Genomic DNA, 72089 nt, shown 5'->3' on the forward strand with positions numbered 1-72089 from the left:
TGTATTAAAAAGACCTCAAATAATTTTACAAAAGTCAGAAGCATTACAGAAAAACCTTTCCTTTGATTTTTTTTGTTTTAATTAAAATGCACACTTTCAACTCATTACTGAATAACTGAAAAAAAAGTATTGTTTTGTCCTTATTACACATCTTTAAGTGATGTGAATCCCCAGTGCTGCTTGTTCATGACAGTGTTTGTAAGGAAACCCATGAAGTGCATTTTCTTTCCAAGTTTCTAAAAAACCCCTACAAAACCTGAAAAGTATTTCTAAATCAAGAAAGGTTAGGTAGTACCTCTTGACTAAAAAATACAAATCTGTCAGTGTATTTAAAGAAAATAGGTAAAAATTAAAAACCTGGAAAGCAAAAGTACATTGATGCAAACTTCTTTAGCTGTAATTGATCACTGCTGTTGAAATGGAACCATGTTATTCCTCCTTCAATTTGACTAATACGGAGATTTACATTGTAGCTGTATTTCCCCAGATTTTGTTCTGTTTTGTCTTAATTTTTATTTTGATTTAAACAATTTTCTTTTTTTGATGGATAACAATCTGAATGTTTTACATCATCTTCCTGACACCAAGACTTTATATTTGGTGCTTTGGAGCAACTGATACATTTAAGTACATTTAAAGACAGTTTTCCTAAGCTTTTCTTGCTAAGGAAGGCTGTGCTACTCTTCTATGTTATCTGTTATACATATCTAACTGTTGTATACTTTTTCCTCATTAAACATTGTGGATTTTCGTATAGATCTATAGTTTAAAGGATGCATATGCCATTTTAGTATTCTGATCCCTTATATTGCTTTTGAAAATGCTAGATAGAATGTCAGATATATTTTTCTGTTTAAAGCATCTATCTCTAAAATAATGACGCACTAGTAGAAATATGTATCTAGAGAGCAAAAATCCAGACATTTACTTTGCTTGACAATAGTAAGTTTGATCTATAAGAGTCATCTCACATGTCTTTTCTATATCCAATACTGAAGACTATGCAGGAAGTAGAAATCTTAAAAAGAAAGACTACTGCTACCGGCCAAATGGGACACTGGTGTAGTAATTACAAGGATTACAAAAATGTGCTTCAGAAACAGATGATTTCAAAATACAATGATGTCAGCTGTCTTCCTGACAGTCCTTCTACATGTGTCTCATGGTTAAAGACTCCCTGCCATGCAACTCTTTGGCTCTCATGTTTTTTGTTTGGTTTTTTTTTTTTTGGTTGCACCACATGAAATCAATTCCAAGCAACAAAATAAAATATTTTTGAAAGCAGAAAACAGTCATGAGTTTTATGTACTTACTACAATTCTATTTATGAGAATACATATTACAATGACAAATAAATGCAGAGTCCAGAGGGGAGTGCTAAGAATCAAAGCTCAAAGCTTTTGGGTCTTATCTAACCATAAACTTGCAAAACACTAAACCAGTTCTGTTTCTCACTCTCCTCATCTTTTAAAAGGAAGCAATACTAAGTAATAGGAATGCTGGAAGTTTTGCTTATCTGATACTCTAAAGAGCTTTAGTATTCTCAGAAGTGACAAAATGTTCTTATTTCTTTTAAGATTAAAAATTCCATTTTTCTTCAAGAATGTATGTCTCTCCAGTAGACTAATTGGCTCCATATGGGAAAAATCTGTGCAAGAGGCAGTGAAGAAAATGGCATAAATCAAGGGTAATGTTAAGGAATCTTACAAATTATTTGAAACTTGTTAACAAATGTGATCTTTTGCTGTGGCATGTTTTCTGTGGTGTGTTTCCCCTTAGCACTCAGATTGTTCACTGCACTCAGGCATATGCAGTTCTATTGATGTGCATTTCCTGAGAAGCCTGACATGGAAAGCAGAGCTTTGTCTAGCTTAGAGACAGTTGCACCAGCAAATGCTCTGCTTCACCTCAGTGCAGCATATTGCAGTAGAAAATTGCTCAGGAATACATCAACATAATTGTACAAGAACAACTGTCTCTAGCTTATTCACAGCTGGAAACCTCACACCACATCATCTAAATTTTATTCCCTTACACCAGTGTTCTTTGATGTTTTTAATTGATAGATCACTTAACCTTTTTAAAATACACACACAACTGCATGCCTCTACTGGTAAGGAGCAGGCAAGAGAGCTGAGCACTGCTGTGCGTCATGTATGTAAATAAAAATTTCTTACTATATAAAATTGTGGTTTATCTCAAAATTAGAAACAATTAAGTGCAGAATACCAAAAAAAGAATATGACACTTGGGCTGGGATGCCAGAAGATACTCACAACAAACATGAATGAACTCCCAACTTTCCTTCAGGGCACTTGCTGTTTATCTGACTGCAATATTTTTATGGATTATCTTCTCCTGCCTTATGAGTAACTTGTGACTTATGGACAATGGGCTAAATAACACTGCAGATGTACTAATGAGCTTCCAAAAAGAGAAAGAAAATACAGTTAGGATCTGGAATTAGGTGGGAGTGGGGAGAGGGATTTAAGCCTATTAGAAGGAGGAGCGTGAGGGAGACAATTACAAACCACATGCAGATGCTTAGAGAGGTCGATACTGGCATCCTCATGAAGTTAATGAGATGTTCAGCTGACAGTACTTGAAGTTAAGCCTCCATAGTTTTCAGGATATGTTGGTTTATACTCCCACCAAGGGGAAGAATTATTGTCTTCAGGGGAAGTCCTGAAGGTACAGCCTACAAATCATATTGGTTTGTACAAAATACTGGGTTCAGTTCTTTGGATCCTCAGGAACCTTGGAGGCAAATCAGGTCTACTGTGACATAAAATGTACATCTAGCATGCCAGCAGAGAGAACACAAGATTGAAATCTCTACAGGAAAAGGGAATTCTTTGCAAACATGCTTTGTGTGCCAAATGGGTATGAGACTCCCTGCTTGTATTTGTAAATCTGCTACTTAACTTGGAAAAGAAAATAAAAGACAGGCCTTTTTAATTGTTCCTTTTTTGCTCAGGAAGGAAAGGAACTATCAGTGCCGCCACTTTGGGAATGGCGTACTTCTTTATTTGTGTGAAAAGGGTTACACATAAAATTGTCTGGTTTTGTTTGCTCCTCTCCATTTCTTGCCATTGGAGGGCTGTGAAGAAGAATACTTCTAACTGAACCCTTGAAACAGCAATTTTAGACCTGGGAAAAAGCATTACAAATATTCTCCTGCTTTTTGAAAAGAAAGCAAAACAGAGCAGAGCTGCTGCTGCTGCTGCTGCAGTATTTATTACATGACTGTGATAGCATATTTCCATACATTCTGTATGGTATGTCTAAATATTTTGAGGGTTTTCATATTTTGTACCAGCCAGGAAACTGGTTTGCTGCTAGGTGACTGTAAAAGTGAGATTTGGTAAATAATTATTAGAAATCTTATACTAACACTATGATTGAAACAATAGACAAAAGTATAGCCAAGCAATTAACTAGTATAGGTAGTTACTCATAAGTTTTGCATTTCTTTGCTCTTATGACTAGGTGTTCCTGAATGCTAGATGAGAACAATGTTGAAACTGACCACATGGGATTGAAGCTGCGTTAAGCTTCAAGACCAAAGAACAAGGACAAGAATAAAGACTTCAAGGACAGCCAACAAGAACTTCAAATGGGTCAGTGGTCACAAAAGCAGCCCTTCGACTCAAATGCATCCTTCATTGCGCATGATCGGATGCAAGCAGTACTAAGATAATCAGTTGCAATTATTTTTATGTATATGTATACTAATCTGATTAATATGCAATTAGTTATTCTATATCACCTGTTAGTGCTAAAGCTGTGGTATGCACACTAGGTGGAACTATCCCCCGTGCATCCAGCACTGCAGTAAAGAATGCCAGCTTTCTAGAACTCCAAAATGAGTCTTAGTTTCTTCGACCGGCTTTTCGGTATCAACTGTATGTGAACGGCAAGTACGAAAGGGGAATATGCTGTGCAAAATGTCTGCTTTTCCTTTCACTCCCATTATATCTGTGCAAAACTCAAATTCTGTGTAAAAGGCTTCTAAACTGACTCTCAAATACACAGATACTTTAGCAGTTCTTTTAATCTTTCCTGAATCCCTGAAGGCAAAGTCCAAGGCTGCATATTCAAAATAAACAAAAAACTGTAAAAGAACCATGAAGGACAATCAAATAATCACCCAAGGGGGAATTCTGAAATATGACACAGGTATAAATATAGCTGCAAAGGAGATAACTGGTTCTGCTAAAGCTTAACATGCTCTGTACTGGAGGCATATGTTCTTAACTTCTAAGCTTCTCGAAAAAAGCTGTAATAGGCTATACCACCGGAACTCTCTTTTCTGTACCTGTAACATATATGGATGTACTTATTAAGCATTTTGTGAGTTTACACATTAATTTTCATTAATTAGGGTGGCTCCTTAAAATGCTACTTTATTAATCACTAGCTACTAGTGATAGCTTTTGTCTGGGAAGTATTTTGAGAGCCTTCTTCTTCACACTGAAAAGGCTATTTAAAATAATGACCAATTTATAGAATGGTATTAACATTCCAGTAAAAAAGCTGAAGATACACTATTGCAAGGTATTTATATGATCATGCACTAGAAACTGAAAACTAGAGCTAGTTATTTTTTGAATGGGACACCTTCATGGGAAAACTGAGTCAGGAGGCAAGCAGTGCTAGCAGCAATGACTATCCCTGTTGCAGGAAGCTACCAAACACTGCTCTACAATGCCTGGCAATACATGAATCCATCATTCAAAGTGGAATGCTGTGAATGCTCCAAACTCTAGGCCCATTCAAACAGCTTAAATCACTGTTATAATTCATATTCTATTATTTTAGTAAAAGTGTAAAAAAGTGAGAACTGAATTTTTATTCCTTAACTGGTGACATACGCAGTATGTAACGTCAGGGATATAGACAAGTCAACACAATAAGGATGGCTGTTCTACTACCCCAGTAGTAAGCTTGAGGCCAAGCTATGGCTCCGTGAACTTTTGCTTCACACCAGAGGAGTAGAGGAACAGTAGCACCAGCAACAGATAGCTTTAACTAGGTAAGTGCAATGCTAGCTGAAGTTCCAATACAGAAAACATCTGGTTTGCAGCTATATACATTGGAATTTCTGATATTCACATTTGCTGTTTCTTGAGCGAATTCTGGTTTAAGTATGTTCTGCCTTCTTGGCCTTTTTGTTTACTTGACATTGACTTTCCTGTATTCTTTATTTCACCTATTAAATTATACAGGCTGCTGTGAACTGTTGAACTGCAGCTATTTGTGGTTGAGTGATTGTTGTAATAGTAAGTGAGTAAGCAGAGCCCACTACAGTTAAGGCTGAGTTTTGACTTCCATCCTTCACATGTAGTCAGTAAACTCATCCGGGACTCAGCTTAAATGAAGTAGGATCTGTGTTGATAAAGTCAAACACCATCTTCCTTTTTTCTGTTTACGTTTGAACTCTTGCATTTGAGTTTCAAGCACTGGCACCAGTAACTAACCTGCCATTTTCTGCCAACAAGGATTCTTCAGCATTTTAATCATCAGCATTTTAATTATTAATTTCTATTACTAAAACCCATAGAGAACACAGGAGATACACATATATGTATGTGGCAGAGGCAATTTTAAATACAGAACGATAATATTTAAAAGTGTCCCTTATTTGTCACAACCTGGATCTCACTTGATGAAGCTTATTTTTGATAATGTGGTAATTTTCACAACTATGTTTCTTTTCCTTTGATTACTAACTGGTCCCAAGATGTAAACACACACAAAGGCATAGCACAGTGACAGACATGTGAATGCCTTGGAAATATGGCATCTATGTCAACCTTCCCTGAAGTATCATTGAACGTGTTATTTCCTTACAGAGTAACTGAAGACACAAGAACCCAGTGAAAATTTCTTCTAAGTCATTTCCCATCAGAAACTGGGTAAATAAGTTTCTGGACCTCTAAGCAGTGGTCCAATTTTTTTTTAAGCACTGCTGTAAACCAGCAGGATTCCCCATGTTGCCTGTGTATGCATTCTCCTTCATGCTAACACCCCTCTTCAGACTGAGAGTATATACCATTTTGGCCTAAGAATGGGTGTCCTGGTTCCCTTAATGCTCCTAATGGATCACTCTGAGACCATGATAATAGGCTGTATTGGCTTTCTGTGGCAACCTTTTGCCAGTGGGGCGGGTTACAGGGGTGGTTTCTGTAAGAAGTTGCTGGAAGCTTCCCCTGTGTCCGACAGAGCCAACACCAGCCGGCTTTAAGATGGACCCACTGCTGGCCAAGGCCGAGACAATCAGCAATAATGGTAACGCCTCTGTGATAACATTTTCAAGAAGGAAAAAGAAGTTGCGGGATGGACAGAAACGGCAGCCAGAGAGAGGACTGAGAAGATGTAAGAGAAACAACCCTGCAGACACCAAGGTCAGTGAAGAAGGAGGGGGAGGAGATGCTCCAGGCGCTTGTCCCAGTCCAATGTCGGGGAAGGTTTCCACATGAACCCAAGAGAGAGATTAAGACACAAATGAGATCAAATGCCATATACCATAAAGAGATTTTATTATCAAAATTATCAAAAGTAGAAAATAGTAGGGATATGATAGAATGGAAGAAAAGGCAGAAGTCAAGCAAGCAGTCAGGATAGAGTTGCAAGGATAGTCACCGCCATGGATCCAGTGGCGTTCCATTGGTCCTCAGTCTTCAATCCTTTGGTGGTGCATGCACACCATGGCTTGTCTCCACGGTTTTTTTATAGGTCATATTTCGATGATGTATGCACATACGTACTGTTCGTGCACTGTTCACACGCTGCAGGTTTTGTCTATCACATGACCTTCGACCTTCGTGTCATCAACACCAGAAACCAGTACCTTATCTCAAAGACTACAGTCTCCGTGAGAATAGTAGCCTCCACATTCTTGCATGCTTGTCAGCTTCAGCCCATTTCCTCTCCTGGATGCCTCAGTGGCCTAGTAATAGTCCTTATGCATGGAGGAATGTCCTGCTTAGACAGGCCATCTCAGAGACAAAGGACTGGAGATAAGCAGTTTGCAATTCTTGAGATGAACAGCTTGAGATGACAGTCCAGTCTCTCACAGTGCCAAAGCAGAGATTCCCCTGCAACCCATAGTGAAGACCATGCTGAGGCAGGTTGTCCCCCTGCAGCCCATGGAGGTCCACGGTGGAGCAGATATCCACCTGCAGCCCATGGAGGATGCCACTCCGGAGCAGGTGGGTGCCTGAAGGAGGCTGTGACCCCATGGGAACCCCGCGCTGGAGCAGGCTCCTGGCAGGACCTGCGGACCCATGGAGAGAGAAGCCCAGGCTGGAGCAGGTTTTCTGGCAGGACTTGTGACCCTGTGGGGGACTCATGCTGGAGCAGCGTGCTCCTGAAGGACTGCACACCGTGGAAAGGACCCATGCTGGAGCAGTTCATGAAGAACTGCAGCATGTGGGAAGGACCTATGCTGGAGAAGTTCATGGAGGACTGTCTCCCATGGGAGGGACCCCATGCTGGAGCAGGGAAAGAGTGTGATGAGTCCTGCCCCTGAGGAGGATGAAGCAGCAGAAATAATGTGTGATGAACTGACTGTAAAGCCCATTCCCTGTGCCCCTGCACCGCTGGCAGAGGTAGGTAGAGAATCCGGGAGTGAAGTTGTGCACTGGAAGAAGGAAGGGGTGGAGGGAAGGCGTTTTGAGATTTGGTGTTATTTCTCATTACCCTACTGTTACAAATATTCTGATAAATTAAAATTTTATATAAGCTGGGTTTGATCAAAAGGTAAAGATTGTAGAATATAGGGGTTTGAAGCTCGCAATGTAGTCATCGAAACTTAAGAACATACAAAATGTGCTGTATACAGTCATAAGATAATAAGTATTGTCTAAAATTAGTTAACCATAGAAACTTCGACCGATTTGTTAGTTTGTAGTGTTTTGTCCTAAGAAACTAAGAGAGATCGTTATGGACCTTAGTTCTGTTGCTTAGAAACCCCACTTTGATCAAGATTCCAGTTAGTGGAATTAAGTAAGATTACCCAATGAATGTTTTAGTATAAGAATATTGAAAAGGTGGTGTGACTGAGGGCCAATCACTAGAAACATTAAATTCAAGAATTAACATTGAATGTACTTTTATGTAAATCTAATACATGATGGCGGAAATCGTACTGCGCAGAATCACATGAGAGAGGTCAACTATCGGACAAAGTGAGGAAGACTATGGAAGACCACCTGAGGGCTTCTGAAGACCACCAGAGACTTCACCACGCCTGCGTAAAGGGACATTTACATATGCTAATGATTTATCAGACAGTTGATGATTATGTATGACATTTCCAGAAATTTAGTGAATACGTATAACAGGTGTGTATTTAACCTGCATGATTAAACCAGACAGGTGCACACACTACATGGAGTGATCCCCTGTGTGCCCAGCGCTGCAATAAAGAAGTGCCTGCTTCTTAACTTCTCATTGCTGTTAGGGAGTTTTATTCTGGATTTTGGTAACACTACTCTGGTTGATGGTAATAAATTGAGTTAATTTTCCCTAAGCTGAGTCTGTTTTGCCCGTGACAGTAATAGGTGAGTGATCTCTCCTGTCCTTATCTCAGTCCACAAGCCCTTTGTTATACTTTTTCTCCCCTGTCCAGCTGAGGAGCGGGGAGTGATAGAATGGCTTTGGTGGGCACCTGGTGTTCAGCCAGGGTCAACCCACCACATGGGCTTACTTTCAATATTGTCCCACAGACTTGGATGACTGTATATTATGATCTGAATCTCTATGTTCCTTAATAAAAGTAATCAGCTAACCTCTGTGTCTTATGCTTAACGAATGATATGTGACTATGCAGAAAGTAATTACTATTTTAATTAAATCCATAAAAGGATGGTTAGAATTCTAGGCCTTTAATTTAGAGAGAGGTGGTGGATTTTTTTTAACTGTATATGCCTAAATCTAGGTTTTATCTACCACCAGTATCCTTGTCTCAGTGGGTCCTGAGCATCTGTGGTACTTATTGGAGTTGAAAGTGATGGAAGGCATTGACTTGCCTTTTTCTCTGGTGGTATCAAAGGAGGCTGCTGTTGCCCAACACAGCTGATAACTTGGCCATTCACTTCAAGGTGATCACTTTTAGATAATCAGACTTTACAATTTTGGCTTGCATGCTTGCTAACACATGTCTTATTATACAATGCATAAACAGCCATTATTACCCAAGCCCTCTGTCTTCCTGAATGTATTAGTATCATAATTTCTGATATTCTTAAATCCCTGTAATTTTCAAGTAGGAATGTAGATATATACTGTTTGATTTTTGTAAAACAATTAAGCAGTAGAATCCCCTGCTACAGGGCTCCTTTAGGTGAAAAACACCCCAAAACTCTTAGAAGTAATTTTAAAGAGACATAAACAAGGAATTGTCAGTTTTGAGTAAGAGGGTTAAAGGTCTTAAAAGTCCTACAATGATTGAGGAAAATGATTGTCTTAATTTGTTCTTTTGACAAATCAGTGCATAACTATGCATATTGTACACGTTTTCTGAAGTAATTGGTGCAAGAGATGGTTAGGTGCTGGTCCTGGTTATCCTTAAAAAATAATTAAATACATTTAATTAAACAATGATTAAATTAAAAACTTAAAAGATAAAATAACCAGGCCCAGTTTTAATAGGTCTAATATGTCTCTTATTCTTGATTTCTCATGACCCCAGTATTTCCACCTGGAGTGTAATTTGTGACTATGATAAAAAATAGCCATTTTTCATTGTCATATTTAGATTTTGAGGTAAAACAAGCCTAGGCCAGGTAGGAGACAGAATTTTCTATTTAAAGAGACATATCAACAAATGTAGCACCCTGATCTGATGTATAAATGTTGAATATCATATGGGGTACCATAATGTATATATATGTGAAAGTACATGTCATTCCTCTACTGTCCATGGTTTTTGTGATGTCTATTTATTCACAACTGCTTTTATTTCCTCTATAATACAGGTTTGTGGAGATAAGTCTATATGGAAAGGGTAAGACAATAAAACATGGAATGGTCACTTTTCCACAGCAGAGTGCATTTTCACTCAGATATACAAAGCAGTCCTGAATTCCACTCCTCTCTTGAATCCCAGATGTAGGGTTCTCTGTTCTTCTTGCACTGGTGGAGTTTGCAGTCCTGAGGGGTATGGGTCAGGTGAAGAATAAAGTCAGGACCCTGAATTTTAGGAAAGCAAACTTCCAGCTGTTCAAGGAGTTAGTCAGTAGGACCCTCGGGAAAACTGCCCTCAGAGACAAGGAAGCAAACAGAGCTGGCAGATCTTAAAGGATGTTTTCCATAGAATGGAAGAGTTCTCAATCCCCAGTTGTAAGAAATAAGGAAAGGAAGGCAAGAGACTGGCATAGCTGAGTTAAGACCTGCTAGTCAAACTAAAGTGTAAGAAAGAAATGCACAGTCAGTGGAAGAGGGACAGGTATCCTGGAAAGAGTATAGGGATGCTGCCCAGTTTTGTAGGGATGGGGTCAGGAAGCCCAAGGCGTGGCTGGAGCTGAACTTGGCAAGGGATGCAAAGAATAATAATAAGGGCTTCTACAGGTATGTCAGCCAGAAAAGGAAAGTCAAAGAAAGCATATCCCTGTGATGAACATGACTGGCAAACTGGTAACAACAGATAAGGAGAAGGCTGAGGTACTCACAACATTTTTGCCTCAGTCTCACTGGAAACCTCTTGTCCCACACCTCTCAAGTAGATGTACTGCAACACAGGGACTGGGGGAGCAAAGTCCCTCCCACTGTAAGAGAAGATCAGGTTTGTGACCACCTGAGGAACCTGAACATACCTAAGTCTATGGGACCTGACAAGATGCATCCCAGAGGCCTGAGGGAATTGGCTGATGTCATTGCCAAGCCACTCTCTGTGGTATTTGGAAAGTCATGGTACTCAGATGAAGTCCCTGGTGACTGGAAAAAGGGAAACATTCACCCATTTTTAAAAAGGGTAGAAAGGACGACCCTGGGAACTACCAAACTGTGTCTCATCTCTGTGCCTGGAGAGATCATGGAAAAAATCCGCCTATAAGGTATGCTGAAGCACATGGAGGACCAGGAGGTGATTTGAGACAGCCAGCATGGTTTCGTCAAGGGCAAGTCCTGCCTGACCAACCTAGTGGCCTTCTATGATGGAGTGACTACATCAGTGGACAAAGAAAGAGGTATGGATGTTGTCTATCTGGACTTCTTTGACAAGGTCTCCTCCAACATCCTTCTCTCTAAATTGGAGAAATATGGATTTGATGGGTGGACTGTTCAGTGGATGAGGAACTGGTTGGTTGCATCCAGAGAGTAGTGTTCAGATGGAGATCAGTAGCAAGTGGTGTCCCTCAGGGGTCTGTGTTGGGACCAGTACTGTTTAATACGTTCATCAGTGACATAGGCAGCAGGATCGAGTGTACCTTCAGCAAGTTTGCAGATGACAACAAGCTGAGTGGTGTGGTTGACAGGCCTTAGTGACAGGATGCTATCCAGAGGGACCTGGACAAGCTCGAGAAGTGGGTTCATGTGAACCTCAGGAGGTTCAACAAGGCCAAGTGCAAGGTCCTGCACCTGGGTCAGGGCAGCTCCTGGGATTAATACAGGCTGGGGGATGAATGAATTGAGGGCAGCCCTGAGGAGAAGGACTTGGGGGTACCGGTGGATGAAAAGCTGGACGTGAGATGACAACATGCACTCCCAGACCAGAAAGCCAACTGTATCCTGGGCTGCATCAAAAGAAGTGTGGCCAGCAGGTCGAGGAAGGTGACTCTGTCCCTCTGCTCTGCTCTGGTGAGACCACACCTGGGGTACTGTGTCCAGCTCTGGAGACCTCAGCACAGGAAAGACATGGACCTGTTGGAGCGGGTCTGGAGGAGGGCCACAAGTGATCAGAGGGACGGAACTTCTCCTTTGAAGAAAGGCTGAGGGAGCTGGGGCTGTTCAGCCGGGAGAAGAGAAGGCTCTGGGGAGACCTTATTGTGGTATTGCAGTACTTAAAGGGGGCTTAAAAGAAAGATGGGGACAGACTTTTTAGTACGGCCTGTTACGATAGGACAAGTGGCAATGGTTTTAAACTAAAAGAAGGTAGATTCAGACTAGATATAAGGAAGAAATTTTTTACAGTGAGGGTGGTGAAACACTGGAACAGGTTTCCCAGAGAGGTGGTAGATGCCCCATCCCTGCTAACATTCAAGGTCAGGTTGGATGGGGCTCTGAGCAACCTGATCTAGGTGAAGATGTCCCTGCTTGTTGCAGGGGGGATTGAACTAGATGACCTTTAAAGGTCCCTTCCAACCCAAACTATTCTATGATTCTATGATTCTTGCATTTTGAATTAATTTCAGAGATTACTTTAGTAGCTCTGTCAAGTTGATGACCAGACAGTGATATGTGCCTAATCAACATTAAGTGGAGCTATTGTGCATCCTACATTTTGCAGTACCGAGTTGCTATATTGAGCAACTGTTATATAATTTATGTAGAATTTGAAATAGGCAATACCACAGGGGAAAATGCTAATGCTCAGCTAACTTTTCCTTAGTCCCTTCCCTGCTATGAAGTAATTTCACACCAAGCAGCAGAGAAAAATATTCAAGCCAACTAGTTATTATGTTTCATCAAGAGTATGATTTTTGAAAACATCTGCACACTAATCTTCCAGGTCTTCTCTGACTACACTAACAACTCAACAATAACTCTTGCTACTCATTAGCAATGACATTTTTACAGTTTCTAAAAGGACATATACCTAAGTTTGCTTAAATTAGCTATAATATTTTCATGTACTTAACAGTAAAGTAAAAACAGTAAAAAACCTTGTAAAGAAGTACCCCAAGACTGCTTTGAGCAGAAAACCTAAATTGACATCTACCCCTTGATGTATTCTTATAAAAGGTAAAATGTGCATAACACCTTCTTCAGTTCAGTGAATGATACTTAGTTCCTGAATGATAACTACCACATTTGCATATAATCTACTTGACAGCTATTAATAAAATGATGAAACCACATCTTCATCATTGCACAGAAAAACCTGAAGCAAATCCATTACAAATTTTGTGAATACTCATGTGTGTCACTCTCATGGCTGTACACAAACTAAAGAGAAATCAAATTGAAATTTGCTTCCACAACTGCTGGTCAGAAGTGGGAAATTACCCATATCCTGCAGCTGTGGATCACAGAATAACACAAAATTTCCTTTAAGCGTGTTAGCCTGAACAGTTGCAAGTTACCACTCATAGGCATTTATATAACACAGGCAGCTGTAGATGATCTCACAGACCAATGTTTCAATTTTTGTCACTAATTTTTGCTGTATGTTTTTATATGTTACACAGCTTATCCATAACAATAACCTGTACTGCTTGATGTAATACCTAATTGTGACCTTTGCTACTTTTGTCTATAGAATTAAGGAGACGGTCTAACCAACGTGTATGTCCTTCTCTGACACAAGCAATATGTCCTTCCTTTGTCCCCTGTGGCAAAGTCATATCAGTGTGAGTGACCATTGATGAATAAGAATATTATATAAGTAATTTACATGGTATACTTCCATTATTTTTCCATAATAATTTCTTCTCAATAGTATTATAATAATTTATTTTTTATTTGGAAAACAGCTCATGCTACATCTTATGACATGGATGTTTCTAGTAAGGAATGGAATACCTATCATCCAGGAAGAAAATTTTCTTGATCTCCCAGCTCACCATCCTTCCTTCTTGTCCTTGCTGAAACATTGTTGCAGAAAAATCCAAAACTCAATTATACATTGTAAAAGGGATTATGAAAATGTAATTCTGTATGCTAGATATCTGGCAGCAACAGCAAACTGTTAAAATGTCATAAAATATTTCTACATGCATATATGAATTCAGCAGCTTAACAAATAATGACTGTTAAATATGTCTAAATAAACTCAGAGTCACAGAACGGTTGTGGTTGGAAGGGACCTCTGGGGGTCAAGTTGTCCAAGCCCTGTACTCAAGCAGGGCCACCTAGAGCCAGTTGCCGAGGACCATGTACAGATAGCTTTTGAATGTCTTCAGGGGTGGTGACTCCACAACTTTTCCAGGCAACCTTTTCCCATGGTCCGTCACCCTCACAGTGAAAAAAGTGTTTGCTGATGTTCAGGAGGAACCTCCTGTGTTTCAGCTGACTGCTTCTTGCCCTGCCAATTAAGAAGGATGTAATAGTCTGCAGAGAAGCAATTAGATGGAAGTTGATTTATGTATTTTGTTCTAGCACACAGCTGAAATGTGTAGCACAGGAGAATCCCTGGCAAAATCTTTGGTTCATTTCAGGAAAAGAAAGACACGAGTCTTGCAGTTTATGCTGAAAAATCCTCAGCACTGCTAGCCACTTGTGGATGCAGAGTTTGGCATTGTACATGTCTTTAATTCCACAGGTGTGAAATATTGCCTTCAGTCAAAATAAAAAGCATTTTTCTTCCAAAATTTAGCTTTTAAAGAAAAAAAATCTCAGCATCAGGTATCACATAAATATTTAAAATTGGGCAGTGGGTAGGACCTGCTGCTTTTCATTCTTTTTCAAACTTTGGTGATCTGCTGTTCTTCAAATTTCCACTGCAGCTAATTAATTTCCATCTCCAGCATTACCATTTTTTAAAATACAAATGATTTCTTTCTCCTAACTTCAGTGGTGGAAGATAATAGCCATATCATAGTGTTGCAGAACTAAGTCAGTGCACCAGCCCTGGTGGTGTCACAGAAGGCAGTCTCCAGCTCCTGGCATCAGCCCTGGAGATGTCGTGGTGGTGCCATTGCAGGTAGAACATTAGCAGTGGAAGCTGGTGAAAATGCCAGCCCAGGATGGGTATGAAAAGGGCAGTGCCGGCCCTGACTGGCAGATGAGCAGCCAGGTGAGATGGGGCAGGGAGGGGAGGGCAAGGCGGCAGGGGCTGCCGATGGTGATGGAGGGTGGCATCGTCGTACTGCAGTTGAACGTGTGGACAGGGAAGCCACGAGACCGCGGCATGCTCCTGTCTCTCTTTCCTCTGTCAATGAGCTGTAAAGCTTGCAACAGCCTACAGGACAGATAAGGCAGTGCCAAATACATGCTTCGTGGCGTATGAGCAGCCAGGTATGCAAGGCCAGAGAGGGAAAGGCACGGGGCCAGCGCCTGCCCATGGTGATGGAGAGAGGTTGCTTTCTACTGCAGTTGTATGACTGGGAAGGGAAGGGACCAGAGCTCAGCATATTCCTGTCCTCTCCTCCTCTGCCACTGAGTTGTACAGTTGCCAACAGTTTACAGAACAGATAAGGAGGCACCAACCCCTAGGCCACGGTGGTCTCACAGTGATCTGAAAGCTCCCCAAAGCCATGGGCAAAGGGAGCTCTGTGCCTTTTTTCACTGGGTATCCTGGGGTTGAGCTCCTGGCACTAGGCCTAGCGATGGAGTGGCCATGTCACAGGGCAGCTGCTGCTGCGGCCTTCCAGCCCACAAGGACACCCTTCAGGGGCCCCTTATCTCCCCTCTCCCACAGCTTTCTGTGCCTTTCTTTACTTTTCTGCTGCCAGTGCTAGAAAAACACCAGCACTTTGCATGTTTCTCTTGGCAGGACATGGCATTGGGCACCAAGGGAGACCTGCAGGAGAGCAGCTCTGCTGCGAGGGATGGCGGCACGATCCAGCTGCCACTGGCAGGGCTTAACAAGGCAGCAGAATGCTCCCAGTGCCCCATCTGCCTGGGATACATTGAGGATGCAGCCTACATGGTTGCCTGCCTCCAGCCATTCTGCTTTGCCTGTATCAAGGACTGGGCCAGAAGCAGAGCTAGGTGCCCGCTTTGCAGGCAGCCTTTTGACCTGCTCCTGCATTCAGTGCAAGCAGACAATGACTACAAGGAGTATGTGGTCCCCTTGTCCACCCACCACTGGAAGGATGCAGTCAGAGAGAGGGTCTGGAGCAGATGCCCACAGCGGCATGACAACCTGCACAGCTCGGCTACTGACAACACCCCCTCTGCTGGCAGAAGGGGGCCTGTGGGGAGCCACGAAGCGCAGAGGCAGGGAACAGCTCTGGGGCTCTCCTCCTAGTAGGCTCCTGCAACCAACACTTCTTGGGAGCGAACCCCACTGAGCACAGGAGAGCACCTGCCCAGCCCAGCAGCTGCAGCCTATGAGTGCATCAGCAGAGCAGTGCCGCGAGCTCAGCTTTGCTGTTGCTGTTGCACCCAATAAACATCCAGATGCTTTCCAGCGGCTGTTTTTTTCCCAAAACCAAGGACCTACCTACCCGCAGTAGGGCATACTTTTCAACGCTGTCTCAGCAGTGCAGGAAAGCCAAGGGGAGAATTTCTTGGGGTGTACGATGAATTTGTTTAATGAAAGTTTAACATCTTTGATTAACTTGCTGTTTTGCTGCAACTAGAGTGGCAACATTTGTTGGTTTGCTGCAAGAGATCTTTACCTCATGTCCTCCCAGCCTCCCACTTCCAAGCACCAGTGTGGTGCTGTCCAAGCCTTTTGAGCAGCTGCCAGGCTGCAGGTCCCAAAGACCTGAGCATCGTCCAGCTGCCGTGGATGCAGGCCATGCTGACAGCCCCAGCCCTGATGGATCTTCCTGCTGGTGCCTCTGCACCCAGACATCTCCAGTTGTTCTCCAGTCACACTGGTCACAGCCTTTCCCTCTCACTTCTCTACAACAGCAGCCCAACTCCTCCAGCTCAAGACCAGACTGTACCTGGCAGGCAGGCAGGGCTTGCTCTGCTCTTCTGGAGATGCCATGGCTGCATGGCAACACCCAGCCCTGGAGAAACAAGGCCCTCTTGCTGATGTGCATGCCTTGGCTTGATCTCTGTCAGGAGAGCAGAGCTCCAGACCCCAGTCCTCCTGTGTTTCCAGGAGCAGCCCAGAAGCAGACTGCCATGCAAGCACAGCACAGTTGGCCACAGGCAGAAGCACTGGAGGAATTGGTGTTTGGGCGCAGCACCTGAGAGCCTGTTTTGAAGAGGAAGCCTGGACAGCCTCTTTCCAAAAAGGAGGCACAGGCAAATCCCCAGTAAATAGCTTTGGCCAGTCATGCCCTCACCAGAAGTCACGTGCACTGAGCAAAAATGCTTCCAACGCTTTAAAAAAGGGTGGATCTGCGAACTCTCCAAAACTCCTTGCTGATGCTAACTTGAACAAGAGGTTGCACAGGGAACTCCCTGGCATCCTTTCCAACCTGGATTTTCCTGTGGGCCCATCATTTTCCACCTCTTATTCCACACGGCTCCCTTCCACGCCGAGCAGGTTGAGGAGGGCACTGGGGCAGGGGCTGCCCTTGGTGATGGACGGTGGCTGCTTTCTATTGCAGCTGGATGTCTGGAAGGGAAGCCATTGGACCATGGCACACTCCTGTCCTCTCCTCATCTGCCAATGAGTACTTGACAACAGCCTACAGGACAGGTAAGGCAGCACCAACCCCTACCCCGGGGTCTTCTTACTAGGAGCTGGAAGCTCCCCAAAGCCATGGGCAAAGGGAGCTCTCTGCCCTTTTTCACTGGGTACCCTGGGGCTTAGCTCCTGAGACTAGCCCTAGTGAGGTAGTGGCTATGCCAGTGTGGCTAGAATGCTGGTGGTGGCCAGCAGTGTTGCCCCAGGATTGGTGTCTTGTGTTCATCACGAAGGCATGTAATGGACAGCTTTGGTATGAGTCTGGAAGAGCCCTGGCAGGGAGGCAGGGGCTACCGGTGGCAACAGAAGGTGGCTGCTTCAGTTGGTGGTTTTCCTGCCATTGACAGATTCAGCCCTAGACAGGGACATGAGCAGATCTTGGCACACTCCTGTCCTCTTCGTCCTCTACCACTCAGCCAAGGACTGCTGCAACTTTCTCAAGGATATTGACCTAACCATAAAGAAACACCTTATCCTATACCTCTACACCTGATTATCTAGTATCCTGTGATAGAGTTAGGTTTCTACACGCAGCTGGAAGGTCCCCAGAGCCGTGAACAAAAGCAGCTCTGCAGCACCCACATTTTTTGTGTGAAATTTATCAAAGAATGAAAAACGTTTATACATACAAATTTGGAATAAAATAAATACAATCTCAGTGACCCATTTTTCCTGAACCTAATTTTCCTGAATGCTAGTGAAGGTACTCTGCTGCAACAAATAAAGTAAAATAATATGTGGCTATGGGATTCTTCATTCAGAAAAGACCCAAGAAACTATGCAGTTTATACATTTAACATTTTTCTAGGTGTGTACATATACATTATTTCACTATGTAAGTGCTCCTGACTAGTGGTAAGAGCAGGTAAATTTTTGGAAACAAAACCAGATTTTGATCAAACCATGATGCTAAACACCTTAATTGTGCAATAACTGTACTAAATGCATGATCTAAAAAGTAACTGCAAAAGATCAAAATCCCAACATATTACAACATATGAGGGCCAAGTGATTTTTCATTAATGCTAAGCTTCAAGCAAAAAAAAATAAAAATAAAAAAAGGTAAGTATAAGCAAAAGCTGAATTTCTTATTCATGGGTCAAGCAAATGTAGCAACACAAACAGAAATCTCATCAAAGCTGAATTATAGTGTAATGCAGGCATGCAATTTGAAGACATCTCGCAAGCAACAGGTAAATTAACATAACATATCTTGCGATTGGATGATCTCCAATTACCTCTTCTGTAATCCAGTTTCTACTAGCTAATGCCATCTTTGAACAATGGGGGAAAAAAGTATTGTTAAGAAGTTCAGCAAGAATGTTCAGAAATGTATTAATGAACTCAATTATTTTACTTAAAGAATTTGAAGAAAACAAATTGCTGTTGTATTTTTATTATGCTTGTTGTTATTGTTTCATGCAAGAAATGACAGTACTTCTGACAACTCCCAAGCTAGAAATCTCTTTTGTTGAAAAAAAAAAAAAAGTTTAAATACTGAGAATCAGTGAGCTGAAAGTGAAGTGAAAACACCCTCTTTTGTTATTTTTGTCTTTGCCTTCATCCCATATACAACTCACCCATTATACCTGTTCTTTTTACTCGTAGTCTAATGACCGAATCCCTGCAGGTTCATGGTATTGTCATAAATTCCATTCTCAGAATTTGAACTAAAATAGAACTCATACTATGGCTAGGGAAGGAAGATGTTAAAAATCACTTTTGAAAACAGGGTTTTGATAAGATTTAGATATTTTTTTAGAAGTTGCTTTATTCTCCAGTACCTCTTACTGGAACTCACAACATTTGATATTATCACTAGATTACTCTTAATTTCCCTGTGTTCCAGTCCTTGTCCAGATTCGACACACCCCCCCCCCCCCCCCGATTTTAAAAGCTAAATTTCATTTGTTATCCTTTGTATTAAAAATCATAGATAGAAGTGATTTAGTACTAATCAAATTCAATTAACCTCATTAGAATAGGGATGACCCTTGAGATTTCTATCATAATTCTTAAAGTGTAAAATGCAAAGGCATTACTATAATTATTAATTAAACTGATGTAGGAATGAAAGTGTGCTAAGCATAATAACAACAAATATGGTACCAGAATATTAATATAAGTTTTTAACTGATCACAAACCAGGCAATGTCAAAAACTAATTTTGCCTATTGATCTCAATGTGTTTTCACTAGATTTGTGTGTATGCGTTCTTCCTTTCAGTTTTTACTACATTTGATTAATTCTCATTTGAGAAAGTTTTTTTTTTAAACTGAGCAGTAACAAGGATCTAAGAAGATAATTATTAGTTACATTCAATGTAATTATTTAGTATTTGCTTTCAGCAGAATTTGAACCCAGTTATAGGGCACCCCTATGCTAACCAGTCTTTCTTCATAAAAATGAATAAACAAATAAAACCTCTGTTCCAAATGGTTCATAGATTATGGCACTAACGAAGTTACTAATTCCAAATTAAGATGACTTGTGCCAGAGTTTTCTTCTGTAATTGCTATATAGTAGCATAGAAAACGGTACTGCAGTAGTGCTAGGGACAGACAAGAAAAAACAAACAAATGTAGCAGATTTTCAGCCACTGAAATCTATGAACAGTGGCAACAATAATCAATAATTTACTCAGATAAAGCTACAATAGCTTGTGCCAAACATAAGAATGGTCAAAAAAATCTACTGGTGAACTGAAGAGATAAAAAGAATATATTCTAATTGCATAGAACTATGTAGGTAACTTGAACAAAGTAAGAAGCAAAAGAATGCTTGTCCTCAAACCAGATTAGAAAATACTCTTCCTTTGAAACTGTAACCCCACCTAGTGGGACTCCTTTTTAATAGCTGATAGGATTTGATCTGTTCCTTACTCTGACTTTGAGTACTTGATGTTAGTAAAGACCGTCAAACAAAAGCAGGAGATTCCCAGGTTTTGCCTACACCAGACTTCTCTTTAAAGTATACTATCTTTGCTACCATCATGATTATTTTGTCAGTGATAAAGGGTTGATTCATGCAGGGAACTATCTACTGTATTAGCTGGATGAGCTCTGAGAAAGCTAAGAGTAATAATGTGGACAAAAATATAAGTATCCAGTTTTATGAGATGTAAGTGATTATAGGTAGAAAAGTACAATGTAGAAGTAGCGTTGGTCAGTGGTCCCTGGAGTACCCAGGTTGCATGGATTTCCTTCAAAGTTGTCTGTCATCATAGGAAATTAATAAATTACAAGGGGGCCCAAGAGCATAAAAGAAAGTAATCTTAGTGTAGTTAAAGTTGGGGATGAGGCTATAATGAATTTGAGCAAACCAGTAATGAATTTTGGCAGTGTACACAGCTAAGTTGCAGGATGGGTGCATTCCACTGGTTTTGCTCCTCTTGCCTTTAGTAACACTAAGAAATTGAAGAGGAAAGAAGGCTTGTTGGTTCTAAACTCTTCTCACCAGGAACTGTAATATATGGAGTAAGAAGAGGCTGTTTGTGGTCCATAATACCTATAGCTCACATTATTGTAACACATAGCTCAGATTGAATGCAGAAACTATAGCAAGTGTCTACCCTGCAGAATGAGCTGGCTCACCTCTTACAGACTTTTGCTTCATTGATGGGAGCATTCAAGTTGTTTTTATTGACAGCTCACCAAGGGAGAGGATCTTCATCAGCACCCTGCCAAGACAGAGCATTCTCACAAACTACAGGGATTGCTTTCTCAAGCTCGGCCCAGCCAACACCATCACCTTCTGCATTCAAATGATTCTGTAGTCCTTGGTATTTCTTTGATCAGTAACAATGATTATCAGCACTGGCATACAAATGATCATCAGTTTTCTAGAGCATATACACCCAGTGACACAAATGGGGCAGTTATACTTCTGTCAGACCAGCTGCTGGACACTTGCAAAGTTGGTCAGACAGTGCTATTGTGGTCTCTGTTTCGAAGACTCTGAGTCTGTAAGGCTGCCAAGAATCAAGCTTTAAAATGAAGGAGCAGATATGCAGAGCTATACTAAACTTCCACCTATCCTGGTTCTGAGACATTAGTGTATGCTTACGGAAAGAGTGGAAAATATGAGCAGCAGCAGAGGGAACTTCCAACCAGCTCACCCACCTTCGTGCAGCCAGCAGCTTCGGAACTTTTTATTGCTTAATAGCCCTTAATGGAATTTTATTCTACAAATTTGTGTAATTGCCTTTTAAACCACTTGCACTTCTGAACCAAGATATCCTGTGGAAATGAGTTCCATGATTTAATGACAATTTGCCTGGAAAACACTGGGTTCTGTTTGTTTTAAACTTTTTACCTGACCATTCCATTTAGTGCCTCCCCCTCCTGCATTATAAGAGAATATCAAGTAATGATCACAGACACTTTCCCCATACTGTAGTCATATGTTTGAGTTATGGCCTAACTATGATGATCCTGCTCAATTTAGGGTTAAACGTGATTCACTGTCCTTTAAGGAGGACCTTTACTCAATAGTTTCATTATGTAGGCCTGGTTACTTTGAACAAATGAAGCAACATCCTGCTCCAGAAGGCACTGCAGGTCCAATGATGGCCAAAGAAACATGAACTAGGGGAAAAGAAAGGCAGCAGGGGGAGATCACAATCACCAACTCAATTCAAGACCTGAAAGACTTAATCCCCCACCTCCCTGAGCATGCGCTGTAGACTAAAAGAACACTGTACTTTTAATTCTAAGAGGAGAAAACCTTAGCCCAATAGAAATGGTGGCAGATAAGCGACTACTAATAATTACTTTGGGGAAGGACATTGGAAACTAAGTGGGTGAATCTAAATTGCTTGTTTGTTTAACTACAGGGTGTGCTAGCTTTCTGGAATTACCACCTAGCACCCATCTTTGCACAAATATGAAAGAAATAATGTCTCTCCTAAGTGTGTGATTATTGGCTCGTTGCACACTGGGTGACAAATCCACTTTCTGGACGGCAATACCAGTCAGGATTTTCTAATTGCTCTCATGTCATTCCGTTCCTTCAGTTCTCTCCCTCACATACTGAAGCCATTCCATGACTCTGCTCATCCTGGCCTCCACGTTCTACTTTTGTTTGTTTGTTTGTTTAATTACTTCCTTTTTGAGATGGGAATGAGAACAGCATACAGACTTCATGGAGTCATGATATGTTGACATAGTATTTTCAACTTTTTTCTCATCTAGTTATTTCCTAATATTTTAAAATTTCTGTTTTCATTTTTAACAACTTCTGAGTATTCAGAAAACTATCTATACTGTTTCTAGTATCTTTCCTAAGTAGAAATAGCTAATTTAGAGATCTATAAACCCAGTGACTAATTAGAATTCTTTTCCCCTAGATGACCTATCTTCATTCATCAACACTTTCAGCTGACATTTTAGCATTCACTCAAGTTCATTGTATTCTTTTACAACTGTTTATTGTTTTGATCATGCTGAAGAGCCTTCTGTAATAAACTTTGTACCTTTGTTATTAATCCTTCCTCCAGATAGCTTAAAAATATTGGTTAGGAATGTTCTAAAAAGCATAGATCACAGAATTGAGAGGAACTGTACTTGTAACACCTCTTCATAAACTGACTTTTTATTCCTTGTTTTTGTTTCCAGTTGTCTGGTTAACCAGTTCTTAATAAATATTATATACCTAGCTCAGCATGTGAACAAAAGCCTTCCAACTTCAAATTCTGTACAGGACAAGGACATAATGACATAAAATTACTAGTAGTTGTCTATTAAGCCTCAATCAGCAGCCATAAAAGTTGAAGGAAGACATTCTATTGATTTGTATATGAACTGGATTAAATACTTAAGTGACATATGTAAATATTTTAACGCTGAAATGTTCAAAATACAGTTATGATTTCAAGCAATACTTTTTACATGAACCTCATGTGGTAGCTAGAAACTTGTCTACCTACGAGAGCTGATATATTAGGCTTATAAATTCATCCCTTTCTAACTGAAGAAGCTGTTTGAATTAAAAAAAAATCCTCAGTATTTTGAAGCCTGTTAATTAAAAAAAAAAAAACCAAACCACCCAGACCTGTAAGGGATGAATAACCTTGGTTTTCAAGTCAGTAGAAAAATGGTCAAGTCTTCAAAGGAGCAAAATTATTACTATATTTCATAGTGGTGACTACTCTTGAAGAAATGAAAGGTTTTGTAAGAGTTTCTAGGCTACCAGAACAAAAAAAGTGGAAGAGAAGCATGAAATCCTACACATGATTGTCTTGGGCTGGCTAGGAAAAGTAATTTTTAAGAATATGTGTTGATTTACTAATCCCTCTATAATAGGAAAGATAATTTTGCATATCCATTTAGTTCTTGGTATCCAATGTTGCTCTTAAAATGCTGATGTCTACTTTAAACAAAAAGAGCTTCAAAAAAAGGTCATATAAATGCTTTCAAGTCAACACATGCCACCTTGCTAAATGAGAATACTTGTTAAATTGCTCCGTAATGTACCATAGAGGATAAATTACAACATGCCTTATGTTTAGCAAGTACATAGCTTGTCATACACAGACAAAACAGACACACAGCAAATAGAAAATGGCATTTTAAGTTAACATTTATTATTCTAGCAAACGGAAAAGTTCTGATCCTGCAAACAGCCTGGTACTTAGCTGAGAATACCTGAAATACCAGGAAAAACAATGGCTCAACCCCAGTAACACGTCAAGATGGAAGGAAGCGTTTGTAGCGTGAAAGCCTCTCAGCGTTGGCCATGCACAGACGTTTTGAGCTCTCTGGTTCACAGCTTATTCTGGACAGGTGACCGGCCTGCTGTATTGATTATCCAATAGTCTGTTAGTAGCCGTAATCTTTACCGTCAGCAGCGCATTATCTCAAAGTACCCCACTTGTGCGCATTGGGCAAACTGAGAGGTAAGCAGTGCTACTTCTTACGGTAACTTGTGATACTCTTTACGACAGCCGGCTGGCCTCGTAGCCCTTAGGTGAGAGCAAACGGAGCTCGCAGCAGCACCCGCCCGGGGAACGAAGGGCCCAGCAGGGTTTGGCTAAGCCACGCAGGACGCTAGTTTGGAAGAGATTCACTTTCCCGAGGGGAGCTGGGAGCCCTCACCAGGAGTTCCCCTCGGCGGCAGGCGAGGGCAGGGCGGCCGGCGGCGCCTCAGCCGCTAACGGCTCCGCCGCGCGCCTCCATTCGAACTCGCCCGAGGGGCGGGCACGCGGCTTCCGGCCAGCCGGGCGGCCGCAGTTCCGCGCGGGGGGCGGGGCGGGGCGGGGCGGGGCGCCGCCGCCGGGCTCACGTGGCCGCGCGGCCTCGCCCCGCCCAGGCGGCGCGGCGGAGGCGGCGGCTGCGGCCGGGACCGCCTCCAGTTCGTTCCGCACCCGCCTCTCCTCCGGCCCGGCCCGGCCCGGCCTCGTCGGGAGGATGGTGGGAGCGAGATGAGCCCCGAGCCGGAGCCGCCGCCAGCCCCGGCCCGGGAGGGAGACGACGAGGAGGAGGAGGAGGAGGAGGAGGAGGAGGCGGCGCCGGCGCCGCCGCCGCCTTCCCTCAGCGGTGGCGGCGGCGCCAAGCGGGGCGGCTGCATCATGCTGGTGAAGAGGGTCGGCCTGAAGGCGGGCGGCGGCGCGGTGAGTGCGGGGCGGGGCTGGGGGGCGCTGGGTTCCGTGGGGGGCGGCGGGCGGGCGCCGCGGGCCTTCGGGGCAGCGCCGCGGTGCGAGCCGGGCCGAGCCGAGCCGAGCCGGGCGGCCCGTGGTGGCCAGCGCCCGCCCCGGTCCCCGCCCGTGAGGGGCCAGCAGCCGCCCCCGAGCGTCCTCCGGGTGCCCCCGCGACCCTGGAAGCTTTCTGGAAGTTGGGGTGCGGGGGTGTGTCGGGTTCCCGCCGGCCGCGGCGGGCGGCACCTCGGGCCGGTCCGGCCCCGGGCGTCTCGGCGGCCGCGCCGCCTCGTCTCCGCCAGCCCCGGGTCTCTCTCCCTCTGCCAGCCCCGGCGCGTTCGTTACTGGTTTATCCCGGGCAGAGACGACACCTGTAAGCAGCTGGATGTAAGTAAGCTTTCTTTTAAAATATATAAATCCGAGGTGCCTGGACGTCATGCTTAGTTTTCCTTTGGAGTTCTAGGAGGTGCTTCTGGGTGAGCCGAAACCGTGGAGTTACCACGCCGTTTTAGTAACATGTTGCTCTTTCGGTTTCGTTTCTTTTCACTGCGTTAAGCGTTAAGATGTCTTTGTGCCAATAAAAGGAGCTGGAAAGGAGCCGTCTGTGCGCTCACTTGAAAGCATCTCTAGAAAGGTTGTAAGAGTGGCAGTGGTGCGTAATCGCTTCCCAGCAGAAACGTCTTTCGAGTGGCTTAAGCCTTTCTCTTTCTACCTGCATGCTCACAGGATGACTTTAAAAACAGACCTGAGATGACATCTCCTGAGCCTTCTGCACTGGGTGGGGACAGGTGACTTGTTTCAGGCAGGATGGTCCCGGCTGAGATGATATAACCTATCCTGTGTTGTTGACGGTGAGCCCAGAGCATGAGGTGGGAGTAGGGGAACCCGGGGGAACACACAAAGTGACAAAACAGATGGTCCTGTCATTGACAGTTTTTGAAGGGCCACAGATACAAAACTAGGCAAAGTCTGGCCATGATAAATCCCTTTTGGCAAGTTGAAATCACGTAAATTTTATTTGCAACCTCACTTGCTAGTTCTTTATGCTTTTTTAGACGACATTCATGTTTGGGTGTTCCTGAATAATGTATTTTAATATTAGTTTAATCACAAAAGTAGATATGCTGAAAGCATTGCTTATGCCAAAAGTTTTAAACCACTTATATTTGCGTCAGGGAGCCAACATCTCTTACATGTGTTGCCTACTCTCCCACAGATAAGCATCTCTACTATTGGAGAGAAGATAGTTTACTGTTTTATGTTAATGTGAAGCAAACAAATTTGTAATATCCTTAGCTGAGCATTAATAGTGTAGCATTAATGTGATATCATGGCTGGAGCTCAAGAATGTAAAAAAAATAATCTGGAAGCCATCTGTTTGATATTGTTACTGATTTGTTATTGACTTGTTATTAGATAGAATTAATCATATTCAATTTTAATAGGAATATAGAATTATAAGAAATATTTTAGCAAAAACTATATATATATATATCTATTGCACTTTACACATTTAACCAACAACCAACAGCTGCTGTGAAATCCTCTGTATAACCCTGTACCAAGGCCGGAGGAATTGGCCAAAATCATCTAGTAGGAACATTTAAAACTTAGATAACAAGCTTAAGATTTAAGATAATTTGCATATAGTAGGAGTATATTATAACCTAGAAGAATGTATAAGATGTCAGAATTTCAAATTAATGGGAACTGATAAGTTCTTTATGAAGCAACTTGTAGTTATCTGCCAAAAACCAGTTAGTTACCTGCCACGGGCCAAACTGTGCAGAATCACCTGAAGAAGGTCAAGAAGCGGACAAGTGAGGAAGACTATGAGAGACCACCAGAGGACTCTAGAAGACCACCAGAGACCTTCAATGCGCTTGCGTAAAGGACATTTACATATGCTAATAACTTCCCAGAAGTCTAATGAATATGCATAACATTTCTTGGAAATCTAATGAATAAGTTCAATATAAGGTGTATGATTTTGGTGTTCAGGTGTGCGTAGTTTTTTGAGAGGACTCATCCACGCACCCGGCCGTCAATAAAGAAGTGTCTGCTTATCTACACTAAATTGGTGTTGATAAGTTCTTTATTCTGAGTTTTCTGGCAACAATATCAGTAGGCTCTTTGTCCCTTACTCATATCCGATGAAGGTGTTAAGGTGCTTTTAATATGTGTTTAACCCAGAGAAGATGTAAAAAAGTGTTCTTCTATAGAATTCCTTAGTCAAATAAATTATTTTACGTAAGTTAATTCCGAGGTGACTGTTCCATGCTTCTCATAACAGATCACTTCTGTATTGGAGTCTTTTCAGTTCTCTTTTAGAAATGGTTCTGTCTTCCAAAAAGCAGGTTGGACTCCTTCAAGAAGTGAAGCTGATGTCTGCTGTATGGTATATTTGCTGTTCAAGGTTTGTGTACAGCAGCTCCTATTTAGGACTATAGATATGTATGATGCAGTAACACAATCTGAAGTCAGAATAGGGAGGTAACTCTAGAAAATGCCTGTTAACTTTTTGGTTAAGAAATGTAAGCTTTCAGTTTTATCGGCATGGGTGACATGGTGTAAAAAAAAGGGTGATGTCATTATATAGAAGAAAAAACAAATGAATTTATTTAAATATGAACAGAGGGTAGGAAATGGAGGGTACCGGTAGAGAAACTTTAAAAAAATTAAAGAACTTTGATTTCTCTCTCTAACTTTGAAGAACAGTAAAACACAAATGGAAAATAAATCCATAACCGATGAGGGTGCTCACCTGTTTTTTTGTTAATGGATGGAATGTTTGTTGAAGTTGGATTAAGGATTAAAATAATGCTTTTAAGTACTTAAAATACGCTGTTTTATCAGTGTGACAGTTTAGCTTCTAAATGACATATATTCTCAATTTATAGAATTATCTCAGGTTTTGCTTCCTGCGTGGGTTTTTTGCACCCTCCCTCCTAGTTGTGCCCTTAAGGGATTTTGTGTTCCTGTAATGCATCTCCTACAAGAGAGAAGGACATGGGGCTCTAGCCTCATCTTCTGTACATTGATATAGCAGTAAAGCAATTATACTTACATCAGCTTAGGGTCTGCTTCACAATTCCTGACTGAACAGTCTGTTTCCTGCTTTGTTACTGCAGTTCCTGCACTTCCCTGTGATTCTCATGTGGCTGTCATATTGCTAGAACTCTCTCTGCCTTTATTGAAAGAGCTTATTCAGGCTAAAATATGAGGGGCTGGATCATCTCTTTATATGTAATTGCAGAGATCTCCCTGGTATCAGTGGGTGTGCATCCCTGGCATTTGGAAGTGGAAGCTTGCCCTTTGGGCTGCTGATGAAGAAGTAAATACAGAAGTGAAATTTTGGTGAGCTGCTTCTTTGGTCTGTGAAGGATGTTTTCATTTAAATTTTTATTCTGATTGTTTTGTCACATCAGATCAGTAGTACAAAGTGGAAGAGTATGACCAAGTCTGTCAGGTTGCGCAAGGCTTTCTCCCTTTACACCTCCAGTTTGGGAGTAAGAAGCTTCTGGTTTTTGATTTATCTGTAACTAACTTCACCCTGTTGAATGCATTGGCTTCACTGATTTGAAGAACTAAAATATAAATGCTGAACAAATGACTCTTTAAGAATTGAGTTACTGGCTCAAAGCTAATAAGAACAATAGTATAAGTAAATTCCACTGGAATTAAATCAGTTTCCGTTGGCTGTATTACTCAGATTTCAGTGAGCTTCAGAAATTGAAGTAAATGATGCCATGGACATTTTGTTACTGGTTGTGCAATCTTGTTCTATCTGAATTCTGAACACTGGTAGTATAAACCTTAGCGTGACATTCAGAATATTCGTACCACATACTTCATTTCTATGCAACCTATTGTCAGTAAAATAATGCCATACTAAGGAAGCTTTTTAGGAATATACAGTACCGTACTGTTTAAATAAAGTGCTGTTATGGGAGCAGTCCCAAAATGGGATATCTAAGGAGAAAACACACCTATGTACCTCCTTGAGAATTAATCATATATTAGTTTCATGTTCTTGGATGCTATAAAATGCCCAACACCTCTGTGTTTTTTAGAAATGAAATGTTAAAACTGTACATCTTGGAAGTTTGCCAGCCTTTATTCATTAAACTGTTTTACACAGTGGAGCAGAACTGGTATATACCCAAAGAATTACAGGTTTTTACCCTTACTGCTAGCATTTTTCTTTTAAAAACTTGTGGTGGTGCAATACTTCATAAAAAATACAGTATGGTGAAACTGAGGCAGCATGATTAAATGTTACGAGACTTTACTGAAACACCTTTGTCCAGTAAGTTGATTTCTTAAATTTCTTGCTTGTAAGATTTAGATTGAATCGCTGGTAGTAAGTACATTGTCCAAATCAGCAGTTTGAGTGTTTAGTCCTTTGTGGAGCACTATTTTCTTTCACACAAAAATTATTTTTCCTGTTAAATCTGAATAATTGGAGATAAACAGTGTTGTCTTCTCAAGGTTACCACTGTTATTCTGAATCTTCCCATCATGTTAAATTAACACTGACTCTGAACCATTACCAGGAGTGATTAGCTGCTGTCTTTGAAAATGAATCACTCTTGGTTATATTCATGCTGATAGGGCATTTTTGCTGTTCTGAGTTTGCTGGTACTGATCCTCCAGGTTCTAGCAGTCTGGAAGGTTTTGTGACCAGAGAGAAGTATGCTAGGCTAGAGCAATAGAAAATCACATAAATAAGACTGGGTATTTTAGTATTGAAGATCCAAACTTAACCACTGGGCAGTGAGCTTGAGTAATTATCTGTCCCATTAAGAAGCATGTGAATTAACTAAGCAGTCTGCTTTTAGAGGAATTTCTCAGTGTCATACATCTTTCTACATTTTAGGAAGAAAACTAGAGCAGTGGATAAATCAGCTTGCAATTTGGTGTAGCGTAATATGCTTGTTAAATATTATTTCTGTAAGAAGTAGTTCAATTAGACAATGCAGTACTGTCTAAAGCTGAGCTTTCAGAATGTGGCAGGGCATATGGCAATTGTTCTCTTGGATGCTCTTCCTACCCTCGATGGCCTTAGTGTCAAAGACTGAACCAGAAATAGTGTTTTCATATTTTACGTTCCTCAGAAGATTCCTGCTTCATAAATTTGTTCAGTCTACGCAGGAATGTGTTCCCAGCAGAAAAAGTGATGTGGCAAGACATTTCAGACCCATGTGAAGTGCCATGCAATTTAAACTTGCTGTCTTGGGTCCTGCTTTACTTATTTCTTGCATTTTAGTGTGAGAAGGCATTGACAATTGTTCTCTCTTCACACCCTTCATCTCACTACCACTTCAATAAATCCCAGTTGTATCTTTCTGCAGAGGTTTTGACTGCAGCTTGGAGGAACCAACTTCAGCATTCCTCCGTACCTTTGGCAATGTTCTTTATCCTTCTCTGGGCCTCTTTCATTTGCGCTTCTGTAAAATAGACTATTCTACAGTGTGTATTGCTTAAAGCTTCTGGGCAAAACAAGCAGTCATGGGATAAAAGGGAGGATCTTTACATAGATCTAATAAAAGTGGTTAGAACGTTAGAAGCGGAGGGTTAGCAAGGAAGGCACATCACATGTTTATGCAGTAATATAATGATAATCTTTTTCCTAACAGGGTGTATCTTTGAATACACTTTTGTAAACCACTGCTGAATGCTAAACTGGTGTCTTTCATGGAACGGTTTTCTCCAGGATCCCATTCCTAAGTAGCAGTCATCCTGTATGAGGAATTAAAATTTTTTTTTCATGTTTGCATTAGTTAAATTTATCTACATTAATTTTAATCTGCCATTTAATTTGTTTTACTGATGCCATCAGCTTCTGATGTTCTTCACCATTGCCCTCTAAGTTTTCTAAAGTGAATTGCGTTTTGTCATCAGTGAACTTTGTCACTTTGCTTTCACCCTTTTTACAGCTCAGTTATGAATGTGTTGAACTACATAGGCCCCAGGACAGAGCACTGGGACTCATGTGGTAACTTCCCTCTGCTGTGAAAAGATTGTTGGTTTTTTTTATACTGTTTCTTTTTTACCTTTTTTTTTTAACTTTTTAATTCCTGTGAAGAGTTTGCACCCTTTTCTGCTTGCATTAAGAGCCTTTGATGAGGGTCTGTGAGTACCTTTACTTGAATTTTCAGAAGGCTTATTAATGTGATCTCCCTTACCCGTACAGGTTCTTTTGAGAACTCCAGGATTTTTTTAATAAGGTATAATTTCTCTTCACAAAATCTGTGCAGGCTTTTCCATTTGGAACTAGTTGTGGTTCTGAGACCTGTGGAATACGACTTAGCCTAGCTTTTTCTTGAGAGAGTGCATCATGATCTTACTGTCCAGTTACAGATCTGCTTAAAGTGTTTCTTTTGCAATGGAAATACAAGTTTGAATAATGTATGAGCTGAATTAGTTATGATTTATATTTTAGCTCACAAGGCACATCTAAAATGCTAAAGGCTGTGCGGTTTTGTGAAGTGCTTTCACTTGCGTTCTCTGTATTTTTTTGCACTGCATACAAGTTACATGTCTTAGACTGGGGTTTATACACATAATCACTTGGTGATTGCTTCATGTGACAAAGGCAGCTAAGGTCTTCAGGGTGCTTTTTGCACTTGAGTGAATTCTTGCCAGTTCCAACAAATGGGGCATTTGTGGGGAACAGTTGGAATTAAGGTGGTTCCTAAGTACTTCTGTTTGAAAATTAGGTAAACATGCAATATGCCTAGAGAGCTACCTGGGTAATACGTGTGAAGAAAAGAGCATCCATAATGTAGTGAGATGGATTGGTAGCCTAATATTTGTGCTAGAATAAGCTAAAATGATTAAATAGTGATGTAGTGAAGCATACCAGGAAAAGTTTGCATTTGAAATGGTTGAACTTGGGGGAGAAACTAAGAAAATAGCAATGAAGATAAATGTGGAATCGGAATGCACTTTATAACTTGGCATGAACTTCAAGGTCTGAATGATTCATACATGAAAGCATGTTTCTCAGTGTTTTACTGATTCTCATAGTTCAGTTCTTTGTTTTCTTGTGTCCTGGGTTCAGCTGGGATAGAGTTAATTTTTACAGGAACCTGGGAGGTGGGGGCATAGCCGGGGCAGCTGACCTGAACTAGCCCAGGAGCTATTCCATACCATGGGACATCATGCTCAGTATATAAATGGGGAGCGGGCTGGGGGGTGGTCTCTGTTTTCGGTGGGGGAAGTGGCGGAGCGTCAGGTCCCGGGTGGTGAGCAGTTGCACTGTGCATCACTCTTTTTGTATACTTTTTTTTTCATTAGTGCCGTTGTTGTTGTTGTAATCTCTTTGTGTTTGTCCCAGTAAACTGCCTTTATCCCAACCCTCGAGGTTCCAGTTTCTTTTTCTTTTTTCTCTCCTCCGTCTCCTCCCCATCCCACCGGAGGGGGGCGAAGGAGTGAGCGAGCGGCTGCGTGGTCCTTTGTTACCGGCTGGGCTGAAACCACGACATCTTGAAACCATGACAGTTGACATAGTGAATTGCAGTGCAGGTGGTTGTATAAAAAAGAAAAGTACTTGTAGCAGTTAATTTTTGTAGGGGGAGAATGTTTCTGTAGATAATTTTTTAAAGTAAGAAAACTTCATACTAATGCATTTGAATGTTGGTTTACATACTGTAGAGGGACAGTGAGTGCTGTTTGCAAAGTAGTCTTTGTACTGGAAGTAGAACAAGCAACTAGCAGGATCCCCTGGGAGACCCTACTGCTTGGCGGGAAAGAATTTCCCGGAGGAGAGTGGGGGCAGAAAGGGGTGATTGTCTGTTCAGCAGTCCAGTTTGAGTTTGGTTGTTATCTTTGTGAGAGATAACAGGTTTATTCCACTGGGGAGGTACCAGGGAGATCTCTTCCTCCTCAGGGCAGGATCAGCTGTGAGGCCTGAGCAGGTTGCTTAGGGCTTTTCCAGTTGGGTATTGAAACTCCAGCTCTGGGCATGCTACGTAGGAGCACCCTCATGGGAGAAAAAAAGCATCCTGTATTTATCCATTAGAGTCTTTGTCTTAATCTGCCTGGCAGGACTATATGGCCTGCATCAAAATGTGAAAAGTTTGAAAAAGCGCTCTGGAGGACTTCAGGATTTGAACAGTGAGAAGTGGTTTTGTTCGGAAATATGTATGTTGCTTAAGAGAAACAAAGAGTTAAGCATGTTTGAAATTGGATGTTAAGATGTTTTTGTAGCCATTCGAACAATTTTAATTGTTAAATTACAGACTTGAATTAACAGAGATAGTTACCTAAAAGTTGTGCAAATAAATTAATACCATCAATTCTAGCTTTGCTCTGAAGATTTGGCACTGGCTATAAAACTGCATCTTGCTGTGGAGTATTTTAGGGTGAATTGTACTAGCTCTCCTTCAAAATGTCTAAGATAAGATATTCTTACTGATACTAAATTGCAATTTTTCCTCCTTTTCTATGAGCATTTCCCTGCCAGCTGGATTTATGATCTTGACATCTTCTCATGGGTTTATTAATGTTCAACAGCTGTGTTCTGCTTTAAAAAAAAAAAAAATTTGTATTGCACCCCAGTAGTTCTCCTTGTTGTCTTCAGATTAACTTTTAGGTTTATTGTGCCTCCGATAAAGGCAGAAGAAAAAATTTTTCTTTTTAGACTTTGGTATAGGCGAAAAGAAGCATAGAAAGAGCAGAAGGGCAAAACTGGAGAAGTAGCAGATATTTTGTTAGAACTTCTAGGACTTTGGATGTATAATGATGGCCTTAAACTTTTATTGTTAAGCATTTGAGATTATGTAATGTTTTGCTCATTATTGATTATGCAAGTATAATAGCTTGACCAGCAGCTGCATTTGAAAGCCATAGTAATGTTCATACATAGTTTCTCAGCCCACACACTGGGCTGTCATATGAAGATGATCTGTGTGGATAGAAAATAAGCCTGTAAGAGTTTTAAGACTTTCCTGATGGCACTTCATTTTTAACATTAAGACTTTAAAATCTGGGGGTGGGTTGTGATGAAAGCAACTTGTATGTTGACCGTATCTGCGCTATTTCTGAAATTCTACTTACATCTTTTTAACCATAAAAAATTCAGTAGGTTGTCCCCATATTGTCTAGTTCAAGAAGCCTAAAGCTCTTTGTGCTTAAGTTTGTAACTGTTTTTCACATATGTGTCTCAAGTTCATTCTTTATGTAAATTGCATGCAGTTGTGTTCTGTTGCAAAGTATTTTCTCAATATAGAAATAAGCCACAACCATTAGTTCTGGGGTAGCTTCATCTTAAAATCAAGTGTGAAGTGTTTATAGAAAGCTCTTTGATTTTTAAATGAGTAAAGAGTTTTTGTTGCTTTTCTATCAGTGGTCCAGACTGTGTACGTCATCAGTCATAAACTATTTTCTTTTCTTGAAAATAACTTGATGCTTGATTAAACATTGAAAGCTTTTGTGTTAAGAGCCTTTAGGAACTACAGGAAAGATGGACATCCAGAAGTAAGTATCTGCATTGGTCCATTTGACGATGTCAGTGAATTTTCCTGTTTGCATTATTTTAGTTTCCTGGTAAAGCCATTTCCACAAGTGTTCTTTAATTAATCTAGGTATTTAGGGCTTTCTCAGAAAACTGAAAATCATCAACTACAGTCTTATGTGGATCATAGATTGGTAGCTATTGGTATATCTGATGTCGGATGCTTGACTTCATTTTGACAGGTACATGTTCCTTTCAGGATTTAAATTCTACTTTTCCAGGTTATGTCTTGAATCCAAAAGGCTATAGAGATTTATGGGTTTCTAGTACAGTGCAGCTATCTGTAAGCTGCAAGATACCGCCAAATGATTCGCAGACTGTTTTAATATCCAAGAAATACTAATTTAGGCTCAGTACAGCAAAAATACTTTTCTTCCACAGAAGTTTTTAAATGACTTCTGAGGAAAAAAACATGCATGCCTTTTTGAATGTGTATGTACATCATCTTTCTGGTGAACTATGTAAATCTCAGATTAAATTTGCATGTAATAAAAACATTATGAAAAAAACCCAAACAAACACTCCAAAACTTCATTTTTAGTGGCATTAGAACTCTTTCTTGAATGCATACTAGAGGTTTATTGCCCAACATCATGCCTAGTGATATAGAGGTGGGAGGGAAGTAAAGTAGAGGCAGGAGAAAGGCTGGGGAGTCCCTTACTCTCTGCTGTAAAATTTGCCTTTTCCGGAGGAAGCTCCTGTGGAAGGGATCTTCAGACTTTAGTGTGATCTATGTTAAGTGCTAGTCTGAGTGATATACATCTTGGCAAAAAAATACTCTTAAAATTGTTATCCCATTACATTGTGTAGAAGTACTTGCAGTCATCTTATATGAGGAAGATTTTTGACACCCTCCCCCCACCCCAGTCTTCAGAATCTTTGCTATTTAGAGATAAAAAATTGCATGGTAACCTACAGAGAAATGTTAATAATGCTTGAAAGTTATCAGCCTCTCACAGATAATCTTTGATCTATGATATTATCATATTGTTTCCCAGGAGAAATCCTCAAGCTTTGAACCAAGCTTCGATGTAGAAAATAATTTGAATCTTAGTGGCTAGAAGAAATGCTGTCTGCATTACTTTTAGTTAGCTGCTACAAGTTTTGATAAACTGATAGATTTAAAAATTATTAGAGATCTGGGCACTTAGACTGTCCAGGCAGTAGGGATTTCCTTAAAAATCTTTACTGTAGGCTGTTAGCTTAAATGAATTTTGTAATACAAGTGTTTTCTAAACCTGTAATTCCTACCAATCTAGATGAAAGGTACTGAGTAGGGGACAGACATTACATGTGTGTCTGCTCTGCTCTTTGTTGTAGGCTGTCCTGACTTATTTTTGAGTTCACTGGGATACCCTGAGTTTCATGTTCTCCATACTCTCCACCTGCTGAAATGACAGTCTGGTTGATACTTGTCACTAGATGGTATCTCTTCAACTGAATCATGCATTATTAGATTGCCCAATGTGCAACAGAAGCGTCCTTTTATATTTTGGGTAAACTTCAGTTGTGATGGGAGTATCAGATCAGAGAGCTGTACTGCTCCTTTCTAAGAACTGCTAGCCTTGTGGGAGTGTAATGGCTTTGGATTTGCTAGAAACACTGAAAAAACAATCTTCTACAGGGTAAAGGTGAGGGGAAAGAGTAATTTTAGAACCCAAAAACTTTGTAAAACAGTTATTGTGGCAAGGAGCATATAGAAATGAAACAAAGCAGCAGTTCTGGTTAAATCTGCTTTACTCAAGGCTTCTGCCTGGTTCGTCTAAATAAAAAGATTCTAGATCTTTTGTCTGGGATCGAGTTTTTGGGTCTTGAATGGCAGCAGTTTCAACAGCATCGTGAGCACTTCCATAGTTTGCTAATTCTTCCTGGCATTACTTGTTGACCAGTAGAATAGCTCCTGGGTCTCTAGTCTATGGGCACACAAGAGCAATGCGATCAGTTGGTCTGCAGTCGACAGAAAGCAGTTGTACAGATGGCGTAAGCTGCCCCTTCTTTTCTTGTGCTTTGGCAGTTTCAAATACAAAAATTGGTGCTTTTCTGATTATGTGTATTGTCATCGTTTTGTTGTAATGGTGATGTGATCTTTATAAAGCAGATCTGTTTTGTTGCCAGTTGTGGAGGTAGCAGGGAGAGTTACCCCCTTTGTTACACTGCTGTGGAAGGCTTGTGAATAGTGATCAAGGGGGAGGAAGCCTAAAGGCAAACTGGAGATGGGAGCAGTACAGAGCACTGTCAGGAATGGGGAAAATAATTCTTTTCAGTCAGCAAGAGTTCGAGGGAACAAAATTCCTCAATTTCCCTGGAGATTTTTAGGTTTTTTGTAATAACTTTTCTCCACCCTTGTTTGGCTTATTATTATTCCCAATGGCTTGGTAATAGGTCATCCTGAAAGCTGGTTATACTCAAAATATGTTTGTAAGTGATCTTTGCACATGTAATGAACTGGATGTGTACAACCACTGCATGTGTTTTTCTTTCTTAGCAACAAGGTATTGGTCGACCAAGCGTATACCATGCGGTGGTGGTCATATTTCTAGAATTCTTTGCCTGGGGGCTGTTGACAACTCCAATGCTAACGGTAAGTATCAGCTCTCATCTTGGCAGTAATGACAAAAGTTAACTTGCTAATTCGTAGGGATCAGGGTTTTAATTTGTTTTACTCTTCCTGCTTACCTCATTAACTGAATTCCAGGAGTTTTAACATTCAACACTGTGCAATAGTAATATACAACAGCTGAGATGTGGACAGCTGAAAGACTAAAAGATAGTGAAAAATAAATTAGAAAAATGCTGTACTACTCTTAACTTTTATTTGCCTTCTGTAGTAACATCAGTTTAGTGTACTGATGAAGGTCTCTCTGGAAGTTCTGGCTTTTTCTAAGGCTTCATAGTTCAATTCATCTTCCAGTCATAACAATTAAATAAACTATGCATCCCATAGTCAACTTTGTACACTATTGTGGGCTGGCTGTTTTGCCATCAGGTAACTTTAAGTAAAATTTAAAGGCTTTCAAGTAAGAAATGAATTTTATAAATATTTAATCTGTTCTGGAATGTAGTTATTTTCCAGATGAATAGATAATTTGAGCGTTTGGTAATAGGATATGAAGCCTTTCATCTGAAGACATGGGTCTTACTCATTGAAATCAGGCCTGCCTGAGAGAAGTCATCAAAAGTCTATTAGTCCAGTTTTTCATCAGATAATATCTGAGAGCGCTTTGAATACATGATGAGCAAGGTTTTGTGGGATTTAAAGATCTTGGAGTTAATTATTTTCCTTCCCCGAACTCCAAATAAAATCACCTACATAACTCTTGAAAGGTGTTTTTCTAACCTTCCTAAAGACAATCACCAATCTTAATGTAGCTTAATAATAAAAAAGTCCCTATAAATGGTTAACATATTTCCATAAAGTAAATGTCTCACTAAATGACGAGCTTGTCATGCTGTCTTGCTAGTGTCAAAATACAGGGAAGCTTAAACTGGGTGCTCTTTCTTGTTTCTTGTTTTTTTTCTTTCCTTTTTTTCATAAATGAAATGCTCAACTTAAAGTTGCCCAAGCTTGACACTTCTCATTTAAAGAGATAACGTGCAAATAGTAATTCTTACACAGTATTCAAAAAAAACCCCACTATAATAAAACTATATGGTAGGTGGGTCCTTCAGTAATTCCTCAGTAGTGTACTCAAACCGAAACAGTTTCATATGAATTTTTACTGTAAGTCAAATGCAGCTGAAATGTTAATTTGTGAAATTGGTATTGTCGTGGTTTAAGCCCAGCTGGTGACAAAGCACCATGAAGCCGCTCGCTCACTTCTTTCCCCCGGCTCTGGTGGGATGATGAGAAAATATAAAGAAAAGCTCGCAGGTCGAGACAAGGACAGGGAGATATCACTCACTCACCACTTACGGTCACGGGCAAAAGACAGGCTCAACTTGGGGAAAACACAAAATCAATTTAATTTGCTACCAATCAAATCAAAACAAGGGTATTGAGAAGTAAAACCCAATTCTTAAAAACACCTTCCCCCCACCCCTCCCTCCTTCCCGGCTCAACTCCACTCCCAGTTTTTTCCATCTTCTCCCTCCACAGCAGTGCAGGGGGGGACAGTGGATGGGGGTTGGGGTCAGTTTGGCACACATGGGGTCTGTGCCCCTTCCTCCTGAGGGGGAGGACTCCTCACTAGTCCCCTTCTCCAGCGTGGGGTCCCTCCCACCAGAGACAGTCCTCCATGAACTGCTGCAGTGTGGGTCCTTCCCTCGGGCTGCAGTCCTTCAGGCACAGGCTGCTCCAGCGCGGGCTTTCCCATGGAGTCATGGCCATCTTTGGGGGCATCCCCCTGCTCTGGCATGGGGTCGTCCCCGGGCTGCAGGTGGGCATCTGCTCCCCTACTCCCCTCCATGGACTGGGGGGGACAGACAGCCTGCCGTCTCACCACAGGCTGCAGGGGCACCCCCTCCTCCAGCACTCCTCCTCCCCTCCTTCCTCACTGACCTCGGTGTCTGCAGAGGGGTTCCTCTCACATTCCCAAACCACTACTCACTGCAGGTTCCCCTTCCAGAGGCTGGTCCGACTTGGAGCTGGGGAAGCTTCCAGCAGCTTCTCACAGGAACCACCCCTGTGGCTCCCTCCCCTGCTACCAAAACCCCACCATACATACCCAAACCAGTATTTATCCTTGCACTGTGTCTAATGGGAGTGTATGAAATGCTTCTAATTTAAAGCTAAAGTCTTATTTTGACTGAAATATTTGGATTCATTAGATTCGTGGTCTTGAATGTGTCGTATTTTGAATGTTGTGTTTCTCTCTTATGTGTTCTTGAATACCTAAGAGGCTGTTGCATGGGACTGAAAACTTAAATTAAAGCACTGAGTTACATATAATGGTGTAACTTACCTTACAGAGGTGTAAATGACTTCTGTGTTCTAGGGGCTGATCACCTTTATTTGTAATCAGCTTTGCACACATTGAAAGGCTGCTGGTTTTTTAAATAATTTGAAATCTGGTTTGATACTTTGCACCCTTCTGTCTTGTAACATACTTGTGGTAATTTACCTTGACCTGCTGATCAGCCAGCAGTAATAGAAGTCATGTAGAGCTTTCTTATGGGCAAGGTTCAGCCTTTGAATTGCTAGCTACCCACTTTTGCTCAAGCAGGTTTGTCTGGTGGGAAGGGCAGAAATGGAAATGTCTGGCCTATTGATCAAAGCTCATGATCACTCAAATTTTTTGTGGTTGTGTTGTGATTCTCCAGGTCACTGTCAACATTAAATCAGATTAAAATGTGTTGTGTATTATGTATGTATTGTATGTGTTCTGTGATAGCTGAGATTATTTAAAGTTAATTTTTTTAGATTACTTTTTCACTTCTTTTGACATCCATCAGCAAAGCTGTGGTGGTTGTTGTATGACACTAAGAGAAGAAAAGATTTAAAGTGTTTATAAAGCACACAAAGGCTGTTTTGCTCACAGACTACCCAAAACTTATGCTCATTATTCTTATTTATGGCCTTGTAAGGCAATATTAGTAAATCACTGTAAGCAATATTAATCACTTAATGGCATATTCTGTCTTCAATGTAATCTTTTTTTGAATATATAAGTATTTCCATTGGTAGAACTTGAGTAAAGCAGCTCCCTCTACCAGTTTGTCAGCTTGCATTTCTCTTGTCTATAAAGTAACAGAAAGCTCAAAATCTTGAACCAGTATCATTAGTGGTTGTCTCCCAGGAAGAATACTGGGGAACACTTTGCAGAAGGGTAATTAGATTTGACTCTCTGAGCTTCCTGCTTGCTTTTTTTTTTTGCCTTTTTTTTTTTTTTTTTTTCTCACTTGGAAGACATCTGCTTTTAGATCTCTTAATTTGCACCCTGACTTTTTTTTTTCCTCCATTGGTATCATAAGATCAGTGGTCAAACAGGTGCAAAATTGTTCTAAATATCTAAACAGATGATGAGACCAGGAAGAAAAGGGGTATAAATAAGCAGATTTATCTGACCAGTAGTTAACATGGGAACAACCACCTTTATTAAACCTATGATCTGAGAATCTCAGTCATCCTTGAAAAATGATGCTGATACTTTTCAGTGACGCTAAAGTATTGTGTCTCTTCAGGCTAGTGGTTTTCTCAGTATGCATATAATTTTTGTGGTTGTTGGCACTTACCTATAGATAAAACCAACAAATTAATTTGAAGTGTGTGTGCATACATGCGATTGTTGCAGTATCTTTTTTAGTTGACACAGTAGCACCTGTGAGGCTTTTTAACTCTTGCATATTTATGGTAAATCTGTTCAGTATAGATTAACATGCTTGTCCTTGAATTAAGACTGCTGGTAAAGCACTTCAAATGAATTCATAGCTGTACTTAAAGAATACATGAAACACTCAGAACTGTTGCTGGTATTTATAAGCATCTACTTGTTCATCAGAAGTGTTTCGGTGTGACTATTGAATATCTGCAATTCATTCAGAAACAGTTTGCACAGTGCCTTTTTGAGCTGTGGTGAATATAACACTGTTTATTTCTTGACAGAGTAAGCTAGCTGAATCTCATGTTCACTTCTAATTAGCAATGACTGAGTCAATCTTTTGAAGGAGTTACCTACCTCAAAAATTCTGTGATTTGTACCACATGGAGATGCTTTTTGTTTACATTGATCCCCTTTCTGACCAAAGTACTCCATACCAAATTATTTCTGCAGTACTGTGCGATCTGTGCCAGCAGAGGTATTTATGCCAATACATTGATATTAAACCTTATCAATATTTTCTTGTGAAGACAATTAAGAGTGTAATTCTGGGATAAGATACTTTTTTAACAAGTCCCAGTAGAGGTATCCTGTTTTACAAATCATTTTTAAACTTTGAATCAACCTTCTCCTGTCTCTACTGATTCAAATAATGCTTTTTTTTCTGTGTCAGGTCTTACATGAAACATTCTCCCATCATACATTTTTAATGAATGGTCTTATTCAAGGTGTTAAGGTAAGATATTTTTTTTTTAAAACCTCTGACCTAAATATTCTGTGTGTTCCTGTATTGTAATTTGGCTCTCCTGCATTCTCCATAAGAATATACAAAACAGTGAAAATGTAATTAATTCTTAAACCATTTTTTCATTGTAATGGTTGTGTTCTTGGTCTCAGTTCTAGCTTTGCTGCTAAATGGTAGCATCTTGAAGCAAGTGGAATATTTTTCAGAAGTTTAAATTCCTCTTATTTGAATAGGTACCAGTTGCAGCTATTGTAATCTTGATAAGGATCCTTCTGAAAATGGAGCTAGGTTTTTAATGTCTGCTTCCTAATGTGAGATGATTTATATCAGAAGCAGATTAATGCAGCCATGATGATACCATTGAGATAAAAATGAAGCACTTGATTTTGTCCAAGATGTGGTATAAAAGCTAATTTTCAGCAGGGTTGTTTGGCTTTTTGTTTGTTGTTTTGTTGGTTGGGGTTTTTTTCCTGGTCTTTTTTTTATCAGTTTTTGAGCATTCTGTGATGGTCAAGATATTCAGGGTGGCTTGCAGCCTACTTACACGTCTGCATTCACACAGTGGTCATGCTGGATTGTTGCCACAAAAAAAGCTTGCAAAATTTCTCTAGCATAGCTAAAACTTCAAAGTCTCTCTTTGCTAACTGTTGTACCGAGCAGCTTCAAAGCATTTAGTGTAATTTGACTAAGTTAATTTATAGCACCCAGAAATTATTTAGCTTTGTATTCTGTAACAAATCAAAAGCATTTTTTTTAGCTGTAAGAATATGACATCTTTAGGATGGACTTACTGTCTTGATAACTTTCACGGTGGATTGGCAGAACACCACGTGCTAAGGATGTCAGGAAGTCTCAAACTGGAAGAGGAAGTTAACTTTGCATTGATGTCTTAGAAGAACAAAGTTCATGTTCCTCTTGGGTGTTTTCTTTCAACTCTTTTTGTTCACAGTGCAGTGTAACTATGAGTATCACTTAAACGTAGTGAATGGAGGGTTCTCCATATATTTTCTATAGAGCATATCTGTAGAAAAGTGCATGGTCTAAATATATGTATTGCTCTAACAGGTTTAATACACGGTAGCATAGACCAGAGTGAGCCTAGACTTCAGTGTCCAGTATTTTCTTTAAACTTCTGTTTATGAAATACCAAAAGGGTTTTGGGTGACAGTTAGCAAAACATGTTAGTTCATAGTCTACTGAAACTTGACTCTAAGGAGCAAAACCATTAATTTCATCCGAGTAAGGCAACTAACTTTCCTAGCATCCGCTGGTGTGGCTTTATAGCTTTTGCTCTCAATTTACTTACTGAAATCAGTGGATTCAGAGTTGTTTATTGGAACTTGGCAGAATATTGATTTACTACAGTAGTCTGTACACATGTGTTAAACTTGAAGGTGACTATATTTGAATTTGAATACCAGAGGTTACCTGAAGTTAGTTGGAGTAGACTTCTGGTGTATTGAGTTGCTTACAGACCCATGTATTTACTAGTGTTTGGATTTATGGCAGTGTTGGATTGATGAGAGAGCAATATACTAATTAGGGGGAAGATGTATCTGTTCTGGAGGTTTCACAGTTAACCTGTGAAAGGCTTTGCTTATTTTAATTCTTCTGTGTAATAGAGAACAGATTTGAGGCCTAGATCGTAGGACTTTATGAAATGCTGAAAAATCTAGTATTTGATCCTCAGTCAATTTTCTCCATGACAACTGTATCTGTAAGTCTGACTTTAGCCATTGGAATATTATGGTGTTCCATTGTCTCAAATTGTCAAGCTTGCTCAGATGGTCCCCATAGCTCTTGCAATGTACAAATGTCCTGTACATGATAAATATGTAGTATAAAGCAGTATGTGTTCTCCTTAATTTGTTTCAGAGTACAGTTACGTTACCCAAAACTCTCCCTTAAGACAGTCCAAATTAGAGGGGAATTTGTGTTTGGCATCTAGCACTAAGTCTCATGATGGACGCTAAGAAGATGTCCTTTGTGAAACTAGACTGCAGATTTTAGAAATTTTTAAGTAGCTTTTGCAGTCTGTGGTACTTGTATATTGAATCAAATTGGTCCTGAAAAAATGTTTGCCTGTTTTTTAATGCACTCATGTTTAATAGATTTTAAACATAAAACATCAGAATCACAGAAAAGTAGACTGTGGAAGAAATTGTGTACAACTTCAGTTATCTACAATTTTGTGTTTAACTTCAAATTTCAATTTTAGGCCTTTTTTATATTGTAGTTAAAGTGAAACTTGGAAATGTAAATATAGACATATTAATTGTTTTTCTTCTGTCGCAGGGTTTTTTGTCCTTCCTCAGTGCTCCGCTAATAGGTGCTCTATCTGATGCATGGGGAAGAAAATCTTTTCTTCTTCTTACAGTTTTCTTCACCTGTGCCCCGATTCCATTAATGAGAATAAGTCCATGGTAAGTGATACAGACTGCGGTAGCAAGCTGGTCAGTACAGCAGAAGTTCAGTCAGAGGAGTAGGCTGGGAAAGTGGGAGAGGGACAATAAGACAAGAGGAAAGCCACTTTGCTTTCAAGTCGTGATTGCGTTACTCTTAAGAGGTATTAAAACTGTGTATCTTAAAAGTAGAAATTATGGAATGTGATTTAGTTGCTGTCTTCACACAAGTACAAAAGTAATTGAAATGGTTTGATAGCTCTGTCTAACTCAGTTTTAAACTCAGCTGTTAATTTTCCCCCCTTGAGGGCTGACAATGCTGTAATAAACATATTTTAAAGCTAAATGAGCCTTAGAATTTACTGACCACAGAAAAATATAATTGCTGCAAATGAGATCTTTTAACTCTTTGATTAGGCAACTTTGAAGTCTTAACTGAGTGGAATTGACTTGGTTTCAGTTTCATTTACATTCATTGTGAAACTTAGGATTACAAAAGAACTTTGTGTACTCTGAGTGTATTCAGAGTTCAGCTTCTGAAACATTATATATGATAGTTTATTCTTTAACTGGTTGAGAAACAGTTCTAAGATAGTTCCTTTTTCATAACTTAAACTTGCTTCAGCTTTGAGAATGTGAAAATGTATAGGTATCATATCCTGAAGGGGCCACTTCTTTTAGGCTGAGGTAAAGTAAACAGTAGAATATAAAAAAATCAAAATGCTGTTTTCCAATATTTAAGTGAGATTCCACAATCAATCATTTCCAGTGAAGCTCTGCATTATTAGTTCTTGAGGAACACTTCTCAGCTTAAATACAAACTTGCTTGATTAGTAAGGGGAAAGCAAGAGGTCTTAGCTTAAACTTTCTAACTGTTGCTTTTAAATCATTAGGTGGTACTTCGCTATGATTTCGGTATCTGGAATCTTTTCTGTTACCTTTTCTGTAATATTTGCCTATGTAGCTGATGTAACACAAGAACATGAAAGAATTACAGCCTATGGACTGGTAAGATACGCTAAACTTGAAAAAAAGGTCTGATTATGACCTTTGTATTGAACTTGTGTTTTGTTGCACAGATTGTTTCCTGATTAATGTAATGAAGTTGATAGAGAAAGGAATGAACCATGTATCAAGGCACCATGTTAGAGTCTGGGAAATCTAATTTAGACTTTTTACTGCTGCACAGACTGCTCAGTGCTCGTAGGAACAGAATAAGAATTTGACAACTTTATCTGCATAGAGGGCATGTGTAAAAAAACCCATGTTTTAAGTTGCCCAGACCGAACAAGAAATGTTGTTAAAGGCAATGCAAGTTATTTAATACTTGATTTGGCAACATCTTTCCACCACCTGTAAATTGCATTTTTAGTTTGTGATTTCTTTTTAGAAGAGAATGGCTTTTTCTATAGTCAAAACAGGCAGGAAGGGTGAAAATGCATAATGCAGTATTTTTAGTAACTTAGTCATGACCTTTCTTAATTAGCAAGAGGCAAATAGTTCAGTTAGTATAAACTAGCCTTTCCAGTAATAATATAATTCCTGGTTAGGAATATGTTTCCTGAATATCTATATTGGTTTAGGTTTTAGAGGCCCATTGGTAGATGCCCTTAGCCTTTGAATGTCATTTATCCCTTCATCCTCTGTGCATCTGTTTTCACTATACAGATACTCATGAACTTGATTTTTGGCTTACTGTACTGTGCTTCAAGTTGTTAAGGTTTCCTTTTATTTTTAGCATTAGGGACATATGATTCCTCAGATGTTGATTTAGCAGTTAAGAAAATAAAGGACTTGGTTCTTTTGAACCAAACCTGTGTGTATGGTTGTAGCAGAGCACAAAACAGGTTTAAAAGGTCTGGAATTTGCACTTTATTTCTCCTGCCTGTGAAGAGGGCCATAAGTATATTTAAAGCGTGTATTTGCCTGCCTTCAAACAGGTTTTTTGTTAACAGGAACAACTTGATCTAAAAATCTATAAAGTGATAGACAAAAGTACAGTTGTTTTGATGAGGTCTGTATCTCTTTCTAATCAGTTTGTTTGTTACGCCTTTTCCTTAGGATTTTTTTTCTAGCTTGGTATAAAGCTAAATTTCTACCTTGTGTTCTTACCTATAAAATAGTTACACAGTGTTTTGGGGACTGGAAAAGAGTAGTAATTTAAAAAAAAATAAACAACAAACTAACTAGCTTTATTCTAGCCTTTTCTGGAGATTTTAATAGTGAAACTTAACTATAGCGCTTGATTTTTTTCATCAGGTTTGGCTCTATGTGAATATAGTAAGTGATCTGTTAGTAGTTGCATGTCACTACAACTTAGCGTGAAGAAATACAGTTGTTGTTGAAGTTCTTGTCACAGCTAACGATTTCCTAGTTTGCTGTGATATCCAGTGGTAGCTATGCATTTTAAAGTGCAAACTGTTAGCAAAGGCATTATGGATTACTGTATGTATTACCCAGAGTGCTGAGGCTCAGGTTCACATAGGTAGGCATTTAAATGTGCTGACAACTTTGGTGAAATCTCATCAAATTCATAATTGGAAAACAAAAAATGTTTTCCTTTGAGCCAGACTCACTCTTTGACTGCAAATCCTGTCTTGTATGGTGGGCTGTGGAAGAGGTTAGAGAAAATTTATTTAGAACCATATTTACTGTCATAAGTGATTTTTATTATTTTTTTTTTAACTTAAATTTTGAGTGATGTTCTTTTTTAAAGCCACACTTCTGGGGACTGGTGGTGGTGTTGAGCAAGTACTTCATTTTTCTGCAATGGCAGAATAACCACTTTGACAAGCTGGTAAACTGTTATTGTGCATAGGTATCTGCCACCTTTGCAGCAAGCTTGGTAACTAGTCCTGCCATTGGAGCATACCTGTCTGCCAGCTACGGAGATAACCTTGTCGTACTGGTGGCTACATTGGTGGCCGTTGCGGACATCTGCTTCATCCTGCTAGCTGTGCCAGAATCTCTGCCAGAAAAAATGAGACCTGCTTCATGGGGAGCTTCTATATCATGGGAACAAGCAGACCCTTTTGCAGTAAGATGCACTTCAATAAGTAATTAATAAATAATAATTAATTGCATTTTGTAAGCTTGAGAAATCTTTAATCTTATTGGTAGCTTGACTGTTCAGTATACCATAATATCTGTTCTCTGCTCTTGCACAAAAAGATATAGCTACATTTAAAAACCAAACCAAATTTTGTTGATTGAGTGGTTCTTGAATTGGAGACAATGTTTGGTGTGAAATCGAAAGGGAAAATGTGTTACTTTTCTAACTTACTTTCTAACTTCTATTGTAAGAGAAATGCTGAATTCTTACACTGCTACAGACCCTAAAACCTGATATTGTTAAGACTTTTCCATATTTATTTTATGCTTTGTACTTTTGTTTGGCAATATCTCTCCCCACTCTTGAATTCCACTTGTGGTTATATGTGATTTCTTTTTAATACAGAATGGATCTATAAAGCCTGATTTTTCTGCAGGCGTATATAGGAAGGGTTAAAACATGCCATACAGTCTTGCTAGTAACTTGTTTACTTATTCACAGTTACTTAGCTAATTTGTGATTGTGTTACACCTTGATAACTTAAGAGAGGAAAGAGTGATTGTTCTTCACAAGATACATCCTGCTGGGAACTGGTTGTGAATGTTGAGAGATAAGTGACATGCCTGAAAGACTGCAGTAAAAGAATTTGTTTTCCACAATTTATTCTTTACTCAAAGTGATTCCTATTATGGGTGAAAAAGTATAAGAAATGTACAAGGAAAAATACTCATAATTTGGGAAGAGAAACAGTTGTAATGAAGCTGTATTACTTGCTAGCATCTTTCAGAACAGATTATTATGGTGATCAATTAGAAGATATTGTGCATTTCCCCAAGTATGACATGGTGCTGTTTTCAGGGAATGCTTGTAATTTGGCACTGAACAGTAGCTTCAAAAATCAAACGGCAACTTTGCAGAAGAATCAGATATCACTAACTTTGTATAACAGGGAGTTGTTTCTAACTTAATGTTCAATCTAACTGCTTCCCTGTGTGACTTTTAAAAATGGATTTTAAAAAAGTGAATCCACCTTCTGCGTTGTTTATGCTTTCATTAGACTTTTTATAAATGTTTCAATACTTGTTTTATTTCTTTGTTTTACAGTCTCTGAAGAAGGTCAGAAAAGATTCTACGGTTCTCCTGATCTGCATTACAGTGTTTCTCTCCTATCTGCCTGAGGCTGGCCAGTATTCTAGCTTTTTCCTGTACTTGCGACAGGTAAACGTTGGTGTCTTCATATCTTACTAAGGATGTTTAAGTATTCCCTAAGACCTGTTTCTTGTTGAAGACTTTGCTCAGAAAACTGCTTTCTGGCAAAATACAGCCTTAAAAAAATAAAGGCAGGGTACTCTGCGAAGCCAGGAACTGAATAACACTTGAGTCCTGATGCATACACCCTGCCACAGTTGAAGCATGTGTTCGTAAAGTTAAGCAGACTTTTGTTTCCATTCAGAGCAGCAGTTTCCATGTCTTGAGGTGGGATCTTGCCTGTTGAAAAGATACTGTGTCTGTGGGAGGGTATAGAGAACTTCAACTTCCAGTTACATGACTTCCTCTGTCTCCTTTTTTCAAGGCAGTTGTTTTTTTTTTCTTGTGTAGATTACTTGGCAAGCAGTTGAGTTAAGGATTGTTCTTGAAAGTAGACACTTCCTGTATGGATTTAGATTATAAGCAGGGATCAGTGTTTTCTCTTTGAAGAAGATAACTCTTTGCTAGTGATTGTCCTGGATTCTGTTTGGCATTTGGTTTATGCATTTTCTGCTTCTCTTCAGATTATAGGTTTTGGATCCGCTAGCATTGCGGCATTTATAGCTGTGGTAGGCATTCTGTCTATAATAGCTCAGGTAAGCTTTATTCTTTCCAGTGTTTTATTAAACAGTACAAACTGAATGCTGAGGCACACTCTTCTGACTATTAAGCTTGTCTATAACCTTCATACATGCTCTAAAATGCCAGTGTATCTTGCATTCACTAAAGGTTATATTCATATATAGTCTGTGTAAGTGTATTGCTTTAAATCTGCTTTCCTCATAAGTACTGGACCTGGGCATCAGAAAATGAAACTAAAATTTGCTAAGCTTGGATCAGTAAATTTACTGGAACTCTGGCTTTAAATGATTAAAATGATGTAGGAAATTGGTTACTTAATGCAAGGCCTTCTGAAAGGAAAACATTATTTTAAGCAAAAGTCATGCTGCTTACACGTATTCAGCTGGCTCATGCTATCAAACTTGGATACAAACAATGCAGGTATTGACATGGTCTGTCCAGGGTTACTTAGGCTCAGCACGTAGGCTGAGGAACTGTGAGGCCTTGGTATATTGCTTTCATACCTCTTACTTGGCAATGGTGAGCTAGTTTTTGGACAGGTCCTTTATACTTTTGAGAAATCAAACAGTTTTTATGATGTGATCTTTGGTTTCTTTATGAGTACAGTTTGTCTTCCTGTTGTGATAACAGGAAGAGGAATGGCACATGCAGTGTGCTGTAATGTTCTTGTCATCCTTCGCAGAGTGGAGGTCTTACTGTTTTGATCTGAACAACACATTCCTCAGTGTTTACCAGTCTTACTGGAGACAGTTGTGTCCTTCTTTATCAATTCAAGTCATTATTTTAATCCTTCCTCTGTGGTTTGTTCTGATGCTGTTACGTGTACTCACCTTTGCCAATTGTACTTGATTCAGACCAGTATTTTTGCTAAAAATGTCTAAAATGGCTGCCCTTCTGGTTCATAATTTCCAGTGTTAAAATGAGGAAACTCTGCATTGATTTTTGAACTCTTTGAAGAGTGCAGCTTATTGATGTAAGCTTTGCTTCATAAATACTGATTTATGTTGGCATGTTGGATATCTCCAGAAAGAACTGATCACATGTGGATAGAATTACTGTATTTTTGCTATTTAGCTTTCAGACTAGCTTTGTCTACGAATGAGAAACAAGAAAACTAGGGTAAGACGTATGTGAGAGTGGAAGTGTGCTCTGCTGTCCTTCTGGTTCCTTTTCTCTGTTTTTTTTTTTTAGTGATGCATTGCCGAGTTTCTCATGTTAAAGAAAAATGTGTGCTCTGTTAACTGAGTGCAGTTGTCCATATGGACTTTGCCTTACTAGGAACAGTCTGCTTCTTACCATGAGTATATTGCTGTTGTATCTGAATTGGGTCCTCTTTCCCCCTCAGCAGTAACACTTATAGCAGATGAAAAACAGTGGTCTTCCTTTAGGATTAGTTTCCATGTGCAAGTAAAACCATCATCAGTGGTGTAAAGAGTCAGCAGAAAATTAAAGATGCCTAGGAGTTGGCCTTGGCCAAATTTCAATGCCTCTGGTGAAGTTGGAAAAGCAGCAGGATTTACGTTTTGGTTTTAATTGTAAATTTGGATAGTAATTCACCTGACCTAAAGAGATTTCTTTTTTCTGAACTAAAGTCTTTTTTTTTTTTTTCTTCCCCTAGAATTTGTAGATACTGGTAAATTCAACCCATATGTAGCCTGTACTATCTTAACTTGGGACCAGCATTTATTGTGGAACTCTCTAGTCTGTAATGAAACAGAATTATAGAGATGGAAACAAAAGCCTGTTTACAGTAGAAACAGACACTGAAGTAAAATGTCTAGTAGGAAAGGCGATACCTATGCTTCTTGGTGTCCTGAAGCAGAAACCCTTTGATAGTTAAGAATGTCTGTACATCAAATGTTGATATGACTAGACTGCTTTTTGGACTTAATACAGGGAAAGTAAAAGCATGGATAGTGTGAATTTCCTCAGCAGTTGAAAGGTGTTCTGAATTACTTTTTGCAGAAGGAGAAATTACTTATCAATCTGGCTTTTTAAAATAACTTTTGGATGAACTAATTTCTCTTGCAGACTGTGTTTCTCAGTGTCTTGATGAGGTCTATAGGGAACAAAAATACAGTTCTCCTTGGCCTTGGCTTTCAAATCCTTCAGTTGGCTTGGTATGGTTTTGGATCTCAGTCTTGGTAAGCACACATTTTTGTAGGTACATACCTGTTAAGGAATTGAAAATGTTTTTCTAAGAAATTTAGTTCTGTTGTCATGGATCTTTAAAAGTTCTGTGAATTAAGCATTCTTGTTTGCATTACACTACCAAAGTTTGGTCTATATGTTGCACATGTAGAAATGATAGAATTTTCCAAGTATATAGTGTACATTGCAGACTAACAGCCCCTTTGAAAAAGGAGTCTTTGCACCGTTTTGGTCCACTGAGTTTTACATCTACAAATGTGGTTAAAACTTTTTCTTAAACTCACAAGCTAGTAAGTAGTATGTTCTCTCCAGTAATTCCACTAGATCCATTCTATCAAGCAGTTACTCAACCTCTACTTTTTTTCTTTTATTTTTTTTCTAATGTCATTCTCTTACTATAACTATATTTGGTCTTGGAAACTAGAGCTTCTTTTGTTGGAAAAACTGCCTGTAAGTAAAGTGAACAAGAACTGTAAGCTATAACAGCTTTTTTTTTTTGTCTCACAAAGTTTGTCCTACTAACAGTGATGAATGCTTGTTCTTTATCAGAGTACTTCCTAGTGAGTTATACAAGTTAGACAACTGCCTCGCTGGGACACCCTGTGAAATTGTTCCTTTGTACAGCCTTTGGAAAGGGAAAGCCTGTGCACCACTTAACTCCCGTCTTTTCCTCTACTGTAATAGCTAGTGTAGAATCAAATGTGCTTTGGTTCCAACAAGTTTAGGATAATTTGTGGGAGGGGAGCAGGAAGAAGGCCCTGACCAGATAATTTCTGGTCTTTATGTATTTTAATTTTAAAAGTACTTTTGAAAGGGCATTTAAGACTTAAACGAGGGTACCCTTGTGGCCCTTTTTGGGGGCGTGGGGAGTAATTATATGGGCAGTCTCATTTTTAATTCAAACTATGTATTTAACACAGGATGATGTGGGCAGCAGGAGCAGTAGCGGCAATGTCAAGTGTTACGTTCCCAGCCATCAGTGCTCTGGTTTCACGAAATGCAGAGTCATATCAGCAAGGTGAGTATTGAATGAATTTCAGTTTCAGCATCAGACTGCTTTCTTGGATGATTCTTCTGTCTAGAAAGCAGAATACTTGTCTAGGTGTACTTCTTGAATACATTGAGTAATAAGTTTCTTTGGTAGTAGCTGTGGAAGTCTGCCAATCTATGCAGAGAGGAAGGAGGTACACAAATTTATCAAATTTGCATTGCAAAAATACATAGTTTCTGTCTGACTAGCTAATTCTGTTCTAGCTTCCTGTAAAAGTACTACAAAGGCAACAAAACCAGATGTGGTAACTTTCATGTTTTTTCCTTCCTCTTTTTTATTAAAAGTAATATTCTCTAAGTAGATAGTGAGGATTATATGTAACAATACCGTCTTTTAAATGGAAACTAAACCCACATCTTACCACATTGAAATAAAACTATACAAGAAGCTCTGTCCTGTGTGGAAAAGTTGGCCCTATTTGCTATAATACTTCAGATTTTCAAGGAATAGAAAAGGAAACTTGAGTAAAGAGTTGATCTGAGAAGGTAGAAAAATTTATTTTTTTTGATGTGAAGGGGAATGAACAATCAGAAATAACTCTTCATTTAAAATGAAGTGAGGGAAGCGGTTATCACAAATTATAACACTGGCATATAATAACTGAATTTAGTGTTCTCTTTAAAAAAATCCTGCATGTATAAATCATAAGTATCAGTCTTGCTTTAACACTGTACAACTTGAAGTTAGATTAGTGCAGTTAATATGGGAGCTACAAAGAAGGTGCAGTTCTAGGAGGCAGATTTGTATTGAGTTTGAAAGGTGCAAAAGACAGTATTTTACATGGCTTTTTTTATTTGCCTCTCCCCCATTTTTGTTTCAAATAGAGACATTTAAAAGAGTTTTAAAATACTAGTTTTCTACCTAAGTCATGAAATGAGTAGTTTAAAGTTAAGTTGACAGAAGTCACTGATCTTTCAGTTTATATAGCGGAAAATACTATTAATAGCTTAGGCATAAAATAGTTTCTAGAGTGAAGTTTTGCCACCTAGTGGCACAAAGATTTTAAGCTTACATGTCAACCTATGAAGAAAAAAATTGGACAACTTTCTTTTTGGCGTGTTTTCTTTCCTTCCATTTTACAAGTTTCTGCCTTAAGAAGGAAGGGGATATGCAGACTACTAATATTGTAAAAATAGCATTCTGTAGAATCTTAATCTGCAAGATTGTCAAAAAACTTTTTACACTGTTGTCACAATCACTTAATGATGTTGAAACAGAAATACACCCATAGAACTGTGATTAATCAAACTTTTAAAATAGTCTAATGTAAAACTGTAACCAATCTAGTATTGTGAATTTTCTGCAGTACTGCTGAGTTTACTGCCCCGAATAAGTTACTTGGTACTGAAATAAATCCTGGGTTTAGACTGGTGAGGGGAAGAAACCTGTTACCGTTTGTGCATATTTTGCCAATAACAACCCTTAACACATAGATATATTACTCTAAATTTCACTTGAAAATAAATTGAGCAGGTACCACACTCAACTTGTGCTTTCTTCATTGTAGACTTTGGTTGAGGGTGGAAGGACTCTAATAGAGAAAATTAGACTTGCACATAAATTTGGTCATATTCAAAACTCTTATTGCTTCTGGTAACATGCAGGTACAGTGACAGAACTATGGTCACACAGAGGATTATTTTAATCTAGCAAAGTTGTCTTCAGTGTGTTTCTTAAGATCTTAGTATGTAGAAATAATTGAGATGTGCTATTTTGGAACAGCCATTAGAATACACTCAAAGCTGTTGGCTGTGCATGTTTCATTCTTGATTAAAAAAAAAAATCCTACTCTTTTTTTTTTTTCTCCACCCCCCCATTCATTAGGTGTTGTCCAAGGAATAATAACTGGAATAAGAGGTCTGTGCAACGGCCTGGGACCAGCACTGTATGGCTTTATTTTTTTTCTCTTTCATGTGGAGCTCAATGAATTGCCACCTGATCAGGCTTCTGGAAAAAAAGCAATGCAAGATCCCAGTGATGAGGTAAGTTTAAAATTTGGTGTGAAGTTTGCAGTGTAGAACTCATAAGGGTAAAAATCTGTCATTTTTGATTGATTTAAAATCTTGATATCTAATTCTTGAACCACTTAATTCTTACTTGTCAGCTGCTTTGAACTGTTAAGATAGCTCATAATTTAAATTTGATAGTAAATAATTACATTTAGGGTAGTAGCAGCTTTGGTTTCAGTATTCTAATAGAACCAGTTAACTTCTTTTGATATAAATCTACTCAAAACACAGCTATAATCCCAAATTACAGTGAAACATGAAATTTTGATGGTAAGAAGGTCACTTTTGGTAACTCGGTAAATTGTAACAAAGTTTATCTTTGAACCTTATAGCAATAGGTTAATTACTCATGTATACAGTAATTCAGTATACAGTTGAGAACTTTTGTTTCACCCCCCCCCCCCCCCCCAATGGCAGTAACAATGCTGTTCTTCACCTTGTGGGGGCCGGGAGAGAAGTCAGTCCTATACAAGATTTCATTGGAACTCCCTTCAGTCTTTTCTTTTATTCCTTCAAGCTTTGTTTCATGTCTGCATTTTTGTCTGCTTTGTTCTTTCCTATTTGGCTTCCAAAATATCAAATTTATGCTTACTAGAGTCTGGAGAATTTTATGGACCCTTTTTTCTTTTTAGCTTGATTGCTGTGACCTCTTCAGCTACAATTCCATTGCTTTGTCAAAATACTAAGAATGGACTTTTCAGACAGATAATGATTCATTAGCTTGTAATTAAGGTGGTTGATAAAGACAACAGATTAGCTGAATATGTAAACAACTGGTGGCTGTTACTGTGGAAACAACTGTTTCTTGTTCATCCCCCAGTCTGTGCATCTTACCAGGCATGAAGTGTAACCAGTGCTTCAACATACTGCTCGCTCACTGCAGTTCCTATGGTGCGGTGCTTCGTAATTTGCTCAAGCAAACTGAGTAGAGTTTTAGAGTAAGGGGGCAAAGACACTTTTCTTGTACAAAAAGGAAACTGTAGTAAAATACAGGAAAACCTTTATTTATAATCATGATTTCAGGTTTTCAAGAGCTTTGTCATGCTTCCACTGGTTAAAATTTCTCTCTTGAACTCTGTTTTTTAAAGCATCAAATCACATAAGCTTTTTCTTGGTTACAAGTACTTTCAGTATGTTCTGTTACTTTAAGCATATCCATGTATCTTTTTTGTTGAAGAGTTATTTGAGTGGAGCAACTGACTGTTCCAGTAAGTTATGAACAAGTCAGAACTTCTGTTGTGGAGTTTTCTAAAGCTTGTGGTAGAAGAAATTTCTGCGCTGAAGCCTAATGTATGAGCTTATAAAATAGTGATTTTTCTAAGCTGTAAGTGTAAATTAAACCATTGTTTCCGACATCCTTGTTTTCCTGAAAACCTGCTTAAGAGAATAAGTAGATATCTTTTAGATAGCAGTAGAGCAAATCAGTAGGTATTTGCATAATTAGGATTGCTTTTTATTCTGATTTCAGTGGGACAGCTCTTATGTTTAATTATGTATGTACTCATAAACTTTGTTAAATGTCTGTAACTACATCTCTCCCTGTTAATAGTTACCAGGCACCTAACATGTAAAACTATAATTCAGGAAAATAACAATAAAATTTTTATCCTACTATTTCTTATGTTCAAGCCTAATATAACAGTGGGAAAGAACTCCACAATTTAAATATTATGTAGCTTTAAAAATTGATCTAAGTAAAATGAGTGAAGTAAAAACCAGGCAATGTGCCAAGATTAGACAAGGAGATTAGCAAATGTGTGCAAGCCTAGTTTACAACACTAGTACAAGTACTTTGGATTTGCAAGGCACAAATGCAAGCTACCTTTCTTGATTTTGTTCAGTGTTTTAAACTGATGACTAGGAGTTTCTTTGCAGATATATGTAGTTTGAAAAATGTTTATTTTATTTAGTGCTAATTAATGTTCACTAAGAAGCATTTTAATAACAAGTTTAAATGGTCAAGTACCTTGTTTTAAAAAGTTATTGGCTGTCTGTGGAACTGCAGTTAACTGATACGTGTTCTAGTCTGTGACGAGCATTGTTAAAATTTTTTTGATGCTTGAGCTTGTATTCTATCCCTGCTTGTCAAAAATTATGAGTCTATAGGAACTCAATTGAGAATCCATTGTCACTGTGCTGAACCTTGATCTAACCCAGTGTACTGTTGAGGTGAAATGAAAACAGTTCTTCCTTTCTTTTCACTACTGTAATTCTAGTTGTTACTGCAACTACAGGAAATAGATTTTTAAGTTGCTATCAGAAATAGGTTATTTATATAGGTATTGTTAAAATTATTAATGTGAAGAATAAATTTGTTTGTGTAACTTCTGACACATTTTACTTTGAGAGAAATCTGTTTAAAAAAACAAAACCATCTAAGTTTAACTTAACTAGTGAAAACTGATTATTGTCATAATTTAGTATTATACCTTTCAGATATAAAATATTCTGTGTTCACTGATGGACAGAGTACTAAAACAAATTGTTAGATATGATGGTTTTGTAAACCTCCATATTCAAACAGTGGTGACAGGAAAGTCTGGATGCAAATTTCAGTTATGTAACATGCAGAGTAAATGGAGGAGAATACATCCTAGTGGTCACTTGTGTGTGGTGGTTTGTTTTTTTTAACAGCTCAAACTTAATTTTTTCTTTTTTTGACTTACCTTTAAGTATGCATTTGTGTTACTCTAAAGTACTTAAGAATAGGATTTTACTGAACATAACTTTTTTTTTTTTCTCATCTATGTGGGAGAGTTGCAATGTTATTACAGGTCTCACTTGTGATTCTGTTCCATCAAAGAAATGATTTGATGCACCTATTCAAGAAAGATTGTGTATCTGCTCTGCAGAGCATAAATAGTAAAAGTTAAGCATATCTGTCTTAATTCCCATTTAAATAACTGTTTTCAAAACTGGAGAGCCTGAAGAAGAGAGTGAGCTTGCATCGTTATAATTATTCACACGGAGTTCTTACAGCAAACAGGGCAGTCAGGCTGTGTTTGGAGAGTAATAATGTTTGTCAATGCAATAAGCAGGGCTGTTTTTTAAAGCTTCTTACTCCTTTCTGTAAAACTGCAATAGTGGGATTTTCAAAAGCTGCTGAGATTTATCAACTGTTTTGCTACAAATGAGGATATTAATTTATGGAAGTTTATTACATTCTTTAAGTACTGCGAGCTTACCACCGCTTGAAGATTTAAGTAATATTGTTAATATACATTTTGTGAATATGATTATATCCTTTAAATTTAGAGACCATCAGCTGAAAAATTAGGCCTCTGGTTGTAACAGGTTGAAGCAAGGGAAATATCTTGTTACTGTATGCTTAATTTCAGGTACTTTCCCACTTCATATTAGAATAACTTCCTGCATTTCATTTGGTAGAAAAAAAAGTGCAATGAATTGGCAAGTTTCATCTTCTGATTTTTATTCAGTTTTAGTTGACAAAAATACAGAAAAACTGTTTACGATGGAAAAAAAAATCACTGGATTGCTGACACTTTCTTTTGTAGAGTATTGTTGTCAAACTTAGCTGATTTAAAATTAGTCTTAGAACCTTTCTGGTGCTTGTTTTTAATTGTGGTTATCGTAAACTGTAGAAGCAAGAGAGAATAACTCCAAGTACCAAGTTACCATACATGCCAACAACCTGTCTCTGCAGTGAGAACAGTACTGCATAGCCTGCTGTTACTTTTGTCACTCACATATTAGTTTTTGGGGATGTTTGTTTATTCAGCTAACTTGATTCTAAAATACGTCAGCCATGGAAGCAAGTGGAAAAAGTGAAGTGAAGTTCAAGATTTATGGAGCATTTGTACTTCTGGATGTTGAAACCTTATCCTATTAATGTCCAGAGGAGTCTTGCTGATTTAACAGGCATGTTGCCTAAAGGAAAAAAAAACTATGAAGAAGCATCAGTCAATGTCTGTTTCATTTACTAGGCAATCCTATTGCCAGTTGATAGTTTTGTGCATGTTTCTGTTTTTTAGATCAGTGTGCAGATCAGGTTAGGAATTCTTAGAGATTGTAGATGCCGAAAATTCATGTTGCAGTGCACATATGAACTTGTTTGCATAAATGTTATAGTCACTGTAAATACGTCTCCCATTATATCCTGCCTTAGTGGTATAGTTGTTAATGCAGAAGTCAATGTCTAAAACTTCATTAATTCTTTTATATGCTTGTTTCCCTGCAGAGAGCAATCATTCCTGGTCCACCCTTCCTGGTTGGAGCATGCATTGTTCTTCTGGCTTTTCTAGTTGCCTTATTCATTCCTGAGCACAGCAAAGCCAGCAGTACCAGAAAACACAGCAACAGCATCAGCAGTACTCTGAGTAACAACCTCGACCGAAGCAGTGAAGAGGACATTGAACCATTGCTGCAAGATAGCAGTGTATGAAGGATAACTTCTGAGGAGTCTATGTAACAAATTCATGCACTGAATTGCAGCTCTGGAAGCTTGGTGGGTTGTACAGAGTGCCTGGCCTCTGAAGGGAAGGCAGCTGTGTGCAAGGGAAGGTCACATGCTGTATTGAGGTTGATACCATACTTCCAGGAGATTTTTTTTAGCACGGCAGGTCACAACTAGGTGTGATTCTACCCAATATTGGACTGCAAATGCTATGTCAAATCCTGGTATTGGGTAGAAACCTGAATGTACAGATGTAATAGATTATTTTTTTTAAAGTTTCAATGTTCAGTTCCCAAAGTTGTATGCAAAATAACCAGGTTTGAGGCAGAACAGTTTCTGCCACCGCTGTTAAAGGTTGTTTTGCATTTCTTATGCCTTTGTCTGCATGTATGCCACACGTAGTCCTCATGATGTGAGAGGGACTGATCTATATAGTTCTGGTATCTGAAATAGTGGTTATCCATAAAAGTAGTAGTTGAATTTCCTGAAGGTACATTCTCAAATATTGCTTAGTAACGAGAAGTCCACTAGTTACCAGAAAGCAATGATGAAACTGAGATGACTTCCGAGTGTGTATGATCACACATGACAAGTCATTACCCATAAACGAAGGTCATATTGAAGTCTTAAATCTACATTCCAGAACAGTCAGTTCTGACCAGTTAAAGCAAATCCAGATGGCACCTGAAAGCACTGGTCACATTAATGTTTTGCTGATAAAAAATAGAATTTTAATTATAAAGTGAGCAGCATCAGAAATATGGACACTCCTGACTTCGCAGGAAAAATAGTGGGTGCCAGAGTAGTTTACATCAAGAAATATGTATATTTATTGCATTTTGTCACTTTATCTGCCATATGAAATAATCTTTCCTATTAATTCTTTTCACTCCTGCCTTAACTGCTACTTAGTGTTCAGTTATTAATCATATTTAGCCATCATATCACTGTCTTACCTGCTGAACCTCATGGATATATTCATATCAAATTTCCTTTCTAAAAGATGCTTTAAAGGAGTTATGGCTACAAATGTGCTAATTTTTAGAGACATTTTATGAAAAATACACAGATTTATATGTATTTTGCTGCAGTGTAAATGGACCATTAAACCCAACTTTAATGAAGTACTCCTATGAATGTTTTATATGTATGCAATATATGTAGATATTTTTAAGGAGTTTTAATTTTTCCAGATGGGGTGCTGTGTAAATCATGTATTTATAAATGTAATGAGGGTACTGACAGATATACAGTTTTTTAAAAGGATTGTGTATTGACAGAACAAATTTTAAAAATATATATTTTGAAACTTGTTCCACATTGAGCAGAGATAACGAACCTTTTGTACTATGCAGTTTGGTTTTTAAGTTAATAAGCTTCCTAATGCATAATAAATCTACACCTTAAGCTTTCTACGCTTATGTGTAAGTGTGTATTTTTCCAAGTTCACTATTCTGCCTTCCCTGCTTCAGAACACAAGTGATTTAATCCTAGTGCTGGATTATAGTACCTGAATTCCTATTGTTGTTGTATGTGTGCCATCAAGCATGGTGAAAAGCATGCTTTGCTCAGAAGTCCCTTTTGTGTCTGATGTGGTGTCTACTGGGGTAAGAGAAGTGGAAAGAGTGGAAGGGAGTCAGTTTTAAAAAAAAAAAAAAAAAAAAAAAAAAGGGAAAAAAAAAAAAGGTGGCATTGCTGATCTAAACAGTACTACAGAACTAAGATCCTTTTTCTGGTGAGGGTTAGGTGTTCTACTTCGAACTACTTGGAATTCAAGCCTGGGCTTTTATGCTGGATATTTTACTTTTGCTGCAGGCCAGACTGCAGTCAAATAGGTTTTGCATGATCCCAGTATAGAATGTCTTAAACTTGATACGGAACTTAAGAGATCATACAGTATGCTAGTGTTAAAAGTAGCAGGTGTCAAATTTCTTACTGCTGCTAATAGTATTCCAGCAATGGATCAAATCTGAATTTTTAAAATAGAATCTCAGAATCACAGAATGGTTAGGGTTGAGAGGGACCTTTAAAGATCATGGGGCAGGGACATCTTACTAGATCAGGTTGCTCAGAGTTCCATCCAACGTGACCTTGAACGCCTCAAGGGATGGGGCTTCTACCACCTCTCTGGCCAACCTGTGCCAGTGCCTCACTGTTCTCATCATAAAGGAAGGAATTTTTATGTTCAGTCTAATCTTACCCTTTTCAGTTTAAAACTGTTGCCTCATGTCCCATCAGTACAGGCCTGTCGTGGTTTAACCCCAACCAGCAACTAAGGACAGCACAGCTGCTCACTCACTTCCCCCCCCATCCAGTGGGATAGGGGAGAAAATGGGGAAAAAGAAGTAAAACTCATGGGTTGAGATAAGAACAGTTTAATAGAACAGAAAAAGAAGAAACTAATAATGATAATGATAACACTAATAAAATGACAACAGCAATAATCAAAGGATTGGCATGTACAAATGATGCGCAGGGCAATTGCTCACCACCCGCCGACTGACACCCCGCCAGTCCCCGAGCGGCGATTCCCCGCCCCCACTTCCCAGTTCCTATACTGGATGTGACGTCCCATGGTATGGAGTACACTGTTGGCCAGTTTGGGTCAGCTGCCCTGGCTGTGTCCTGTGCCAACTTCTTGTGCCCCTCCAGCTCTCTCGCTGGCTGGGCATGAGAAGCTGAAGAATCCTTGACTTAGTATAAATGCTACTTAGCAACAACTGAAAACATCAGTGTGTTACCAACATTCTTCTCATCCTGAACCCAAAACAGCACTGTACCAGCTACTGGGAAGACAATTAACTCTATCCCAGCTGAAACCAGGACAAGGCCCTGGTAAAACATCTCTCTGTCTTTGTTATAAGCCCTCTTTATAAATTGAAGGGGTGTCCCCAGAGCCTTCTCTTCTCCAGCCTGAACAAACCCAGCTCTCTCAGTCTTTCCTCATAGGAAAGCTGTTCCCTCCCTCTGACCATTTTTGTGGCCCTCTGGACCCGCTGCAACAGGTCCCTGTATTTCTTGTGCTGGGGAACCCAGAGCTAGATGCCAAAAAATGTTTCGAGCATGCAGCCATACTGTATATATTATAAATTATATACATGCTGGACTAGTAAAGTACCTTGTAAAAAATAAATACTTTTTTAGATAAAAACTAAACGGAAGTTCTAGTATTTTCTTCCTGCACTGCCGTGGATTGCCTTGCATACCTCCAGGGTGTTCACCCCCTGTTTGGGAGACACTGCTCCAGGGCTTGTTTTATTGTAGTGTAACTGTGAAATAACAGTAAAACACTGCCTCACTTCCTCAGGGAGGTAATGGGTGTGCTTCTTTAGGGCAGTTACTGGTTTTCATTTGTGTTGACCCGTGCTTCCCTGATCCTGAGAAGATTCTAGTTGTTCTGGTGCAATGTATCTTTCTTCTTTTTTTCAGGAAAGATTAAACATAGCCTTGCCCCCACCAAAAGCAGGGGAGGGGAGGGGGGAAGAGAGATGAAAGATGTGGAAAACTGTGCTTAGGATACTTGTTGCCTTTTCCTCTGTGCAGATATTTTGCACTGCTGTGTACATGCATTTATCACAAAAATATGATGCTACTGCACTTTGTTTTACTATAATCTCCCACATACTGTGAGATTATAGTAAAACCTTGACCTCTGATTTAGTGTTTCAACATGTGTGTTAACCAATATGTTGCATATAGTAGCATCAGAATTTCTTTTAATGAGAAGATAATTTGATTTAAATAGTTGTTAAAAAAAATCTCCTGCTCAGACTTTGCAGTTGATGTGGTCCAAAAGCCTTCACATACAGGATCTTCCAAGCTTAATCGGCTAAGCTCAGACTCTTCCTAGTCAATCTGAAAATGTTTGAGAACCAAGTCAAGAAGACAAGCAGAATAGCCTATTTTTCATAAGAAACAGGCTGTAAAGGAAACTGTGCTGCTAACTCTGCTCCATCTAAATTAAGGCAAAAATCTGCTCAGAAGGACCTTATGTAGTGATGATGCAACAAAAACTTGACTGAACAACAGGCAAGCAACATAAGCCATGTCAAACGACTTTTCTACACGTGTGGAAAGTGTTGATGTTCTTCAAAACTTTGTTGTGGTTGTATTGTTTTGTCCAGAAAATCTGTCTTACAGGCAACTATTTTTCTTGACCTTCTCCTCCTCCCAGTTTTGATACAGAGGATTTTTGAGCATATTTTTATGCTTTGCAGCAAAATACTGCAGTCTTTTCTGCAAGTGATGAGTTCTCTTTTGTTACAGATACTTAATCATATATGGAGGTGTCTGCTGTATGGTATGCAGATACCACTTTTGACAACTTGATGCCTTTTCTCCAAGCAGTGATTCAAACACCCCTGTGAAAAATAGTGAAGGAAAAAAAACATGACAAAATTGTTCTAGTAACAGACTGAAGTGTTAAGCGCTGAAGAAAAAATGAAACATAACAGGTCTAAGCATCCTTCCATGTTACTTAAAGCTCTAAAGCAGTTTTTTTTCTTGCTGTTTTCTTTAGGCCTGCATAATAACTGAAACATATTTTTTAAGTGCTAGTAGAATACTTCAATACAATATTTAAAGAAGTGTACAAAAGGTGTCTCTTTTATAGTTAACACCGAGAGAGAAATAAAACTGAAAAGGAAGATTGAGAAATATAAATATTCACTAGACTGTGCCACCTAAAGCCAATTGCGTTCTGTAGATCCTTGTCAGGCACACATTTTGACCTCCGAGAGAGGTTGCAGGCCTCTGTACAGTCCTTAGAGGAACAAGCTGTTTGCAGAGCTGCTAATCTGTGATCTTAACTGAGTGGTTAAGAATTTAATGTTCTTAGACAATGTGTTTCCATTTTTCCTCCAGAAGTAAGCTTTCCCTGCCAATGAGTTAGCTTTCAATTTTCAGTCATGAAGGCATGTTGGGGCAAATACCTTGGGAAACCCATATGGAACACTGAAAACTCCTAATGATTATGGAACCAAGCAACTCACAATAAATCCAGATTTTTTTATTTTTAATACAGATCACATGAAAGGAGAATATGTGGCAAGATCAGGAGAAGAGTTCAAGTTTTAGTGTTTCAGAACAGTTCTGAAATTATTTATCTGTATATTAAATACATCAGCAGCACCACAGCTGCCCTTCCTGAAGGTGAAAGAAAAGAAAAATGTGATAAAGGTCAGACTGGCAGGCAGCATATTATGAGCAAAACACTTTCCTGGGGTAGAGCCTCACCATGAGTAGGTTGGTGCTGCCCTGACATTACAGCATCTGTCAAAAGGAAAAACAACTCATGACTCTAGGCAATAACTGAAGGTAGTAAAACCAACCCATTTGCCCTATTTCTCCCATCTCGGGGGGGAGGGAGGGGGGGGGGGGGCGGTGTTGGAACATCAAGGTACCATGTAGCAGTAATATTAAAAAGTTCTGCACAGGTGCCTCAAGCAGCTGGTTGAGGTCTTGGTCTTTTATTTTATTAGGGGATGGACAAAGGTAAAAGCTTATCTCCAAGTTTGTGGAATGAGCCCAGGGCAAGTATCTTTGAATTTATTTGCTCTTATTCAGTGTTGAATGTAATTATATTTGGAAAACAGACTATAAAAATGGAAAACAGGAAAGATTCCATGTATGTCTTTTGAGGTAAATTTTTTAAATTTTATTTTTAAATTGGATGATTATTTTTCTTTAATTGCAAAGACTCCAAATTCAACCTGAGATTTTCAACTTATGCTGTTATATTTCTAACACAATTACCAGAAGTGCCGGCCCAGCTAAGGTGTAGGATAAGTGTAATAAAAGTGCATTTGAGATAGTGTGGGGTTACTGAAGACAGAGCGAAGGAAAGAAAGCAGCTTGACTTAACCAAATGAGTTTTCCAACCCAATAAAAATCTCATGAAGTGGCAAGCTTTATCTGGAAGTTGATACAGTAAAGATTAGTGCTGGTTGCAAGAAGGTTTTGTTAAAATCATTTAGTTAAAAAGTGCTTTACTTGTAGTAAGACCTAGCTTTGAAATGAAATATCTTTGACATCCCATTGATCAATGACTTTGACCAAGGTTATATCTGAAATATATCTAGATTTTTAAAAATTAATCCTATGAATCAAAAGCTAGTAGTAAAACCTGCACACCAAACTTAAATATCTGAAAACTGAAAAACTTAGCCTTCAAAGAAGAGAATTCAACCCCATCTCACAGAGCCATTTTCCCCTGATACCCTGGGTGCCACAAGCTTTTCCAGTAGTCATTCATCTCCTCAGAGGAGAACTTAGAGCTTCAGGTACCTTTTTCTTCACAGCCGGAAGAGTCCAACTGCTGCAGTCTCAAGTGTCCATGTTGCAGCTGATTCCACTTCCTTAACTCCTGTGCTGTAAAAATGTCTTTTGTTTATTTGTTCATGCTCCAATATTTTCCCCCCCCCTGAGATGACCATTCTTTTCTGACCATGTGGCTTTTGAGAAGATTTCTAGTAGTTGGTACGTGATGCTGTTCAGCAGCAGATAACCATGCTTGGAGTGTTCAGATGCTTGTTGTCAGAGGAATGCTAATTTAATGCTTTCTTGTGTCCTTTTTGTCCTGCATAAAAAAGATCTAAAAGTCTAAGGAAAGGGTCACGCAGCAGTGCTATTTAGAACATTGTATGCGCTGGTCACTTAAGCCTTGACTGCATCCTTTCTTTACTAGCAAAGGTTCAGATGATTAATCCCGTTGACAGCAGGAACTGGAAGTGCCTGACACTGCTAGTTGAAGCTGTCTAGAAAGCCTAGTGCTAATAGTAAAAATACCAGGAAATCTTCACTTTTGTTGTCACAGTGTAAGCCTTCACATCATGGTCTCAGGAGTACTTTAAGGTGTAGATGCCTTTGTAAAAAGATTGTACCATTTTATTCCTAAGTAGAATTAGTCATAGGAGAAAATCTTAGCTGAAGAAGTAGTACATCCACCCTCAAAACCCAGTGTGTTGTTTGAATTAGAAAGTGCCTTAAGGCACTGAACTTCAAATGCTTGTGTAAAACATCACACATACTTCTTGGATGTTAGTCTGAGACCTTCTTGTCAGCTCTTTTAGAAAATACAATGCCTGCATTATAGCAAAAAGCTCTTGAACTGTCTAAAAATATTTTATCTGACATCGGCCTTCAACTCAAAGGACCACAAAGAGCTTTACCAACTGGATGAAAACTGTGTTTCTAATGCTACATAAGACAACCCCCAGTAAAGGACAGACTGAGGGAATGAAGAGTCCTTGTTGTGCTGATCTATTTGAAAGTGCCAGTTACAAAATCTGAGATCAGTTTCATTGATGCATTTTGTGCATGGACTAAAAATCCTCACCTACTCATGCACAATGAGTGAGTTGTTCGTGTCTCGCAAAAGTTTTAGTAAGCTTGAATAGTTGTCCTCTGTCTGTGTACAGATTAGTCTGGATTTCACTAAACTGAAAAAAAAATACAGTTTTTCAAAAATAATCACCCTCTGTGCAGTAGAAATGTATTTGCTGAAGCAGATGATGGAAAATAGAACACATTCTGGTTTAATAATTAAACGTGGCAAATAGTAGTATACCTTTGGCAACAGTCAGCTGTTGTGTTGAATGGACTTGTGACTGAAAATAGTTAGACACAGGAGGAGTCATGCCTCTGTGGGGTTAGATGGCTAAGTTAGTGAAAAACAAAGGGAAACAAACTAAGATAATTAATCTAAAGAATATATAGAGATTTGTACCAAAAATATTAAGACTGGTATGACTGAAGTGTTAACAGAGGAGTATGTTAACGCCTTAGAAACAGTCAAACAATGGTATGGTATGTGTTAATTGCTACAGAACACTGTACATAGTTTCATTCATATGACTTGATAGCAAGAAGAAAAAGCCTGAAATATTGATGCTGTCAGGTTGAGAGTTCTGGAGATATAAAATACTCATACAGGAAGACACAAGAACCACAGGTCTCGGGCATTTTGCTCGAGGTTTACAAGGGGTGAGGCAAGTTACAGAGGTGAAAGGTCCCAAGCAGTGTCCACCCAGAAAGATTATAAAAAGCACATCCCCAAGTCAGTGTGTCATAGTCAACAAAAAAAGAAATCAAGATCTGTGAGAGCTGAGTGGACAGCTTTGCTTGTCCTCCATCTCATGCACAAGCGATCCTGGCCAGACTGCTTAGTTGCATGCCTTGCTGCTTGTTAGTATGCAACTGCATGCACAGTATATCTGAGGTTATTTTATTAAATGAAATCACCTTCCTCTTCTGTAACATCCTGCATTAAATTTTGCTACACCAGCTTCCCACAAATAGAGGAGTGAGTTGAAAGCCCTGCTGTGATTGACACCATTTTAGTAGAGTGGGTAGTGGCTGGAGAGTGCTTTGCTCTGTGCCCGCAAAAGCAAGTGGTGCCACCAAACAGGAAAGCTGTCAAAGCAAAATTTCCTTAGCGGCAATGTCAGATCTGAAACAGTTTGGTTTTAGTGTCTTTCCATTATTTCAGGCAGATGAGCTAACTGTGCAACTGCATTACAGAAAATTTAGGAATGCAGCTCTGTGCAGAAGTGAAGCCTACATCAAGAAAAGCTCTAAGCATAAAAAAAGAAAGTACATGCATGTGTATTGACAACACTTATTGTTGGAAGGAGGAAAATGAGTCACTGATCAGGTATTGGATTGTGTGGGAAGTTGAGATCAATGTGTCTTTGGCACTCCAAAGTTTTTGCGCTGAACAAAATGAAGGCTGTAGAGGGGATTATATAAAACATTGTAAAAATTGGCAGTGCTGGCATAGCATAGTGTGATCCAAGAAGTGACAAATGTGCTAGTCTTTGTAGACTCATGGACAGCACTGGAATGGTGTGACTATTAGCCTAAAAGCACTCCTCCGCAAGCTGCTTGTAGCTGCACAGGTTAGTAACTACCAAGTTAGTTAGAAAAGTGTTGCCAAGATCTTTTAGCAAGCAAAACTTCCTGTAATTGAAAAGGGGAAAGAAAACATGAGACATACAGCTAGATCACAGTGAGATGGAGGCCACCATGTCTGACCGAGGAGGGAAGTTGGAGCTACAGGGCATGCTTGGGCTGAAGGAGAATGTATGTGGGGCACTGAGGCAAGTGCCTGAAAATGAAAGTTAAAAATAGGCATTTCCTAGCAGCTGAATACTTTTGCAAATATTTAAGGAGAGTCTGAGATCTTGAATGACATGAGTTCCATGGTGCACTGTGATGATTAGCAAAATCTAAGTCATCCCTGGGCACTTTTGGGGATGGCAATGGCCCATCTAGAATTATTAACTTCACTGCTTGACAGCAAGTCTGCTCGTGCCTTGGGAGGCTTACAGATGCATTTCACAGTACCTGATACTGCTGAGTCTAATTAAATAATCTGCTAATGAACAATGTTTGTGTGTGTTTGAAGATCTAAGTTCTGTTAGTAGTGACTAACAATGTAACAGGAGCTTGGCTTCTTGTTGTTTACACAATACATTTTTGTTATATCTACATTGGGAGGTCATTTGCACAGTAGAAGGGGATTAGTAGTTGGAGGTTGGTCCTGGACTTCTGTTTCTGTTTACAGTGGTGGTTCAGGAGATTTACTCTGAATGACATCTAGCTTGGTCCCCTGGGCCAAAAGTCTCCATCACACATGTGGTTTGGAGATAGCTAAAGGCAAAAGGTTTAAGGGCTGACTGGATGTTCTTGTGTCAGAGAGACCTGGTACAAGGCCCAGGGAATCTGCTCAGTGTACAGGAAAACCACTCTGAGAAAAGAAACTGTTAAGTAGAAACAATTAGGGGAAGTACTTCAAAACTGCTCTGAACTATGTCACTGGTGCAGATGCATCCTGAAGGGAACAAATTTTCCTTTGCCTGCTTTAATCGCTCTCTCAGGGTAAAAGATGAAATCTGCCTTCTCTCCTGTTTCTAAAGACACCTCCTAAATTAGGGCTTCCATCACAGGTAGTAGACAATTTTAAAGGATTCTGAGTTTAGGACAGATGTTCTGTCCTCAGCAGTAGCTCTGTGCCTTTATTGACAGATCTTTTTCTCTAGGGGTACTCCTCGTATGAATTTTAATGGCAGCACAATCTTCCAGACAGCTGTGGACTTGGGCCTCAGACTCAGTATCTCAATTCGCACCTTGTACTTATCCTGGCTATCAGAATAATTTGTAAAGATGCCTTCTACGCCTGTATTTATCCATGCTGAGTAGTCCTGCTGAAGTCAGAATAAAATTAAATGGGTATGTAAATCTTTGCAGAATGACGTCCTGAGGCAGGAAGGACCTCAAACAGATTATTTTTTAGGATATGTTTGCTTGGTCCTTTACAGGCAAAACCAGATTGATCCTGCTGGTGCTCCCTGCCAATATGAGTTTGATGTCTTCCCACTCTGAGCCGGCCAGGCCCCATAACCACAGCTAGCTCAGAAATGAAGCCCATACAATAAATCTGGCTGCAAGGCGAGATGAATTAACACTGATTTGTGGCAAGGTAATGGTAGTTCCCAATCGTGGTTGAACCAAGTGTGAACAGAGCACGTTTAAAACTGCTTGCAAATGGTGTTATGGATATACCCTTTAGTGTACTAAGACAGTATTAATCCCAACAATGCCTTAATAGAACTGTTTGGTGGTAACTCTTTATAGCATTGTAGACTTGCCTTTAAAATTTTGTATTAGTTGTAATTTCTTATATAATTTCCTACAAATTCCATTTTTCTTATGTTAATCTGTAGGAAATGTCTGCTTCCAAAATGTGTATTCTGCTCTATGACCTTTACATCCTGACACGGAAATGCTGACAGCCTTAATTTTTACAAAGGTAGCATAGACAGTGAAGCTATCTATGGAAACAGAGCTAAGCATATATGTTTTTGCAGGACATGACATTTACCTTAGGATCTGTTCTTTCCATTCCTTTACTCTGTCTTACCATGTATTTTGCATTACTTGGTGCTCATGTTTCTTTATACCTTACTTCACAAAACAGCCTGTTTGAAGCTAGACCGTAGATTACAGAGAGAATTCAGAAAGATGCATCATTAATATTGTAAGTGTAATTATTATAAATGCATGCCTTATTATAAATGCATGCTCCTGGATTTTCCTTGCCACTTTAGCATCCATTTCATGTTTGTTTTGCTGATGTCTGTGCCTCTGTGGAAGTTTACTTTTAATTGATAAATAGTATTTATTGGCAACAATCATAATAAAAAAATCATATTATTATCTACGTGTCAGAATACATAGCTCAGAGATGGCACAGACAGTAAAATCAAACATTAATTAAGCTGTAATACAGTTTCCTACACTGTGAGAATCAGTGCTGTTGTGATCCTAAAATACCCATTTACTCTTGAATTGGAAAACTAAACATAAATGCAGGACTAACATATTCATGAACTAAATGTTACCTTCATGCAGATTTTTAGGTTCTGGTAGCTAAGCTACTGAAATATGTTTGTGATTTATTTGTCATCTTCTTCAACTACAACTATAAAAGGTTTTATTACATTTCAAAAATATTAAAACTGTGCTAGAACTGAGTTATTGTGCTCTGAAGTCAAGTGACCACTAGCTGGCAATGTTATACAGCTCTTACTGTTGCAGATTCATTGCATAATATATCATGGTTTGACTCAAGACCTTTAATTTTAAAAATAGAAAAAGAAATTGGATTTCAGTGGGGCTGGACCCTTCTGAATATTTCACTGCTAAGGCTCCAGTGTAGATTAGCAAGAAAATAGGAAGGACAGTGGACAGAAATAGTTTCTGAAGTAATAACCTTTGCTTGTAGGATTACTTTTGTTTCTCCAGTTCTATGTGTTTAGTTTTAACTTTGATTTTAAATGCCTTTTATGTACCTCCTGCCATCCAGTGTGTTGAAAATGAAGCTTATATAAGAATTTCATCTGCCAATAGCCTGGACAATACTAGCAGCTCTTTGAAACTCCAGTGTAGATGTCCTTTGCACTTATTTCAAGTATTTTTCCTTCACCTTCAAATGTCTTAAAACTGTATCCCTTCCCATCTATCCACTATGTTTGTTTCCTATAGCATCTTTTCATGTGTTCATCAACATCTAATCAAGGGAGACAAACAATGGGATCTACTCCAAAGTTCAGGACAGTGAGGATGGGTACCAATAACAGCACAACATGACAACATTTCTAGCCTCATGTGCCTGATACGCCAACTGCCATTATTCACTCTACTCTTTTATTGCTACCAAGTCTCTTACCTGCAAGTAGGTAGAGACTCACACTTGTATGAAACTCAGCGGTCAGAATCTATTATTTCTTATTTTCTTCCTATCAAGAAAAATGTAAGAGAATGAAACACTGAGGCAAATGAGTTTAAAAAATTGCCTGCAGTATTTTGTACTGTAAGGTCATATGTTGTATCCTGGAAAAGACCAGTGTGAGGAACAAAAAAGTGGGATAAAACCCTGCTTTTAATTCTAAAGGGTTTCTGGATGAGAAATCATGCTCATGACTGAATATGTTTTATCTACATTTATTACATGTAGGGTTTTGAGATTCTTATCTGTAAGATTTTTGGAAACAGATTGATTCCCATTTGTTCATTTAGTGAACAGGCTTGTGTACACTCAATTCTCACTTTTCTTTCTCTAGTCAATGCTTTCATTTGGTCCCTTCAGAATTAAGAAGAACAAGGCCCTGGTGGAGAAAAAAACGTTACAAGGAAAAGAAGAAAATGTGACTGTAAATCACTTAAACAGAGGCATTTAGGAGGCAGCTGTTGTGAGGGGGGATATCTTGAAGTCACTTCAGCATGGAATAGGTTCAGCACAGAGAGCTGATCATATTCTTTGCTGGTCCAAGTGGTGGCCGAGTGCCCTGTAAATGCTGCAGAAAATCTGGGCCCCTGTGGCTGAAGTCAGCTACTAAAGGTCTCTTCTACACATGAAGAATCCCCTGCTTTGAGAAAATTGCTGTCTTTGGAGTGAATGGATACGTGAACAGCACAACTGTAGATGTAGCCTGCTTTTATCTAAAAATAAAAAGCAGCTTCCAGCCAGCTCTTTGCCTAGTGGAGTTTGGCTATGACTTGGATGCTAGCAAAAAGGTGGAGTCTTTGGTGTGTAATTACTTACCTCTATATCTCTTAGGTTTTCGCACTATTGATATCTGCCACCTAGTCTTTAATATGAAAGCTCTTTTGATCAGGTACCCTGCTTTGCTGTTCTTTTATCTTTTATCTGAAACATACTTTCTCTCTTGGGAAAAACTGTTCACTTTACAAAGGTTAATGAAATGTTTACTTCAGGAAACTGTTTAGTCAGTAGATGTCTTTCTGTGCTGGGTGTATTTTCAGATGATGCTTGCAGGTAAACAAAGGGAGCAAGCTGGAGCTCAACTCATGTGAAAACTACCCTTGTTTTCCTTCATAAACATTCATTAAGGAGGGATGCTTTTTAGTGCAATGATAGAAAAGCTTGCTTACTAATGAAATATCATTCTATTTATAATATTAAATATGGGCTTAATTTATAGTAATTACAAAGATTATTCTGACACCAGGATAATGGAGGGAAAAATCCTCTCCGTTTCTTAGATGCTGGGATTTGTCTTATGGCTTTTTTCTGAGTATGTCTAAG

At 39.3% G+C, this 72089-nt stretch overlaps 1 protein-coding gene across 1 annotated transcript; it reads left to right on the top strand.

Moving 5' to 3' along the window:
- The first annotated feature begins 24763 nt into the window (after nucleotides 1-24763).
- Nucleotides 24764-58748, top strand: MFSD14B (major facilitator superfamily domain containing 14B). Its single transcript, XM_049796188.1, has 13 exons — nucleotides 24764-25025; nucleotides 25377-25436; nucleotides 37055-37150; nucleotides 41500-41562; nucleotides 43867-43994; nucleotides 44867-44981; nucleotides 46792-47010; nucleotides 48130-48243; nucleotides 48798-48869; nucleotides 50887-50999; nucleotides 51927-52024; nucleotides 53882-54039; nucleotides 58265-58748. Exons 1-13 carry the CDS (start codon nucleotides 24837-24839, stop codon nucleotides 58466-58468), a joined length of 1629 nt encoding a protein of 542 aa, XP_049652145.1. The 5' UTR covers nucleotides 24764-24836; the 3' UTR covers nucleotides 58469-58748.
- The last annotated feature ends 13341 nt before the right edge of the window (nucleotides 58749-72089 follow it).

Source organism: Accipiter gentilis, chromosome Z, assembly GCF_929443795.1.
Source record: "Accipiter gentilis chromosome Z, bAccGen1.1, whole genome shotgun sequence".
NCBI classification, from domain to species: domain Eukaryota; kingdom Metazoa; phylum Chordata; class Aves; order Accipitriformes; family Accipitridae; genus Astur; species Astur gentilis.

What these genes read in the sequence shown, in the direction of transcription:
- MFSD14B (XM_049796188.1), top strand. Translation starts at nt 24,837, where the DNA reads ATGAGCCCCGAGCCGGAGCCGCCGCCAGCCCCGGCCCGGGAGGGAGAC. An exon ending in TGAAGGCGGGCGGCGGCGCG is followed by an intron (nt 25,026 to 25,376) that starts GTGAGTGCGGGG and finishes TCCCTCTGCCAG; the next exon opens with CCCCGGCGCGTTCGTTACTG. An exon ending in TGACAACTCCAATGCTAACG is followed by an intron (nt 37,151 to 41,499) that starts GTAAGTATCAGC and finishes TTTCTGTGTCAG; the next exon opens with GTCTTACATGAAACATTCTC.